The 72,089-nt window shown below is 37.3% G+C and overlaps 1 protein-coding gene and 1 long non-coding RNA gene across 2 annotated transcripts; both read right to left on the minus strand.

Moving 5' to 3' along the window:
* Positions 1-8,539: 8,539 nt before the first annotated feature.
* Positions 8,540-11,706, minus strand: LOC129423926 (uncharacterized). The gene is made up of 3 exons (XR_012357705.1): positions 11,168-11,706; positions 9,274-9,424; positions 8,540-9,164 (listed from the first exon to the last, which is right to left on the minus strand). It is a non-coding gene; the product is annotated as an uncharacterized lncRNA (long non-coding RNA).
* A 29,127-nt stretch (positions 11,707-40,833) lies between these two features.
* LOC129447397 (zinc finger BED domain-containing protein 4-like) lies at positions 40,834-44,098 on the minus strand. Its single transcript, XM_055209112.2, has 2 exons — positions 43,771-44,098; positions 40,834-42,675 (listed from the first exon to the last, which is right to left on the minus strand). Exon 2 carries the CDS (start codon positions 42,673-42,675, stop codon positions 40,834-40,836), a length of 1,842 nt encoding a protein of 613 aa, XP_055065087.1. The 5' UTR covers positions 43,771-44,098.
* Positions 44,099-72,089: the final 27,991 nt, after the last annotated feature.

Below are 72,089 nucleotides of genomic sequence, written 5' to 3' on the forward strand. Positions count from 1 at the left end.
AGGACCAGGGTTCACCAGCCCTGGTCTATGGTGTAAACCTACAGGCTTTTAGACCCTCGGGAATGTCTGGGAGGAGTGACATAAGAGGGAACCTGCGCATTTATGAATATTTTAAAATAAAACAACAAAGGATTCAATCATATTAGCAAAATCAGTTTTCCGACTCAATTTACATTATTTACAGCAATAATCTGACATTAAATCGATTTGAACAGATTAACTAGTACTCCACTTCCCTTGTGACATCATCAACTATGTTGTTGAACCAGCATGGTTCAAACGACGAATGTGCAACGAAGTTACTATGTTTTCGGGAAACAGTCTTGACGAGGTAGTTAGCTTCTCCAACTATGCCTTGTACTATGGTGGTTCAGCAGCAAGTTATGTGATTTTTCGAGAAATGCACTCATGGTTTTCATCTTGAGACAAAACAATAGCACTGATATGTGTTAAAAATAAATATGTCAGAACAAGGTGTTTTCAAATTAAGGCAGCTCAAACATGCATTTTAGTCCGGGACTAGGATAAGCCCTTGCCGTTTCTCAATGTCAAGGATACTTTCTTGGCAGGACTGGTCTTTCCAAGTCACTTCCTTCAGAGGTTAGGCGAGGCTCCTCTTTAGACTTTGGAGAACACGTAAATGGAACAAGCTAGCAAGTGCACGTCATTGCGTCATTACGTCAGTAAAATGTATGCTTTCGGCGCTGCGAGCATAGGATTGTGGGTGATTTGAGAGCGCAAAGAGTGCGAAGGATACACATATGCATCTTTTCCTGTATATGGGATATTTTTTGAATGAAGGACTCAGTCCTTGGTTGCAATTCCGAGGATCCTCAACATTGGAACAGTCTTTCTGCGAATGTCAATGACGTAGCATCCTCGAAATTCTGGCTTCCGAGGATCCTTCATTGACATTTAGAAACAGCCACTGTCTGTAAAAACCGCCCCTAAATGAGGCAAGTGGAATGGATTTGAGGAAGCAGTAGTGCGGAAGTCAAGGCTGTAGCTAAAACGTGGAATGGAGTTTAATTTATTAGGGCATTCCTCTAGTGGAATAGATTTCATTGACGGTGCTCTGACAAGTGGACAGACATACGCTTTAAATTAGAGATAAAGTGAGTGGGTCCAATATCATTGGCCTTAAAAAGTAGGCCGATGTGAAAGATATTATATTTTATTTGCATTATTATCAAACGTAACTTGCCCTTACCCAAACCCCATAACCCAAATTCCAACCCTTTGAAGTCGACAGTACAGCGAATAAACACGAAGAGCCTGTGGGAACTACAATTCATGCATATCCTCTTACATCCCTTTAATATCAGGTAGCGTTTCTACTGCTTATTATACAGGTGTGAATATCAGTACATTCCTCTTTAAGTATTAAATAACAGCAAAACAAACAAACAAACAAACCCGTAGTGTGAGTGCGTTTAACTTGAATTGATTAAATATATCATGCTGGACCATAATACACATTTCCTGATGCGTATAAGACTGCTTTCTATCAATTTGTCTTCGCTTTGTAGTGTAAGACGGATATGAAATATTGATGGGCTAAGCACCATCGAAGTGCTCCGGAGCGATGGGGAAAGGTCTAGCCCTTTCATCGGCGCAGCACAAAGGGAGCTATCATTTAGTGAAGTCTTTGTTGCTCCCCACCAAATCAATATTCGCTGACATTTTTAGTAAGGGCTGGGCCTATAGGGTGGTGTAGTGCCAAGCAGTGCTGGAACAAAGGCAGTGCTTTTGAAACTATGACAGGCATTGCATGGCCATTAGCTTCTCTCTGTGTCCTGCGGAGAGGTGTAGGAAGAGGGGGTGGCCGCTATGGAGAAGCTATCATTTCGGGTCATACTGTTTCATCAATATTCAACATTCGATGTTAATATCTACTTGGGTACACATGAATTGGGATGGAAAATTGCACCAGGCAAATTGTAAACACACTTGCATGCACATCTGCTCAAATGTTGCTTTTCATAATGAGCTTAAAATAGTATAATACAAAGCAATAATGCACTTGGTTGATGACTAAATCTCTGGTGAAATGTTGCAGGACTCTCTTCATCTATCTCCTTCCTCCAGGAGTGGTCTCATGCTCTGATTATTATATTCGCAATTAAAATGCAATCTTTCATATAAGCCATCCTAATGTTGAATGCTGAGACACAGATAATGTTTCTGCTCTCTGTTGTCAATCTGTATTTCCATAATTATAAGCCATGAAAATTAAATTACCATACCCAGTCATGAGGGTATTAATTACTCTAAATAAATAATTTTGTTTTTTTCCTATCTACATGGCGATGAATTAAAGGTTGTAAAAAAACAAAACGCTTTAGGCTCAGTGCAATACTACTGTCAATGCTAACACATTTAAGTCCAGGTTTTTAAAGCAGCACATATTTGCTACATACATCTAAAGCCAGTTTGTGCCGTCTGTATTGCAGGAGAAAAGAGAGAGATGTCCGAGTGAATCAGACTGTGGATTGCCATATCGATCGATGCCAGAGCGAGAAAGTTTATCTTCATAATGCAGAGTGCATCCCAAGCGACTGGCGTGATCGAAGTCGGCTACAGGAGTTAGACACCAGCCTCCCCGAAGGCAACCGCTCTTGTAACAGGTATAAAACAATGAGAGGTTGTGAGATGGATTGCAAACTGTTGCTGTCGATGCCCTCGCTACGTTGCAACTACACAGGGAATTTTATTAACACGTAATGCTGCTGGTGTCAGAGGCTGTCCACTGGGCAATGACCGAATAGGCTGGTTAGCCCTGGGCTACTGTTGTGGGTATTTGTGCTGCATTTCTCACATACTGACCTTCACACCAGGCTGACAATCCACTCACAGCAATGACAACTGCCTCAGGTTAATCCATGCTCTAGACATAAAAACATGAACTAGACTTCGATTCAGAGATGTTTATAGGGAGACCCATTTCTCTCCATTCCTAAATACATCTACCTTAAGACAATATAATAATAAAATCCACTTCTTTGGACAAGACATGGTAAACAGTTGCAAAATCACTAAAGATGCAACTAAAAACATTGCAATTTAATGTAAAAATGAAGAAACTGAACCACACATTAGGAGGCTCTGTGATCCATGTCACTGCCACATTCGTGTTGTATTCAGGTCCATACTCACAAGGGTCCCAAGTTTAAAGCGCACCTATAGCTTATGGTCCGATTCACGATTTTACATTTCCTTTGGTGGGTAAGTGTGTATTAGTCATGTTTATGATAAACAAAAGGTACATACCCCAAAGTAAACGATGACGTGAGTTATCGTCTCCAACGCAAATCTCTATCTTGAACTACAACAAACACGAGGATTGTAGGCAACAGTTTACTTCCTGGGATTGGTGATGTAGTAAAGACCGAAATTATCATAACTCCTCCCACTTGGGACTCCTGTTAGAATCTTTCAAACATGGTAAGGAGCGTCACATTTCCAGCTGACGTCAGAGGTATTCAGGCCAATCACAACTTACAGATTACCTGGCCAATCAGGAACAGTTTTGTACAAAATCTGTGTGTTTCAGGAAGACAGGGAAATCTGAAGCTACAAAAATGTACGGTATGTGAAAAATAATGTGTTTTTTAACCATAAACCACGCAAACGCATTTTATTATACCAAATACACAAAATAATGTTGTTTTTTTAGCAATGAAGTAGGTGCACTTGAAATTTGATCCATGGTTGTTTTGCGTGCCATCATTCATCCAATTTGCTGAACTTTGCTGAAAAATGTACGTGGCGTTTAACAGATTCTGCCTCTGTATTTCTGAATGTCCTGAAGCCAGGATTAAGCAGATTTGACACTAAAGAATTTGATGAACATACAATACGTGCTGAGGGCACAATATCATTTTTAACTGAGGTGTCGTTTAGCGGCATTTGCATCTGAGTCCTCATATTTTGCATTGATATTGTTAAATTGTTCTTTGATATCTAGAATATATACATTTATTAAGTGCCAAAATGATCCAGTTTTACATGTTTATTTACAACCCTATGATATATCTCTAGAATGAAAAGGGCTGTTATTACCTCATTTAGAAGGGTCATGAAAAATAATGTTGAGCTCTTCTCTGATTGGCTGTTTAACAGTGAGGCTCATGTCAGTAGCTCACATTAAGTAAAGAGACCTTCAATGTTTGAGCTTGTGTCAGACGAACAGATACAGATTTTGTGGAACAACCAATTGTATTGAGATTGGAAATGGTCGTTTCTGAGTTTATTTGTTTTCATTATGGACCTGCAAAACGTAACTGTAACATCAATAGTAGAACTTCAACCTTACATTAGCATATAGCATTAACTAGCATATAGCACTAACTCAGCAGTCACAGCTTTTGGCATTTAAACAATTCTGTTATTAATTTAATGTGTAATCTAATGTTGGGGTGAAGGCTACATTTCAGTTGTAACGTCACAGTCTGTGTTATGTTGATTGGCCTGTTTTTCAGTGGCCTTTTGCATGCACAGGGTTTACATAACATGGTAAAAATGCTGACATTGCGGGACACGCACATCAAATTTCTGGGTCAAAAAATCTGTTTCAACCTGCGTGTTACTTTAAAATGCATGTCATGCTTCTCACCGCATGGTTGTAGTGTTTTTTTTACTAAATGCTATAATAAATACGTGAAGAAGAACCACCGGAAGCGTTTGATATTTTGAGCTTTCAGTCCTGAGGTGTTTTCATTTTAATGCAACTGTTTGAAAATTTGTGTCACTTTCAACCGGTCGGTGTGCTTCCACTAAACCCTGGGCACTAATGAAAGGTAGGTGTGCCAAAATATATATTTTTAATCTTGGTACTCATGTAATTTCATCAAAACCTATGGAGGAGAAGGTATTTAAATAAATCACGGAAATTTGGTAGTCATGTTTGTGGTGGTAGATTAGCGAACCTCCTCTCAGAACATCAGAACTGCAGGCATCGTTCTAAAAACCATGCGTCTGAGTATGATTATGACAAACTAATCCCAACTAAATGGCCCATTCCAACTTAAAACATAAATATTTATGATTTAATTTGAAAAAACTAACAATCTGATAAAATGAGAGAGTTACAAGCAAAAACATGTAAATAAGCAGCATCACACATCTTCCATTGACCTCCATATATAACTTTTCCCTCTGATTTCTAATATTAAAAATATCATAACTTTTTCAATCCTCAACAGATTTTTACAATCCTGGTATCTTTGTAAATGGGAATGTGTGCTCTGTCCAGTCATGTGATACATTTTTATGGTACCTAAACAATAGTGTTTGAGGCTCATGATATGTCATTACCATGTACAGTATTATTATTCATCTATGACTAGTTACATACAGTTTTACATAATATGGCACCTTTAAGTGCAATGTGGAAGCCACCAACACCTTTATGTATTTAATTCTTCTGGTATTTAATCCTACCTGCCGTCCCAAGGCAAGCATCCATACCTATTCATTTACAGAGGCAAGAGTATTTTCTGTGTGCACAATAGTTGAGGTCTCCAATATTTCACTCCTGCCAGTGAAACCTGGGAGATAATCAATATGACATGCCAAACAATAGAACACAATGATTGGAGTTTAATACCCTCAACTCGAGAATCGCTAATGTTCCTGTTGTAGAAAATCGATCTTTGTAACACCACAGCAATTCGAACTTAAATGCACACTGCTGGAGGATTAGAGCACCACGGATAAGATTCTTAATCAAAACATAAAGTAATAAAGATCTGTTTTTTTCTGTTTCACCACAGTAACTGGGGTATTTCCCTACTGTAGGAACAAGCATTCGTCTCCTGTTTATCCAGAAACTGTGAAACCTTCAGAAAGGGTATTATGATATGTGCCTGAGGGATTGATACAGAGATAGACAGATGAGCTGTCATTTTGAGACTAGATGGTGTAATCGAATCTATTTACTCTCTGCTTTCTTCATGATACAGCCATGCGTATGTGATAAAAGCTCTTACATGCTTAAATTAGACTTAGATTAGACTGATAATAAGTCTTTAATGCTCAAATATGATGTGTTGAGACTTGTGTTTGGGAGTAAGGGAAGCTTCTAAAGAGTGGGCGATCTGAGTTGGGTAACAGATAATTAATTAAACACAACCGGGGGGAAGTTGATGACAGCCATATTGCTCTTCTTCTATAATAGGGTGTTGAATTCCCTGCCCCTGAGGCCTGCAGCCGCTCGACAACCTTTTTCCAATATCAGGGACATGATAAATATTCAATGACGCACAGACTTGTGCTGGGCAACAATTGGATCTGTTTCTCTCTGCGTTTGCTATGCGAGTGACATAATGCAGATGTTCTCAGCGAAAGCCGAAGTCGAGGCGTTTATCAGCGCCTCCTGGGATTTGTGCTCTGATCTCCAAAGCAGCGAGATCGACACCAGTAACCAATCCCTAGAGCTTACTGTGGCACTCTGCACAGGTTGATGCTAAAACAACACTTTAATACGACTGACAGCCTGGCCGCAGGGAATAATTAACATTATGGTAGGGAAACAAATGTGGGTTTCAAAACTCTACTGAAATGGATCAAATTAAAGAGTTACACTGCGAAATTTACTTACTGTCACAATTACGGGTTAATGGATGTGTGTCTTGCCTTTCGTTGACCAAAGTCAGTGGCTGACATACTGATCAATAGGACAGATTATTTCCCACTGTCAGATATCAGGTTTCATTGGTGTATGGCATTTGAGATCATACTGGGTCTGGGAAGCAGTGGAAAGTGAAGGGTGAAGAAAGAAAAGAGTATAGTAGGAAACAATATGTGTAAAAAATAAATAATAAGGTTAAAGTTGTGGTTTTGATTCTCAGGCAACACACTTACTGTTAACATACTGTTAGAAATGTATACCTTGAATGGATAAAGTGTCTGCCAAACTGCATAAATGTAAAAATAGAAAATGTTTCAAATAAATGTTTGTGAAATCCAGGCTAAACCTTGTGAGATTAGAAGCATCAATTTTAATTTCAATCATTAATTTCACTTTATTAGCAATCTTTGACATGACCTTACGCAGTTAATATTAAAGATATCAAGCCCAGATAGCAAAATCTGGCTGGCCCACCACTGGGCCACATATTTGCTTGAGTTCTGGCCCAGTTCTGGCTGGGTCCCCGGCCCAAAACTGGCCCACACACTAAAAATTGGATCAAACTATTAAATCTGGGCCAGTTGTGGCCCACACCCAGTAAAATAGATCTTACATACTGACTTGGCCCAGATTTGGTCAGCACACTGTAAAGTGACCTAAATTGTTTATTTGGCCCAGGTCTGGCTAACACACTGTAAAGTGACTTAAATTGCTTATTTGGCCCAGGTCTGGCTAGCACACTGTAAAGTGACTTAAATTGCTTATTTGGCCCAGGTCTGGCCCAGACCCTTTGTTTTATGTGGCTGACAACATCTGCATGATCCCTGGGCCAGATGTGGCCCAGAAACTGGTAAATATTGTATATTTTTTATTTTTCAAGAAAAATACACCCATTTAAGAAGATTAAGAGCCTTTTATTAAAAAAATACACACATCACATTAATGTGAATTAACAGTTAACAAATACATAAATATGAACATGTTTTAAAATGTACCAACAATTAACCGTAATTTTGAACATATTAATTCTTAACAAATTCAGTACACTTTACAAAAACCCAACAAATACAAACACACATATATCTCTTACACAACACATTTTACAAGCACATAACCCACTTTATAAATTTTTTTAAAGGGATAGTTCACCCTTAAAATTATAATTTTCTCATAAATCACTTACCCCTGTGTCGTTCTAAACCACGAAGTGCTCTGATTGTCTTCAGAATACATTTTTAGAATTTTTTTATGAAAACCGGGAGGCTTTTGTCTGTCCCATTGACTTAAGTTAGTCTCACAATCCGCCTCCCAGAAAAGAACGAAAGACATCGCCAAAAAGGTCCATCTTCCATTAGTAGTTTAATAATAATATTATGAAGTGACAAGAACACTTTGTGCACAAAGAAAATAAAACGAACGATTTCAACAATTTGTTCTCCTCCTTAGTTGTTGAAAGTGTATTCAAGACCAGACTACAGCGATGCTGCTGACATCACCTGCAGCTCTCGTCACTTGCTGATGTGGTTACCAATGCTTTTTTTTGGTTTTCTACGCTTTTTTTAAAGCATAATGCAAACATTGTAACAATACTTAAACAGCCCAAATAAATGTACAAATTACTTGGCAGCCTATTCTGTCTGTACGCTGGGAACTACGTCAGCAGGTGACGTCAGCAGCAGTCATAGTCTGGTCGTTAACAGGCTTTGAACGACCAAGGAGAAGAACAAACTGTTGAAAAAAATTGTCATTGAAATACTGATGGAACACTGGACTTTTTGGCGATGTCTTTCATTCTTTTGTGTTAAACGGACTGTAAAACCCACCGAAATCAATGGGACGGACAGAAGCCTCCCAGCCTTCATCAAACATATCCAAAAACCCGCTCTAAAGACAATCTAAGCACCTGTTGGTTTGGAACGACAGAGGGGAGGTGATTTGTGATAAAATTGCAATTTTGGGGTGAATTATCCCCTTAAGCAATTACAGCGAGACAACATGTAAAACAAATTAATTAACATTTAAAGAAAAAAATTCTCTCTCACACACACACCACACACACACATTGGCATATGTGGTTTACTGGGACAATTCCATAGACACAATGCCTTTTATTCATTCAAACTGTATATTCTATTGCCTTAACTTACCCCAGTCCCTAAGCCCAACCATAACAAAAATCTGTTGAAAGTCTTTAATCTGAAAAAGTACCACTTAGTATTGTGTCCCTGTAAAGCATGTTTATAGCATATTAAACATGTCATTATACACTATTCCCCATAAACCACATATACCAACCCACACGCACACACACCTCTCACACACAAGCCAAGTAATTAAAACAAGTTAAACACATTTAACCAAAACACCACCACTCTTTTTACAGAACAAAACATTCTCCTTTGCAGACTCAAACACAGGCGCTAACACTAACTGCTTTTCTTTTGCTAAAGTTGTCTCTTGCACCCACCCTCTCGATCGAGCCACCTCTTCATTGTCCCCTCCACAACTGTAAGGGACCTTCTCCGAACTGCATCTTTAAAATAAATAATCCATATTGTCATTGTGAAATCTTTAACATTTAATGAGCATATTAAAAAGAAATGTCTAATTTTTATTAACAAATAATTAACAGATATATTTACCAATCACTACCTCTCTGAGTTAGAGGGTGGCAAATAAAGTCTTTTCCATCCAGTTGAGGTTTTAAGCCAGGGAGTTGTCGGTCGCCCTCTTCAATATATGCCATGTGCAGTCTCGTACATCTGTCCCGCCAATAAGCCCCAACCAGTTAACCTGAAACAGATTTATAGTCTTAATAGTTGGTCATAGTTTCATACAGGACACAGGTCATACAGTAGTTGATTGCTTATATCAAAGAGGTGATGCATGCTATTTTTTGTGTGCTAATTTAAGAAAAGTTGTGTGCAATCCATAGAAGTAAACTGTTGTGTGTTTGTTGTAGTCCAAGAAAAGAGATTTAAGTTGAAGAAGATAACCGGCGTCATTGTTTACTTACACTGTAAAAAATTTCTGTAGAAATTACAGTATTACTGGGTGTTACTGCCAACTAGCTGCCAGTAACTTACTGTAGATTTTACATTTATGTTATTTACTGGCAACAGTTTGTTCAAAGTTAAATTAACATGAAACATTTTCAGTCTTTAACTTCTACAGTAAGTTACTGGCAACCAGCTGCATAATTACAGCAAATTTTTTACAGTGCAGGGTTTTGTACATTTGCACATCGTTCACATGTCTTTAACACTTACACATCAAAGGGTGTGTAAATTCGTGAATCTGAATAATGTGCCCTTCTGAAAAAAACAGCATACCAGCAAGACCAGCATATGTTGTGTTTTGGTGCTGGTTTGCTAGTGAACACCAGCTAAACAGCCTCAAACCAGGACCATCACCAAACCAGCATTAGCACCAGCATCCCATGCTGGTCATACAATGATTCAAAATAAAGCAGCACGTGTGGCTCTTTCTTGTGGGTTTAGATCAAATGTTGATAAAATGCATGAAAGCCTTTCATGGTTTAAAGTTAAGAACAGATTTTTGTATTCACTTATGTGTTTTTTATATAAAATTATAATGAACAAAACACCGGTTACTTTATATACAAAATTATCCTTTAGTACTGAGATACATCATTATCCAACACGGCATGCAACAGAGGGTTGTTTTATTTTGCCAAGAGTGAAGACCGAATCAATGCAACGTTCAGTAGGGTACAGAGCTATGTGTGAATGGAATTCTCTCCCAAATGCTATGAAACAACACAATACTTATCATGGGTTTAAAATATCATCAAAGAAATATTATCTTCAAAAATAATTCAATACTTAACATTAATTAGAGAAATTCTGGTAGACCAGAGGTCACTTGTTATTCTATTTTTGATTTAGATCTACTCGGAGTTGTATTTTTATTTTCATTTTTCTTTTTGTGTCAATTGTTTATTTTAAATGTGTGTAGTGTGAAGTGATGTGTGTAATGTGTAGATGTAATTATGTAATGTAGTAAATGTATCGTCACATGAAAAGTTTATAGAACCTCAGGAAGAATAGCTTTTAGCTTATGCTGAAGCTAATGGGGATCCAAATAAAAACAAACAAACAAACAAACAAGCCACAGCATATGTTGTGTTTTGGTGCTGTTATGCTGGTGACCACCAGCAAAGACCATCATAATTCCCATGCTGGTTTGATGCTGGATTTTTCAGCAGGGTGCTCTTTAACTTCTTAAAACTACTTCAGCTCAAATAAGGTTGTGTGTACTGCTCCTTTTTATGAAGATACGAACGTGTGTCTGAATTCTCTGCTTGATTATTAAAAACCTGTTAACCTGCACGTGAACGACGACTGGTTATTTACATCTTTCTAAATGGATTCAGCTTACTATCAACAATATTTAAGCTAACGTGATAGCTGGCTAAACATGCAGGAAAATTCACGGTTTTGAATACGTAGCAAACAATTCCTTTTTATTGTTATCATGCATTTTTAACATATAAAAACTAAATCAGTGACTTACCAGTTATTGATGATGGTGTCTGTGTCGAACGGGAGCTCAGCTTTGTGCTGTGCTCTGCTTGATTCAAATCATAACAGCAGTCGTGATGTTACCTAACAGCTAGAGGGCTGATTGCCGCATCACGGAATCGGGCCGTGTACTGTATACTGTCCGTCTGAAGCATAAACATTTTTAAATTGCCGCCAAACAGCGTTACAACCGGCATGTGTCAGTTCCACTGGTATCGGGCCACATACTGAATTTCTGACATCATACACATCTTGGCAGTGTCATATCAAACCATAATCGGTCCAGGCACAATGCAACGTAGTCGGTCCGACTACACAATGCCAGATTTGGCCCGATTACACTGAGACGCTACTTTAGTAGACCCGGACTTCAGCTGAGTATGCTTACACTCGGGCCAACAGCTATAAATAGTGTTTATTACTGGTATACTATTTCCTCATCTGGGCCAGTTCTGGCGCATACACTAAAAATCTGTCCGGCTTTCAGCCGACACTGGCGGAAAAAAGCCAGAATCGGCCCAGAACTGACTGCTATCTGGGAGGTTATATTTTCACAGAATGTTGTTTACATTACGTAAGATGATTTTATTTAGAGAACAGTAATCACAAAAATTTTAACTGGTCACATTTTAATGTGGAATTATACGAAGAGGAAATCCTACATCCTACAAAAATTTGCTGTAATTATGCAGCTGGTTGCCAGTAACTTACTGTAGAAAATAAAGACTGAAAATGTTTCATGTTAATTTAACTTTAAACAAACTGTTACTAGTAAATAACATAAATGTAAAATATACAGTAAGTTACTGGCAGCTAATTATATTACTATAATTTCTACAGATTTTTTTACAGTGTACACATTGGTGTATACCTTAAAGGAAAACACCACCTTGTTTCAATATTTTACAATGTTCTTACCCCAACATAGACGAATTGATACATACCTATCTTGTTTCAATGCGTGCACTTAATCTTTGTACAGCGTGTCGTGAATGTGTTAGCATTTAGCTTAGCCCCATTCATTCCTTAGGATCCAAAAAGGGATGAATTTAGAAGCCACCAAACACTTTCATGTTTTCCCTATGTAAAGACAGCAGTAAGTACGGTGGCACAAAATAAATGTTGCAATTTTTTGACTTAGTTAGTTAGTTAATATTACTGCGCCCAAGGTCAAAGTGCTACAAACTAAGTGCTCTTCTGCCATACAATATAGTTCTTATTTTTTATCCGCTTAAAAAAATGCCACGTTTTATTTTGTGCCACCATACTTACCTGTGTAACTACTCATGTAACTTTAAATTCGTCTACGTCTTTAAATAGGGAAAACATGGAAGTGTTTGGTGGCTTTAAAATTCATCCCTGTTTGGATCCTAGAGAATGAATGGGGCTAGGCTAAATGATAACACATTCACGACGCGCTGTACAAAGATTAAGTGCACGCATTGAATAAAGATAGGTTTGTATTAATTCGTCTAAATTGATGTAAGAACATAGTAAAATATTGAAAAATTGTGGTGTTTTCCTTTAAAGGGTACATCCTGGTACATAGCTGTACCTAAATGTGCATATTAGAGTCTTTAGAAAACGTACTGTCCCAGTGACAACTTTTTACCTTAGAAACAACCAAAATTTTATTATAAAGGCAATGTAAATATATTTATTGTAAAATAAATGTTTAAAAAAATTTATTTTGCTTATCTGGAACTTAATAAAAGCATAGCTGCCGTTGTCATATGAACAAAGACAGAGTATGACATGCTGATATCACCCATCCTAGAGAGCTATTGTGTAACCGCGTCTCCTCAGTCAGCCCGGTCCAGACCCTGACCCTAATTAAATCATCAGACACAGCCACTTGACCAGAGGTCAGCTTCTCTACTGGGTCTGGATCCATGCAGCTCAGCCTGAATGTTAAAAACCTTCAGAATGTGGTTCTGATAACCTGCACCTCTCATCACCTTCCCTGTCAGCTGCTCTGCTCGTGCTCGACTACCATGGTCTTTGGATTCGCATAGCTTATTAGTTATGCTCATAGTTTTAATAAAACATTTTCGTATCATAAATGAAAAAGTAGGCTCTAGCATGACAAGGCTGTGACCCTTTCATTAAATTCAGCGTCCTAATCAGATGATCAATATGAAACAGTTTCTGATGAAAGATGTGGAAATTATTGCTTTTATTTAAATGATGCGGTGAAATTTCAACAGGTTTATGGTGTTAATTGTTTTCCTGTCCGTGAAAACGCATGCAGCTAATGTAATTTATGGTGATTTACTGTTTTCTACATAAAATCATTTTACATAATGTAAAAAAAACATAAGCTTGATATATTTACTATTGACTAAGGAAGGCTAAATATATAAATTAATGGTTGAAATGAAACGTTGATGCTCCTAATATCATATTTAGATTATAAGACCCTGGATTTTAAAGACAGGGTCACAATTGTGTAATTTACAGTATCTTTCTTTTGCTATGAATATTTATAATATTTATGTGTACAGTCTTAGGTATACGTTGATACCTTATAAGAAATAATGTGTTGCAGCAATGCTATCTCACGAGAATTCATACATATTTTACGAGTTGGCAAATTCATATCAATTCATACGATTGAATACGTTAGGTTAGGGGGTTCACAACTTTGCACGATTAACTTTGTATAAATTGATATGAATTAGCCAACTCGTAAAATATGTGCGATTTTCTTGTGAGGTCAGGCTGGTTGCTACGCAGTTGTGACCCTAACAAACCGAGTTTTGGTCCGTTGCTAAGTGGATGCTGGTTGCATACTAATTCAAGTCAAAATATCCCACCTCATGTAATATTCACATACTTAGTTCACTTAAGTGAATCTTTTAAAAGACAGGACACTATTGTGCCTTACTCACAGACAACGACTGTTTACTTCTTTTGTCATCCACAAGGTAAAGAAAATGAACCATGCCATTCCCAACGAACCACATGATTTGAGGCATTGTTCATGCTGGAAGCAAGATACATATTGTATGTGTTGTTGTATAATTCATTTACTAGTATGTGTTGTAGTATAATTTATTTACTAGTATAAATAAATACATATGTATTGTATAAAATCTTGGCCCACCAGAACAGAACAATAACTTTATAATAGCCTCCAGATGCCTTCTTGATATTTGCGGATTATTGATATATCATGAACAAATCTGCACACACATATTATAAACTAAATACTCTAATAATATACAATGTAACTCACAATACACATATACAATATGTACTGTACAATATACACAATATGCATACAACACAGTACGCAGAGGACACATAATCCAAGATACACTTTCAGCTTACACTGTAAACTGGATTAAATTGTTTTGCACTATTATAACATTTCATTTCAATACAACATTACAGTAATGTTATATAGGTTTGTTTCATCTTGATATTGTTCTCTTTAAATTTAGCCGATAGAAAGTGATTGGCTGTAGGGGTGAGAAAACAGCAGGTTCTTTGCACACTATAATCCTATTAACATAGATCGCTTACATATTGTAAAACAGCAAGTCAATAAGAACAAGGACACGTGTAATCAAATTGCTTCAGAAAACAGAGAGCTTGCCCTGAAGATACCTAAAGTAGTATTTATTTCATCCTATTGATGCTATGGGTGGAAGCTTTTGACATACACACAAGGAGCTGTATGGCTGCTGTTTAACATTGAATACAGTATTTAGACTGTATTTTACATAGAAACACTATAATTACTGTATACCTGCACCATTATTGGTCACTCAGAGGTTGTAACTTTGCTTGGATTAACATGGATTTAGTCTAATTGTGAATCTGTGGAAATTCTACATTATACTGTTTATAATTTAATGATAATATATTCACTCGGGTTTGTGTTTCTCATTATCTTAAGCAAATGTATATTTGATTTTTTTTATCTTTAAGCAGCATCAGGCCTTTGACCTGTGTCTTATTGATCACTGTTTATCCAGCAGGTTGTTTCCATACTTACACCCAACCCTAGGGAATGACCTTTTAACTGATGGGCACTGTTGGGTCACGGTTTTCCATCTGTAGGACAAATCACTCAAACACACTGACTCAGGTGTCAAAATAGGCATAGCATTTAATTACTGGCTGATTCATTGCTAACTCAACAGTTTGAAAGTCAGCTAGTCTTTGCCAGTGACTAATGACTTGATCAGTCTGTCATCCACCACACCAGACATCTGCATATGTAATATGACCAAGAAATGATGGTTTCACTGGAACAGGTCAGTGAAATGACCTCTATTGATTAATCTATTGATTTGTTAAGCACAGAGAGCATGATACTATCTACATTTCTCACCTCTCCCTAATAAAGTCATAATATGACCTAGAAATGTATGTTACATGTGATCACGTAATACGTAAGGTCACGCTAGTGCATCACAAAGGAAGTTGTGGTTAAAAAGTATTTTTTTGGCGAAAATGACCAGATACAGAAAGACCCTTATGCCTGGGTTGGGATGCGTTGAATTTTCCCTCCAAAAACGTTATTACCTTTCGACTGAAAAAAGACAAACATAAACATCTTGGATGACATGGGGGTGAGTAAATTATCAGAATAATTTTTTATATAAAAGGGAAATATTCCTTTAACATCCAAAAAACCTTTTTGTTTTACAAAAAATACTGTAATGGAAAAAGGTTCTTTAGACCATATAAAGAGAAAAAACACATGATTCCTTTAAGAAACCGTTAACTGAATGGTTCCTTTGCATACCGAAAATATGGCACTTTTGTATGTAGGTGTGTATTAGTACATGTTAATGATATGCAAAAGGTACATACCCCAAAGTTAACGATAACGTGAGTTAATGTTTCCAGCGTAAATCTCTTTTTTTGGACTACATCAAACACACAGATTATAGGCGACAAATTACTTCCTGGGATTGGTGATGTAGACAAGACCGACATTATCATAATTCCTCCCGCTTCTGACCCACAACCTGTAAGTTAACTTCTGTTAGCATTGCATTGACCGAATCTTTTAAACATGGTAAGGAGCGTCACATTTCCGGCTGACGTCAGAGGTATCCAGGCCAATCACAACGTACAGATTAGCTGGCCAATCAGGGACACAGAGCTTTTCAAATGATGAGTTTTGTACAAAATCCGTCTGTTTCAGGAAGACAGTAAAATCTGAAACTGCAAAAAATGTACAGTTTGTGGAAAATAATGTGTTTTTTGAAACATAAACCACGCAAACACATTGTATCATACCAAATTCACAAAATAACAGTTTTTTAGCAATGAAATACGTGCACTTTAATAAGAAACCATGGCTGCTATATCTTTTATATTAAGGGGATGTGACCATATTCATTTTTTTATTGAATAATATCTAATGTGTTACAAATGAATAATTTGTTGAAGAAAGTCTTCTTACTAAACCCTGTCAAGAATATATTGCTAAAACAATTTACCAATCAAATTCAAACGGTTAAACAGTTAATGTTATTGGGGATATTAATAGAGATCTAAAACATTTTTGTAACCTTTCTGACAGTGTAATTTTTGGATTATGTGACACTTTAACAGGGGATTACTGCATACTTTAGTGTACCACACAATTTCCACCACAGCTTTTTGTTAGATTAGCAAATGGCTTTCCTGGATCCAAGTAGCGAGAGTGGAGGCTCCAAATGACTGTCAGAGCAAAGCCAAGAATCCTGCTGCTTTATGAAAGAACACCTGAGAGAAATGTACCGCAAACCACTGGAACTAAGATGAGAGACAGCCTGCAGCTATGCCTCAGAGAGAGAGAGAGAGAGAGAGAGAGAGAGAGAGAGAGAGAGAGAGAGAGAGAGAGAGAGAGATTTTTTAGAGAGCTAATTTATTGTCTATCTGACTGTCTTTGCTGTTTTAAGTGAAAAAAGATCATACCCAATGGATGATGGGAAATTTCAGACATTTCTATTTTCTGTGCATGGAGTAAAAACATAAGATGTCAACACTTTTTTAAGATGTCAAATAAATCTTTGGTGTCACCAGAGTACATATGTGAAGTTTAGAGCAAAAATTTGCTATTTTGGGTTGTTTCCTTTAAAATGCAAATGAGCTGATCTCTGTACTAAATGGCAGTGCTGTGGTTGGAAAGTCCAGATTAAGGGGCGGTATTATCCCCGTCTGACATCACAAGGGAAGCCAAATTTCAATGATGTATTTTTTCACATGCTTGCAGAGAATGGTTTACCAAAACTAAGTTACTGGGTTGATCTTTTTCACATTTTCTAATTTAATAGTAGCACTAGGGAACCAATTAGAGCACTTAAACATGGAAAAAGTCAGATTCTCAAGATATGTTCCCTTTAAATCTTCTTCACCTGAGGTTCAGCAACAATAAAGGTTTTCTTAATCATCCATAAGAGTCCATAAAGCATCTTGTGTTTCTAAAATACATGTCCATGGCAATATTTCATTGAAAGAATAAAGGATATTCCCATGCAACTTCATTTTTTTGCTAGAAATGGATGGGTGATTCTTACGAAAACTTGGTTTTAAAAATGTCAAGCATGAAAATGTAAAAATTGCTTAAATTTAATTTTTTTCCCACCAGACATTGAAAAACAAAGTCTGGAGTAAATGGGAACATTAATTTAAAAACTTTTACTTATCATTTAACACTTTTTGTAACATAATTAAAAAAATTTGTCCTAAAAAATCTCATTACCGCAACAGTCAGAAAATATCAACACTGACATATTTTCAAAATGACATGACAAACCTGAAAGAACATAATTTGGAGATTCTGCACATGCATTTAAAATCAAAGTATTATGCTTCTATTAATTAAATGAACATTTAATAAGCATCTGTTGCGGGAATGAAAATCAAAATGTCGTGTAAGCATTCTGACAAGACAATATTTCAAATTAACTGTAAAAAAATGATCTTACAGCCATCTTGAAGTAACTGGTCCATGTGCTTGGTCACTCAAAATCAAACTTTATTAAAATTCTGTATGTGTGCTTAAACTGTTCTCAAGAAGTGTTGCGGAGGATGAGAACATCAGGCATGGACACATCATTTTCCTAATTTTTCTTCATTATTATTATACATGAATATTCAGTTAAAAAAATTTTTTTGTCATCTAAAGAAGTCTAGCAAAACATCCATTTATTTTTTTCTTAATATTTTTGTGTTAATTTGATTAAATTACAACATAACGCATGTTCAAACACAGCCGGACACATTGAGGTAATGAGAATTTCAGCAGAAAATGAGATAAAATTTCCAATTATACATTCTTATGTTGAAATCACACATTGTGCAAGGTAGAACACAGTATTGTGTTAATTCTGATGCTTTTTAATGTTACTATATTACACATTTTAAAGCTAAAATCATTAGTGCTGTGGTGTTTCAATGGTTTCGTGAGAATCACCCGGATGCTGCTATATAAAGCGATCTGTACTTGAGCCAACTATCTCTGCTGCTATGCTCAATGATGCTAATGAGCTAAGGGACTCAGATTCATAGACCATTTGGACGCCTCAGTGCCCATCTGTAATTTCTATCTTGCATTAGAAATTAGTCATTCCATGTTTTCAAACTGTGAGTGTTGGTCTACAAACACGGGCCGTGTAATTTTATACCGCCATGGAAAGTGTGAGTGACATTCATTAATTTTGTTTCAGGTCTGTGTCTATAGTGCTAATACAGTGTCTTTCTATGCTTTAGCTGTGGTCTGCATGTGTAGCCCGTTTCATTATTGTGCTTAATGGTGTCTAACCTCACATAATGAAGTCCTTGTTGGTGCTAATGGTTACTCTTATAAGGAACTGTCAAAAATTCCACTTACAACAACCCCCAATGACATCACAGATGTCTGGGAGGATGGCCACACTGATGTACTGTATGCTATGCATGGATTTAAATGTTTTTTGGGAATTTATTCTTTGCTTACAAAAGCAATAATGTCTTGACTGTTAAGTATTAATGCAATGTAAGTACTTATTACAATATTTCTGCAACAGCTCAATTGTGTTTAGTTCTGTAAAAAGACTTTGCAGCCCTTGCCTGCATGATGTTTTATAAACCGACCCTTCAAAAGGCATTTGTGCGGTAAAATATTCAAAGATTGAATTGCTTGAGTGCTGAATCCTATTTAAATTCTCTTATTCAGTGGCCACTTCACATGGCCAAAATGCAAATGGGTTTGTATGTGGGTGTGTTTTCAATTATTTGTTTGGGTACTACAGCAAATGCAAGTGGTTCCACTTACATATGTAAGAGCCCTTGAGAATCCATGCTTTATATCCATTGTCTCTCTTTCCATTTGTGTCTAAAAACCTCTTAGGATTTGGTGACAATTTCAAATGCATTCCTCCAAATTAGACCGACACCCTGACGCTTCAGTTTTACTACGCTAGAATAAGGGGATTATTTTTATCTCTCACAGACATCAGTAAACATTCATCTTCGGATTGCTTTCTCATGCAGTTCATTTCACTTCTGTGAGAAAGACCATCTTAATCGATTACAGTTGAATGTGGGTGTGTGTTTCTCTGGTTTTGCTTTGCTCTGTGAAACCATTTTGCACAAAGTATTTATTATTTACAGGGGGGTGTCCCTTTTTATTTGTCACAAACATCCCTCCATTCTCGTTCTCACACCTAGATGTCCATCTGAAAGTGCTGATTTGGCACAAACGTGTCCTATGAGCACCTGCAGTCTATTCAGCAAGGTCACTGGATAGATGAAGCTTGCCTGAGGTCTGCCAGCAGCGGGAGAAGTGGGAGAAAAGTGTTTCTTGTTCCAATCCATCTTTCAAGCAGAGATGGCTATAGCTAACACCATTCCAACTCTCTCTTGAGAGACGATCACTTACATTTTTGATCTCTTTGGCCACCTTTGAAAGTTTCTTCAAACAAGCTTGTTTCAAAGAAAATGCAGATCTGGAATTTGGCTAGAAAAAGACAGATTTTTTGTTGCAAAAAAATAATGGATATGCCAAAATATAAAAATAGATGAAGGTAACTGCATTTAGTACATTGTTGCCAGGCATTGCATTTGTTTGAATGCCAATGTAATTGCAAACAGGTGTACAAGATAATTGGCAATAGAAAACACTTGCTAAGAACAATTCATTTGAAATTGTTTGTATTGTTTTCATACAATGACCATTTGTACCACTTTAAATGGATAAACAAGAACAGCATTGTTCCAGCATTGCACACCATTATGCTGTGCTTACTGTCCACATTGTGCTTTGCAAAGTATAGACATTTACTGTATGCATGCAATTCATGGAGGACGAACTAAATTTGGCGGATTTTACAATGCAATGGTTACTGCATCCCAAAATCCAATGCCCTAGATTTAATGTTTATGTGACATGAACTAGAAAATTAGATTTTTTCCTTTTCTGAACTATTTGATCAAACTGTTAAAAGTTAAAAATATTTCTAACATTATAAGGAGATGCCATTCATTGAACAAAACCAGTGAATTTACAGGTCATGTGAATTGTTCAAATGTTCATCATTCAATTCAGTTTTATTTATACACACACCTAAAAGATTATTAGGAACACATGTTCAATTTCTCATTAATGCAATTATTTAATCAACCAATCACATGGCAGTTTCTTCAACTGACTGATTCAAGCTGAAAGAAGAGCAACTTTGACTGAAATAACCACTTGTTGCAACCGAGGTATGCAGCAAAGCATTTGTGAAGCCACAACACGCACAACCTTAAGGTGGATGGGCTACAACAGCAAAAGACCCCACCGGGTACCACTCATCTCCACTACAAATAGGAAAAAGAGGCTACAATTTGCACAAACTCACCAAAATTGGACAGTTGAAGACTGGAAAAATGTTGCCTGGTCTGATGAGTCTTGATTTCTGTTGAGACATTCAGATGGTAGAGTCAGAATTTGGCGTAAACAGAATGAGAACATGGATCCATCATGGCTTGTTAACACTGTGCAGGCCGGTGGTGGTGGTGTAATGGTGTGGGGATGTTTTCGTTGCACACTTTAGGCCCCTTAGTGCCAATTGGGCATCATTTAAATGTCATGGCCTACCTGAGCATTGTTTCTGACCATGTCCATCCCTTTATGACCACCATGTACCCATCTTTTGATGGCTACTTCCAGCAGGATAATGCACCATGTCACAAAGCTCGAATCATTTTAAATTGGTTTCTTGAACATGACAATGAGTATGACAATCTCCATCAACTGCAAGATGCTATCTTATCAATATAGGCCAACATTTCTAAAGAATGCATTCAGCACCTTGTTGACTCAATGCCACCTAGAATTAAGGCAGTTCTGAAGGTGAAAGGGGGTCAAACACAGTATTAGTACGGTGTTCCTAATAATCCTTTAGGTGAGTGTATAGCTTTTTTACAATTGTATAATTGTTTCAAAGCAGCTTTACATTAATAAAAACAGGAGAAACCACAGAAAAATCGATGGACAACATAGAAGTTCAGCAGCTAAGATTTAACCATACTAGCGAGCATAGTAATAATGTAATGTATGGAAGAGGGTGCTAAGTTAAGCCAATGTCAGCTGACTACCTAGGGGTAGAAAAAAAATCATCCATTCTCTATATCACCTGTCAGGTAGCTGGGAGTGTGTGCGCTTATCCCAGCATATTTCAGGCTTACAGGCAGAAAAATACACATATCATTGCATAATGCATTCAGTGTTTACTGTACCGTATAGACTAGTATTGCATTCTGAGGATATTCTCTTTTAGGGGACTGTGATGTAATCCTACTTAACCAATCAGTATCAAATGTGCTATTATTTGGAGTGTAAGGCAGTCTATCATTCCCATGGGCCTGTGAGTTAAGAATGATCCTCTTTGAATTTCACTGTGGTTGAATTAATATTTTCAGGGAATAACGCACCGAGTCGCTTAAAAGACTCTCCAGAAGGCACTTTAAAACAAAAGCTAAACACTGATGGCCCAATGAAAAAACACTTTGAGAAGGAAAATAATGTGTGTGGAAGTACAATAGATATAGATGCAATCAGGGATTATCTATATATGCTTTTCAGTGTCTTTTTATGACACTGTTTTTAAGATATCTATCATTCTCAATACTGTTACAGTAGGAGAAGCAGCCCAAAATGGCACTATGTAGGTTCCTTGTCATCTATTACAACTAGTGCAGTAGGCTAAGTATATTAGCAATATAAATTCCCTTAAAGATAAATTATGCTATAAAGTAAACCTTTAAATTGGAGAGGAACAGATAAAATAGGGTGACCATACATGCCATTCCTCCCGGGCGCGTCCTGGCCAGGATTTCGCGTCCTTCCAGAAGTTGTATTTGTTGACCGCATACGCTATTCAGTTAAAAACATAAGACATACAATCTTAGTTTCATTCTTACCTTAAAATGTAACGGTTGCTTTTCTGTAATAATAATAACTAGATAGAAAAGTTTGTTGACAAACTTTATGTTGGCTTGACAAAGCCTGGCCTGAACGTTAAAAACTGTTTGACAGAAGTTTAGTTTAGTAGGCTATCTGGCTGTTAGTATGTTTAAGTATGAAGCTAGCCTGATTTAGCATGAAGCTAGCATGATTAGCCTGAAGCTAGCATGAAGGTAACATGATTAGCATGAAGCTAGCATGATGCTAACATGAAATAGCATGAAGCTAGCATGATGCTAACATGAAATAGCATGAAGCTAGCATGATGCTAACATGAAATAGCATGAAGCTAGCATGATGCTAACATGAAATAGCATGAAGCTAGCATGAAGCTAACATGATTAGCATGAAGCTAGCATCAAGTTAGCATGATTAGCATGAAGCTAGCATGATGCTAACATGAATTAGCATGAAGTTGCATGATGCTAACATGAATTAGCATGAAGCTAGCATGATGCTAACATGAATTAGCATGAAGTTAGCATGAAGCTAACATGAATTAGCATGAAGCTAGCATGATGCTAACATGAATTAACATGAAGCTAGCATGATGTTAACATGATGCTAACATGAAGCTAGCATGATGCTAACATGAATTAGCATTATGCTAACATGAATTAGCATAAAGCTAGCATGATGCTAACATGAATTAGCATGATGCTAACATGAATTAGCATGAAGCTAGCATGATGCTAACATGAATTAGCATGAAGTTAGCATGAAGCTAGCATGATGCTAACATGAATTAGCATGAAGCTAGTATGATGCTAACATGAATTAGCATGAAGCTAGCATGATGTTAACATGAATTAGCATGAAGCTAGCATGATGCTAACATGAATTAGCATGAAGCTAGCATGATGCTAACATGAATTAGCATGAAGTTAGCATGATGTTAACATGAATTAGCATTAAGCTAGCATGATGCTAACATGAATTAGCATGAAGCTAGCATGAAGCTTACATGAATTAGCATGAAGCTAGCATGATGCTAACATGAATTAGCATGAAGATAGCATGATGCTAACATAAATTAGCATGAAGCTAGCATGATGCTAACATGAATTAGCATTAAGCTAGCATGATGTTAACATAAATTAGCTTGAAGCTAGCATGATGTTAACATGAATTAGCATGAAGCTAGCATGATGCTAACATGAATAAGCATGAAGTTAGCAAGATTTATTATGAAATTAGCATAAAGCTAGCATGAAACTAGCATGAAGCTAGTATGACTTAGCTTGAAGCTATCATGAAGCTAACATGACCAAGAGACCCAACCCCTATGTCTCTATGATGTTTGGATCCAGAGATATAAGGCTTTGTTTATTATGTTGCTAGGGTGCTCATATTTGGTTGCTAAGGGCGTGGCTTAATAGCTCAATAAGAATCCTTAGAGACTGATTGGATGCCTGAGTAAAATGAGCCCACCCCCATGTCTCTGTGACACTGTGCTGCAAAGATATCCATCTGGGCATTTTATAATGGAAGTCTATGGGAGATGTTGCTAGGGTGCCCAAAAATGGTTGCTAGGGGCGTGGCTTAATTGCTATGGGATGATCCAGAGAGACTGATTGGATGCCTGAGTAAAATGAGCCCACCCCCATGTCTCTATGACACTGTAAAGCGAAGATATTCCATCTGGAACGTTTTTATTCCCTTATATGGGCGTGTTTCCTGCCCCGTTATAAGTCAATGGGGAATTTTGGGGGCCTCCTACACCCCAGGGGTGAAACTTACACCCCAATGTGATGTATGTTCTTACAGAGCCTGCCAGCCTCTGCAAATGTGGTAACCCACAAGTTTGTACAAATTTCTCGCTTGCAGCTATGACCCGTCAAAGTTTGTCGCAATGTTAAGTCAATGGAAAATTTGGGGTGTTTGAGCGCCCCGTTTAGGAATTCGGTAGGTCCCATCAGTTAGAAAAGGCATAGCACCTATCTACGGACCAGTCTTAAAAGTTTTGTAAAGTTTTGTGGGTGTAGCTTGAAAGCTCTAGGAGGAGTTACAATTGGTAAAAAGTATGAACAGAAGAAGAATAATAATAATAACTAGATAGGTACATTTCCTGAAGAAAATGTGAGTGGTGCTTGCCGTGGCAAAATTCTGGGGAACATATATGATTATACTCCAAGCCAAAAGTAAAATGATTCAACTCCCGTGTCTCTACGATGTTCTGATGCGGAGATATGAGGCTGTGTTTATCCGGTTGCTAGGGTACTGTATTTGGTTGCTAGGGAAAAAATTGCCTTCCACTAGTGATTACCCTCCTCGTCACGAGTCAAACGGTCCAACCCCCGTGTCTCTACGATGTTCTGATGCGGAGATATAAGGTTTTGTTTACACTGTTGCTAGGGTACTGTATTTGGTTGCTAGGGAAAAAATTGGCATCCACTAGTGATTACCCTCCGAGTCACGAGTCAAACGGTCCAACCCCCGTGTCTCTACGATGTTCTGATGTGGAGATATAAGGCTTTGTTTACTCTGTTGCTAGGGTACTGTATTTGGTTGCTAGGGAAAAAAATATGCATCCCATAATGATTACACTCTGAGTCACGAGTCAAACGGTCCAACCCCCGTGTCTCTACGATGTTCTGATGCGGAGATATAAGGCTTTGTTTACTCTGTTGCTAGGGTACTGTATTTGGTTGCTAGGGAAAAAATTGGCATCCACTAGTGATTACCCTCCGAGTCACGAGTCAAACGGTCCAACCCCCGTGTCTCTACGATGTTCTGATGCGGAGATATAAGGCTTTGTTTACTCTGTTGCTAGGGTACTGTATTTGGTTGCTAGGGAAAAAAATTGGCATCCCATAATGATTACACTCTGAGTCACGAGTCAAACGGTCCAACCCCCGTGTCTCTACGATGTTCTGATGCGGAGATATAAGGCTTTGTTTACTCTGTTGCTAGGGTACTGTATTTGGTTGCTAGGGAAAAAATTGGCACCCCATAATTATTACACTCCGAGTCACGAGTCAAACGGTCCAACCCCCGTGTCTCTACGATGTTCTGATGCGGAGATATAAGGCTTTGTTTACTCTGTTGCTAGGGTACTGTATTTGGTTGCTAGGGAAAAAATTGGCATCCCATAATGATTACACTCTGAGTCACGAGTCAAACGGTCCAACCCCCGTGTCTCTACGATGTTCTGATGCAGAGATATAAGGCTTTGTTTACTCTGTTGCTAGGGTACTGTATTTGGTTGCTAGGGAAAAAATTGGCATCCCATAATGATTACACTCTGAGTCACTAGTCAAACGGTCCAACCCCCGTGTCTCTACGATGTTCTGGTGCGGAGATATAAGGCTTTGTTTACTCTGTTGCTAGGGTACTGTATTTGGTTGCTAGGGAAAAAATTGGCATCCCATAATGATTACACTCTGAGTCACTAGTCAAACGGTCCAACCCCCGTGTCTCTATGATGTTCTGATGCAGAGATATAACTGTTTGAATTTTATGTTGCTAGGGTGCTCAAAAGTGGTTGCTAGGGGCGTGGCTTAAAAGCTTTGGGAATATCCTGATAGACTGATTGGATGTCTGAGTAAAATGAGCCCACCCCCTTGTCTTTACGACATTGTAAAGCAAAGATATCCCATCTGGAACTTTTTTATTCCCTTATATGGGCATGTTTCCTGCCCCATTATAAGTCAATGGGAAAATTCGGGTGCCTCTTACACCCCAGGGGTACAACTTACACCCCATTGTGATCCATGTTCTTACAGAGTCTACCACCCTCTTCAAATAATGTAACCCACATGTTTTTACAAAATCCTCGCTCGTACCTATGACGCGTCAAAGTTTTTGCAATGGTAAGTCTATGGGATTTTCCCCCATTGACTTTTCATTGGGGCACTTTTGGGCGCCTCTTACACCCCAGGGGTACAACTTACACCCCAATGTGATGTATGTTCTTACAGAGCCTACCACCCTCTTCAAATGTTGTAACCCACATGTTTCTACAAAATCCTCGAGCGGAGCTATGACTCGTCAAAGTTGGGCGCAATGTTAAGTCAATGGGATTTTTCGGGTGGTTTTTCGCCCCCCTTTCGGAAATCCTGCACCCGATCGCTTATAAAAGTCATAGCACACCTCTCCTTAATAAGCCGGTCGATTTGAGCCCTCTTTCATGGGTCTACGACAAACCGTGCGGGACGAGTTAGGTGCCGAAAAAACGTGCAGATGTAAGAATAAAATATAATAATAATATCCCTGAGGAATAGTAATAGTGATGCCTTGCATAAATGCAAGCACCACTAATAAGCTTAGATCGAAGAACAGTATGTTGGCTTTGTCAAGCCAACATAATAATCCTCTATGACGTATGCGGTCGACAAATACGACTTCTGGAAGACGCACTCGAAATCCTGGCCAGGACGCGTCTGGGAAGAATGGCACGTATGGTCATCCTAGATTGAATATAAAAACTGAACTTGAATTTTTAGCACCAAAAGCCATTTTCTGCTATTGTAGTAAATCTCTCAAATAACCACACCCAACCAATACTCATTTCTCTTTGTCCGTGTATGACTAATGAATATAACCACTGATTGATTGTTCCCTCCAGGCAGGTCAACTGAAGCAACCAAAGATCCTGAGCTGGAGTATAGTATTGCACAGCTTAAAGGTAATTGTATGAAAGATTATCTTGAGGTGAACTTTGGAGCAAATATCTGATGAAGCTATAACGTTGTTGATCAAATTTATAATTCATGTTGTCATAAACTTATAAGATCCCTTAATCGTTTGTTCAAATATATTCTTACATTTTAATTTTATTGATCAGATTTTTCTTTTTGGAAAAAATATACCGACTTAATCAAAATATCTATATTCTAAAAGTTGTATCAAAGCTGCAGTGTTAGAATGGTGTTGCTGTGAATGTGTTTGCTAATGATGCTGTTTATACTCATGAACAGATTTAGTGAGGCAACCGATAAAAATGTCTAATTTAATTAATCTACAAAGTAGTCATGCTGGATAAATGGTCTTGTCTCTAAGGTTTGAAATATTAGAAAGGGAAAAGGAGATTTTGGAGTTTGGAATGGCAGTCTATAGGGGATTATGTTTTGTTTCATAGGCGACTGCTAACAGCTGTCATTCATCAAAGTTTAGTAATCTAAAAGAGACCTCAGAACCTTGTACAACACGATCATTGTTTTGAATATAATCCTAAGACTAGTACAGACACTATCATTAAACAAAAGTGTGTTCTTCAGTATACTCTCAGATAAAAAGGAACATAATTATGTAAATACAGTGATGGTACTAACGGCGTTATAAATAAACGGCGTTACTAACGGCGTTATTTTTTTCAGTAACGAATAATCAAATAAATTACTGTTTCTCCCGTTATAACGCCGTTACCGTTATTGACAATAAATGCTGCGCGTTACTATAATTAATCTCACTAATGGGTCTTTCACACAGGAAGCGGTGTGCGCCGCGCTGCGCTATGAAACCCATTCATTTCAATGGCTTGCGCCGCGCGAGGGCGGTTTTTTGTTGCGCCGAGCAAAGCGCGAGCGCAGCGGAGCGCAGCTTGCGCTCACGCCGCGGTCAAAGTTCAAAATAGTTTAACTTTTGCGCTGCGCTCTGTGACGATTACCCGCGCGGCCAATAGAAACGGGGCATCCAAACAAGCAAAATGGACGAAAGCTTATACTCGGGATTCTCAGAGCTTTATAATACAAGTTTATGCTCCTACAGAGACATCGGAAGGAAAGCCGTCTCATGGAAACACGTAGCAATTCAAGTTGGCATGTCAGGTGTGTTTTAAGTCAAGCAGCTTGTTGTAGGTATGCTTAAAGTTACGTGAAATGGAGACGAGCAACAACAGTCTCTGTATTCCTCGTCGACTATTTAACGCAGATAATAAACACTGTAGTAATTTATTGAAAACCCCGCCTACTTTGGTCTGGCCATCAGAGCACAAATCGCTTGGCTGCGCCGAACCCAGCGGCGAGCGCAGCGCACACCGCATCCTATGTGAAAGCCGCATAAAGCGATTTTCACCAGAGTAGGTTCTCTCATGCAGACAGGCAATGTTTGTCTCTAGTGTGTGTGTGTGTGTGTTGGTGGCTGAGAGACACATAACTGATGCTGATTGGTGTGAGTGTGTGTTAGAGGGGGTGGGACAACCACATAAGCGGTGATGATTGGCTTAATTTCCATCACTAGCCAACCAGAGGCAGGCAGAGATCATATGCAAACACATGCACAGTCCGAGAAGTTCAGTCAGTGCAGTGTTGCCAACTTGGTGACTTTGTTACTAAGTTTAGCAACTTTCTAAACCCCTTTAGCGACTTTATTTACTAAAAGCGACTAGGACAAATCGAGCGATCTTTTCTGGCGTGAGACTGACGCGAGAGCATGTATCGCTCTCTCTTCTCAACGAGCAGCGGCTGATGCTGCTACCAACTCACAGGCAGCCCGGTCCTCGCGCTGCAGTCCGCGAGTCCCACACCCGCAATGACAGAGCGATGATGACAAGTACAACAAACTCAAAGGTAGCAGTCGCAAACACAAAGTATAATAAGCACTACTATTCCATCGTTGAGGTGAAACGCAAGAATGTTTATGTAATGTGCAACTTATGCAGAGTAAGAAAGAGCCTCTTCACGTCTGTAATTCTGATCTAATAAAGCACCCCACATCGTCACATGCTGCCACTCCTTGCGAAAATTAACCAGGGGTTTTTGTGGTAAAAGTGCAGTAACCATGGTTTTTTGGCGTATTGATTGCTATCAGTAAAACCATGGTTTTACTACAGTAACCATAGTGAATTATGGTTTGTTGTCAAAACCATGGTTATTTTGTGGTAACCATGGTTTTACTGCAGTAACCATGTTTTTTGGTTTTAACTGTAGCAAAACCATGGTTAATTTTCGTAAGGGACAAAATTAGTGGTTTCTCTTTAGTGTCTAATTCATTCAACAAATGTTTTATTGGGGGCATCCAAGTTATTTGAAATATTTGAACTTTTTTTAAGTAACGCAATAGTTACTTTGCCTGGTAATTAGTTACTTTTATAATGATGTAACGCAGTTACTAACTCAGTTACTATTTTTTAGAAGTAACTAGTAACTATAACTAATTACTTTTTTAAAGTAACGTTGCCAACACTGTGTAAATATACAGATATGTATATTTGAGGTAACAACCTTTGTACCTTTTTGTACCTTTTTGTCTAAAATTGTAATGCTAAACTACACGTTTATATAACTCAGTGCTTCTCAAATAGTGGGGCGGGATCCCCAGGGGGGGCTAAAAGCGACACCAGGGGGGGGCGCGCAAGACCCGGGGAAAAGACTTTTTCAGGAAGTGATTTTTTTTTGCACTGTCACTTAAAGACATTACAACCCAAACACGCTGATAAGCCGCTTGAGTTTTTTATTATTATTTATTGATTATATTTAATTTAATTTTTCAGTATCAAATGGTCAAAAAATATACTGTAAATAAGGATTGATTTATTTTATTTCAGGCAAATTGATGCATTTTAAGTCTTTTCTGTTACAGACTAAAAAAACTATGTTAATAAAGTTATTCTTTGTTGTAAGTTGATTGATATTTCTTTTTTTGTGTTTTTTTTAAAATATTAATAAGGATACAATGTTTTGCAGATGTGTAATTTTATAGACAATTTATACTATTTACAGTCGTGGCGGAGAGTTTGGGGGCGCAAATTGTTTACGTCTTCCTAGGGGGGGCGTGACAGAAAATAATTGAGAAGCACTGAATAACTGCACTTTAAAAATTGTTTATTATTGTTTAATCTACATTAAAAAGACACATTCACAAGAAGAATAGAGCTATCAATACAAATTCACCATGAACTGTATACCTAAGCATTTTAAATGGGGCAGTTTAAGAGTAAAATGATGTCCTTGGGTTGTTCCCCAACCATGTGATTATCATTAAATAAAACCAGCCGCCCCTATCTTCATAAAAATTTGCCTGACCTTGTGCTTCAGCAGGTGACAGTGAGTCAGTGTCTAGGATGATTATGCTTTAAAAACATATTTTTATAGGTAATTTAAAATATAAAAAGACCACAATAGTGCCAGTAAGTGCAGCCATGTCAATTCATCATTACAAAGAGGATGAAACTGTAATGTTTAGCTAAAATAGGCTATAGAAATATATATAAACTAAATACGGTAATATGCACTTTAAAAAAATTAAGTGTTGGGTTTAATTAAAAATATTATGTCAACAGTAATCAAGTAATCTTAACAAACAATAATTTGGTTCATTTTACAAAAGTTATGTTGGCTGAACAAATAAGTTTTAAGTAAAGCTGACAAGACACACTTTTTTGTTGAATGAACTAGATTAAATTAAGTTCACATTGTTAAATTGATTTTTTTTTTAGAATTAAAGGTGCAGTGTGTAAATTTTTGTGGCATCTAGTGGTGAGGTTGCGCACTGCAACCAACAGGGCTTAGTCCACTGCTCACTCCTTGCTTTTGAATGCATAGAGAGGCTACGTTAGCCACCAAACATGTCATCCGTTTGTTCGTTAAGGGCTTCTGTAGAAACACGGAGGCACAAAATGGCGACTTTTATGTAAGGGGACCGTCTGTGTATGTAGATAAAAACATCTCATTCTAAGGTAATAAAAACATAACGGTTTATTGTGAAAGGTCTTTATACACCCCTGATCATATAGTTTTGTATTTTATTTTGCATTTCTGTCAAGAGATCCTTCTAAAAATTACACACTGCACCTTTAAGTAAACTTGGCAAAAGTGACTGAAGTCCTGAAGTTATTCGATTAAATTAGAAATAAGGATTTAATTAGATTTAAGTTTAAGAGATCCTGGAGCTGCCTCCTATTGCTCAAGTGGAAGGAGAGTTTACCCTTAATACTTGACACTTCAGCTTATACTTTAACACTGTTTTTAATACTACATACACATTTCCTGTATTTTCTGGTTGTATTCTAATAAAGATACTGAGAAATAATTATATATGACCACTATACAATTGCAAAAACAACAAATCTAATGGTAGCATGGTGGCCTAAGACTTTTGCACATTAATTTATAGTGTTATAATATGACATTGAGTTATTTTTTAAAGCTTCACAATACTATTATTACAGTCCCATACAAAATCACTTGAGATTCATTCTGTCTATGTTAACTCAAGATACAATCACTGCAGATTCTGTAGTTCACAGAATACTGTGATTTTTTTTCCCATCCAATCACGTGTGCCAGACATTTGACATTTCCAGAAATTCAGTTTTGGAGTGTGACCCGACTCTGTTTGGGTCAGGCACCTCAATGAACACCTCTTTCATGGGGTCCTTTTTTCAATGACAGGGTCATGGATGAATTTCACAGTGGCCTTTATAAAGGACAAACATTCAGAATAAAAGCAATGGTCATGGTATAAGAAACAGGTTCTGTTTTTCTATTATCTATTCAGTAACACGTTTTCTGTAAGATTACAGATGCAGTGTCTATTTAATATTAACATAATAAACCTAAATCTTATTCATAAAATAAAGAAATGAAAGAGAGGCATGAAAAGAAAGAAGAAAGAAAGAATAGAGAAATATGTTACTGTGTAAATTGACCTCTGCAACAGCTGCAAGCAATCACAAAGCTACTGAATTTCAGTGAAACTATTTTCAGTCCATTCTATTAAATATGAAGAAAATCATGCTATTATAGACACATCATGATAAAAGAAAGATGACATATCTGTCGGATTGAGCTTTGATCAGTAAAGGAATAGTAGCCAATTACAGTATACAAGGAGAGCATTAAACACTGGCAGAACATGTAGCATATAAAATCCACATGTTGTGCAGAAAAATGTCAATGAGAAATGGCAAAATAGTGAACTGACGGACTAAAGGATTGAAAATGATTAAATAAAGGAAATTGGAGACTGGAGCTTTTAACTTTTCAATTAATAAAGTGTATTGTTGATACTATCCATAACAGTTTAATTCAAAATGTCAATGTTTATTTGATGTTGTGAGGTTTGCAGCTAGAATCCATAGTTTTGGATTTCAGCTGCATACAGATACAAATCCAGAAGGTATTATGATGTGAAATTTATTCAGACACAATAACACAACCCTGAATGTGAGTGGAATATTAATCTAGCAGGTGCAATAATAAACACAATCCCATAGGACTAACCAGGACTAAAGTGTCCTGATACACAAAGTAATATTATGCCACATCATTTATTTAAGAATTATTCACTTTACAGGAGCGATGTTTTCATATTGTGGTAGATATTCTATCTATCACACCTAAGCGAACCCTGCATCTTTCCTGGATGCCTAATTCAACACCCCAACTATATGATTAAATTAAGTTTTGCCTTCTATACTTTATGTATAACACCTTAAAGATTACGATACTCACTTTTTCATCGTTGTGCACATCCTCCACAACTAAATGTGACACTTTGCATAGTCATTGGCATACTACGTTCATCAACAAATGTATATGGAGCCACACTTTTAAATAGATTTTTAATACATTAAATTAAATACATATTTAGGATTTGGGCCTAATTTAGACATTTGTTTATAATCTGTGTTGCAAAATTCACCCCTGATTCTTATTACCTGCAAAGTTTATTTGTCTTTGTGCCATATGTGTTTATTTAATATTTTTTCAAAAAAGCAATAAAATACCAGAACATATTTAACTTTTCCTAATGTCTGTTTATGTCTGTTTAATGTCTGTGCACAATGCATGGGAAAGTTCCAATTTGAAATCATTCCCTAAAAGTCAAATCAGAAACAGCACCATTGCATTTAAAATGTACAATGCTTATTTATTCATTTATTTGTGGTTAGCCTACAAGCCAGTGGTGTCTTTTGGTAAAAAGTGAAAACAAGGCCAACTGAGAACAAGGCTTTATCTGTAAACAGCTGAAATATTTGCAAGCCTGTAGTTAATCCTGCTGTGTGTACACTGATATGCCGGGTCACGGATTTTGTTTGCACAGAAATAAATGGCCCTCTTCAATGAACAAATGCGCTTGATTAGTTTCTGACTTATTTTTTAGGAAAAACAGGTGCTCATGTCTGGACATAGCGTTGCTACAGCAGCACAAACAAATCTAAACTTTTGATTGGACAGGTTTGTGGTAAGACCCGCGTCACGCGTGTGCCTAGCAACCACAAACTTTTGTTTAGTTAGCACTCAACAAAAACACAACCGTCAGCTGTTGACATAAAAATGTGTTACACAGAGGTGTGGACAAAACTGCACTGAAGTTATACACACACAAAAAGAAACGGGTATAAAATGTAAATTTAATAAGTAGGTTTGAAGGAGCAAAGCAGAACTGGATAGAAAAAGAGAAATCTACAAAGCAAAGCCATAACTTTTACTAAGTTTTCAAAAAGTTTTTTGACCGTGTTTTATTTACTCTACCTTGTCCTTTATTTCACCAAGAAGCTCTGATTGAGATCTTTTCCTCCAGGGAGTCCTGGCAAGGTGGCTGAATCACATTTTCACAGATCCACATAAACATACAACACAAAGTACACATTATAAACAACCAGAGCAATAAACAGTTATCCTAAATTTTAAAAACTTTTAAATGGTTGCCAATAAGATGATGTAGTGAAGTTTATTCACTTAGTCTTCATGGGGCAGTTCTCTGGACAGGGCTTATCCTAGTCCCAGACTAAAATGCATGCATGCCTTAATTTAAAAACATCTTGCCCTCCCTGATACATCTTAACATATATCAGTGCCATTCTTTTGAATCGAGATGCACACCAGTATTGCTTTGTTTAAATTAAATGTCCTAATATAACTAAGGCCTAGTTCTGGATTAATCTAAACCCTGTCTGGGAAACTGTCCCTATACGTAATTAATTTGCATGTGAAATGGCCATAAACATCACATTTACAGTATATACTGTAGTAATAACATACTAAAGTGTTACAAAATAGCAATACGTAGGCTAATACCATCATAATCTCACGAAAAGTCGTGTTTTAGTTACGCAAATTTTTATTAATTTATTCATGTCCAAGGCATGAAATTCAGCTTTTTACATGCCTTGAATGTCTTTCTCGCACAAATTTCTATATAAATAGTTTCTCGTGTCCATGGCACAACTTTCTTTTTTGTGTAATTTTAATATTGTTTTCTCATTTCACCCCTTTTTTTTAAAATCTTTGTCGCTTGGGGTTAGATTTGGGGTTTGGATTAGGATGTACTTTTATGTATTGGTTTCTACATATTTTTCTTCCGCTTTTAAATCTATTCTCGCCTGGAGTTGGGGTTATAGTTGGAAATTCGGTTAGGATGTCTAAAAATGTAACAGAAAGTGATTCTAACCCCAACCCCAAGCGACAATGGTAAGAAAATAGGAAAAAAAGATGAGAAAACAATACATAAAATGAAAGAAAAAGAAAGTCGTGCCACGGACACGAGAAACTAAAGAAATTTGTGCGAGTGTCACGAAAAAGACATTCGTGCTCAAGGCACTAAAAAAGCAGAATTTCATGCCATGGACACGAATAAATTAATAACATTTTGCGTGACTATAACACGACTTTCCGTGAGACCAGTCTGGCTAATACATGATGTCTCCTACAACACCATGATAAGTTCCCTTATTGTAATAGTTTGAATGCTACTGCTACAGTACAAAAAGTATTTAGGTAGTTTAGATTGCAACAATGAAAGAAGTCAATTCACTACAGCAGATTTAGAAATGAGACATGTTCTCTATGTTTTCCAAAGAAGTGAATCTAGTACCGGAGTGCAAAACAGTGTTGAATGTGCAGCTGAGAGATCCTGAAGTCATTTATTTATTAACAAGGCTGACTGGAGGAAATCCTCAGGGGTACAAGGCTCACTTTCAGCAGGAGGGAAGAAACACTTAACACCGAAATAGACATCCATGCTGGGCAAATATTCTGAAGGGTGTGTGCTGGAGTCATTAAATGTGTGTGGGTGTCCATAAAGCAGAAAGCAGGAGTCGAGAATAAGTATCTTCCAAGTTTACAAACTACTTCGGTTTCAAATTATTTTGAGTTGTTTGACACTGAACATGGCTTACATAATCATTTTATAAACTAAAGCTCAGTGGTGTAGTGGTGTCTGGAGAAGTGGGTATACTCTTAGTTTATGCCCCCAATAGAAGTGAGTATACTCTTAATGTATGCCCCCAGTAGAAGTGGGTATACCCCATGCCATCAAATAAAGAGGTGGGTATACTCCATATACCTGCGTATACCCTGCACTACACCACTGCTATAGCTCATAAACCAGTGCCTACAATTTTAGAAAAAAAGAAATAGACAGTTTAGCTAGTTATAATCTCAGCCTCAGACGTCACACCCACAGTCTGTTGGCTGTACGTCTGATGTTTTTCGTACACTTTTCTGGAAACCCTGTGAGAATGTCAAAGTCGTCTTTGATTGGTTGAAATAAACCGGATTTCCAGGAGACGTGAGTGTCGCGATTAGTTTCGGTCCCTGGAAAACAAAGCTCTGACGTTCCATTGAGGAAAAGAATCAATCGTGTTCACGTGGATAATAATGACCAGTTATCATGATCAGCTAAACATTGGATTCGCAAAAATATGCTAAGTTTGCAGCGTAGAATCTCTAAAAGACGTCCAAGAGTTTTGCTTGAGGCAGTTAGTGGAGTCAAAAAGTTCGGTTCTCCTGAATTGCTTGTATGTGTTAAAAAGTAGAGAGATATGCTTCAAACAGATGTTAAACGGGAGCGTCTCATTGGTGTGGCTGTTGATGAAGTGCACAACGTTGTTCTATGGTGAGTAATGTTGTTTATTTAGATGCTAATTGGTTGCGGCTGGTTATTTCAATAACTGACTTGTTGCCAGCCGGCTCGTTATTGTGGGGAGTCCAAAACGTGACGCTAGATAAAAACAAACTTGGTTGTTTGACATGTCGGTCAAACAGCTCGTGGGCAGGCTTTGTCCAGAAAAAGCAGCGAAAAACACCAGACCTTCAGTATTGAAGGTCTGGCTACACGAGACTAAGCTAGTTATAGCTAATACTTTTTCAAATGTGTGCCTGTAGCTCCAACGCTATCGCAAGAGAATTCGTACATATTTTACGAGTTGGCTAATTCGTATTAATTCATACAACCACATTTGTAAGTTTCTGTATGTTTTGCCTTGACACCCTGTGACATTGGGGTTAGGTGCGGGGTTAGGGGGTGGGTTTCATTGATGTTTTTTCATGAGAATCATACATTTTTGCACGATTAACTTGATTCATACGAATTAGCCAACTCGTAAAATATGTACGAATTCTCATCAGATCCAGTTGGTAGCTCTGAGAGAGCATTGCATTAGCAACACAAAAGTCATGGGTTTGATTCCTAGGGAGCACACATACTAATAACATGTATAGTATGCACTGTAAGCCACTTTGCATAAAAGCATCTACCAAATAAATAAATGTAGATTATTGGCTATTGTTACTCATGCTAGAGGTACGAAATTTCGTTATATAGTCACATATTTTTTTGATTCTTTTTTCGTGCTATTATCACGAAATTTCGTGTTTTTTCGTGATCGTATAACGAATTCCTGTTTTCGTGTGATTATCACTTATTGGTTACTCGACTGTTTTGTCCTATTTTCTTACCATTGTCGCTTCGGTTTAGGGTTAGATTTACATAAAATGACATCCCTAACCAAACCCAACTCTAACCCTAACGCCAGGCGACATATAAAAAAATAAATCAGAAAAAATAGTATAGATCAATATATAAAGTGACATTCTAATGCAAGCACCAAATCTAACCCTAAACCCAAGCGACAATGGTTTAAAAATAGGAAAAAAACAGTCGAGTAACCAATACGTGATAATCACACGAAAACAGGAATTCGTTATACGATCACGAAAAAACATGAAATTTCGTGATAATAGCACGAAAAAAAGAATAAAAAAAATACGTGACTATATCACGAAACTTTGTGAGACTGGGTAGGTTTGAGTGCAGCATAACATCAGCTTTGATTATTTAAATGAGTGCAAGCAGTCCATGCAGTTGATTTTAAATGAAGTTTTGATATATAGTCATGTAATTTTTTGATTCTTTTTCGTGATATTATCATGAATTTCGTGATCGTATAACAAATTCCTGTTTTCGTGTGATTATCACGTATTGGTTACTCAACTGTTTTGTCCTATTTTCTTACCATTGTTGCTTCGGTTTAGGGTTAGGTTTATATAAAATGACATCCCTACCCAAACCCAACTCTAACCCTAACGCCAGGCGACATATAAAAAAAATCAGAAAAAATAATGCAAGCACCAAATCTAACCCTAACCGAAGCACCAATGGTTTAAAAATAGAAAAAAGCAGTTGAGTGTCCAATACGTGATAATCACACAAAAACAGGAATTCGAAATACGATCACGAAAACACGCGGAAATTTGTGATAATATCACGAAAAAATAATCAATAAATGACGTGACTATATCACAAAACCTCGTGAGACTGGGTAGTTAAATTGCCTGCATTAACTGGCAAAAACTATATATGCATTTTATATATTCTCATATTGCCCATCACAGGAAGGCATCTTCACTGAATGTTTTTTTAATCTCAAATATACCCACGGTCTGTATTCTGCTATGCAACTAGACCTGATTTGTTGCTGAGAAAACAACCCTGCATAGCTCACACATTTTTACCACATGATTCAGAATTGAATATTGTGCTCATGGGGCTTCCAAGTTCTTTATTATTATTTTGTTGATGTACCACTCGTTATATTGCACATGTCTAGCATTAGCAAAAATGCTTCATGCAGTGAGAAACAGCACTGGAATTTATATTGATGTGGCCTATTTATTTCCATCTGCACATAGATGGTGATTGTTTAACATGGCATGAGGAATGTATGCCCATTCACAGTAAGATCACGCGGGTCATCTTTTAATATCCTAAATGCAAGTCCCTCTTGGGAGTTCAGAATTAGCGAGGTGGAACTGGGCAGAGATCGAAACTTGTGGTATGCGACTGACACGTTACAAATGTCAATGTATCGTGGTCAGCAGAACATATCCAGATGTGACTTAAAACAGCGCTGTAAGCAAAGGATGTATTAAAAAAGCTTCCCTAAGGCTTTCACAGAGGTATAATTAGATCTGAAAACAACAGCTTATTGCTAAAAAGCAGCATCTATTAACTTGCCTATTGACTTTTGGTAGGCCTACATTTATTATTACCCACTTTTAGATGCTATTACAATCACCGCTCCGGGGTAACCAAATAAATTACACATACAAGAGAAGCAGAGAGCTGTGCACTTTCATTTAAGGTCCCTTCCGTTAATGTGACAAGGCTCATCGTTTTTAAGACCTATCTTCTGTCCAGCCCAGGCGCAGAAGTCTGGAGGAAAGTGTTTGCGGTAGCATGGTGACAAATGACACTTCATAAAGCTTTATATCAACTCGGCCTGCTATCTAAAGATACTCTCGATGTCCCTGGGGAGGGAGCCATCGTTTATTCTTCCTCTACCAGATAATCTAATGTAGAAATGCCTAGGGTTGTTTGTGCACATGGATTCTCTTATATTGATAAAATCTCACACAACGTGAACAAATATGAGTTTAAATCACACATCTTAGATGTACTGCATACAATATAGAACCATGTCAGTGTCTTGTAATGCAATAAGAAGAATATCAATGAAGTCATATTGGTCTTCTCCTCTATTTTGCATCGGTGGAAAGATTGTGAGAGATTTGGAGAAATCTCAAATTTCTGCAAATGTAATTGTCTCACCAGTGCCGAATCCTACCCATTCTCATCAAGATGCGTACAAATGACACGCAGTGTGATTATCGTGCAATAGATACGCCAAATACGCCAGTCCTTCCCATTCACTTATATGGCGAATCGTTTTGTGTCGTTTTATTTATTGTTTTCTCATTTTTTTTCTGTTTTTTTACCATTGTTGCTTGGGTTTAGGGTTAGATTTCAGATTTGTTTAAGCAGGTTATTTAATATACAGGATTCTCTATGCTTTTGTCTATATTTAAGCCATGGTCGCTTGGAGTTGGGGTTAGAGATGGGGTTTGGGTTAGGATGTCATTTTTATATAAAAAAAGTTGTTCTAACCCTAAACCCAAGCGACAATGGGGAAAAAACTGAAAACAAATGAGAAAACAATCAATAAAACGTCACAAAACGATTCGCCATATAAGTGAATGGGAAGGACTGGTGTATCATATGCACGCAAAAGCGGAATTTGGCGTATCTATTGCACAATAATCACACTGCGTGTCATTTGTACGCCTTTTGGTGAGAATGGGTTCGCCGAATCAAGCCATTATCACATGATGGAGCTCAAAATCTTAGCATGAACATTTGAATACAACAAATGCAACAAACTGCTTCACGAAGAGCACAAACAAATAACTGCATTTCAATCAAACAGAGGAAAGCGACTGCAGATGTTTGATGTCAGGTTTGAGGTTAATGTCCTTCATATCCAACTGCATTACTTGATCTACTTGGCAAAGGCTTTTTTTGTTGAAGAGAAGGCAGCTTTTCGAATATTGACAACTTAATTGGCAAACAAGACGATCTTGTCAGACATGCAGTTTGGTTTTAACTCAAATCAAATCAAATTTTATGAATTTTTGGGGGCAGTGGTTTTAAAGCATGATACAGCCCAGTTGTTGAATACCTCTGAAATCTGTTTCATGTGCGCTAATAGCACATGGCATCTACAGTATGCATGAGAGAAAATATTAGAGGTCGACCGATATTGGATTTTGCCGATAACGATAGCTTAAGTGGGACCTAACTGCCGATAACCGATAAATTAACCGATAGTTTTTGACCATTTACTGAATTCAAAACACAACACTCATTCACTGAAATTAAACATACTTTATTACAAAACCAACAAATAAAGTAGGCCAATTAAAATAATACTAAACCCAAGTAACACACTAAAGAACAATAAAAACAGATTCAAAATATGTAAACAGTATAACATTAACTATTGTAAAAAAAGTTACAAAATAAATACAGCATTGGCTGAAAATGCCTGGTATAAATTTTTAAATAAAATATATTTATATATTAAATATAAAACTTAAAATAAGAATAACAAGACTGAACTAAAGTTCACAAAGATCACTTATTCAAAGAACATCAAACAGATATAAAATAAAATGTCAAAAAGTCTAGGAAAAGTTTGTTTTGGCATGTGCGTTTTAATACTCAAACTTCAGACTTTTTAAATTATAGTGCAAAAAGCACAGTTGCTGAGCATGATGTCCAGTCAGTCGGCTTCTCCTGGAGTCATAAATTATGCCCACCTCACTGAACACTCTTTCACTTGGCACAGTGGATGGTGGGGGGCACAGGAATTTCTTGGCCATTGGTGCAAGTGTTTTAAACCGCACTTCATTTTTCTGCCACCACTGCAGAGGATTGTCACCACGTTCAATGACAGGCTCCAACAAATAGCATTCAAGCTCACTTTCAAAGCTGTACAGCCCCTTAGAAATAGCTGTGGCTCCAAGGACCTTGGCATACAGTGTGTCCAGTAAGGTGGACTGATGCATTTTCTGCTTCTTTGCCTCAGGATCTGATTCTGAACCCTCATCCCCTTCAGGTGTTTCTGCAGTAGAGCTCGGACGTTCTTCTCTGGGTGCACCATGCTCTTCAGCTTCCTGCTGTAGCCACAGTTTTGCATTTTGCAGTGTTATTTCTGAGGCAAAGGCATGGCCCTTGTATCGAGGATCAAGGAGAGTTGCTAGGACCAAACATTTTGTTTCCTCTGCCTTAGAGAATCGCTTTGACAGGCTGTCTAGCATTGTCTTGCGTAATGTTTTAATCCCCCCCGTGTATGGACCCTCTGCTTGCAGCATCAGCTTTAAAACAGATACACTGGGGATAATGCATGCTGCTGATGACTCAGAATGGCTCATCTCCAATGTGATCTCTTCTAAAGGAGTCAGCGTGTCAATCAAGTTACAGACAATGTCCCACTGTGAAGCAGATAAGCAGGAGATATGGCCGTGTTCACCAGCATAAACGTTCAGTGCCCGTCTCTGTTCGTACATTCTCTGCAGCATGTGAAGTGTTGAGTTCCACCGAGTTTGAACTGCCTGGATGATGGTGTGCACTGGAAGGCCCAGCTCCTCCTGAATGGTCTTTAGCCTCTGTTTGGCCAGTACAGAGTGCCCAAAGTGAGTTGCACAGTTTTTCAAAATACCAATAATATCCAGGACAGCTCTCTGACTAGATAGACCATCATTGATAATGAGCTGAAGGGTGTGAGCAGTGCAGCTTACATGAGGTAGTTCAGCTAGAGTCATTCCTTTTACCATGTTTGCTCCTCCATCTCTTAGGACAAGAACTACACGCTCTGGTGCAATATCCCAATCTTCTAACATTTTGAGGAATGTTTCTTGGATATAACTGCCTGTGTGTGATCCAGTCATTGGCTTGACATTGAGCATCACTTGCATTCTGGACCAGTCTTCAGAAATGAAATGGCCAGTTAGGCTCATCAGGGATTCGGTGGTACCAGACCAGCAATCAGTTGTAAAGGCCATGAAAGGGGCTTTGTCCTGTTTCACTAGACTTTTTACTTTGGTCAAAACTCTGGAATACGTTTCATCCAGCATTTTTGTTCTGTAGAATTTTTCATCTTTAATCCTGTACCTTGGTTCCATAAGGGTCACAAGCCTTTTAAATCCGATGTCTGACACCACTGAAAATGGTTGGTTGTCAACAGCAATCATTTCTGTGACAGCTGCATCAATCCTGACAGACCTTGGATCTGTATTCTTCCATTCTGTTTTTTTGTCAAAAAGTTGGGATACTGAGGGTTGAGAAGGGTCTTTTGTGTCTTTTTTCTTTTTAGCTTCTTCACTGGCTTCTGGATGGACATGCTTAAGGTGACTCCACAGGTTGGTGGTATTTTTACCTGAAGATGTAGCTGAGCCCATGCTGATTATTTTGTCACAGATATTACACTGTGCCTTTCCTGGTGACACTTCAACAAAATACTCCCACACTGGTACTTTCCTCAAAGCCTTTGCCATCTAAAAACATTAAAAATAGGAGTTAAAATATTACAGGTAAAAGTAAATAATCAAAAGTTTAAAATGTTAAAAAATAAAAACAGTAATATAATGCACTTATTTAAAATTTAATAACTATATACAGGAATACTTTAACCATGTCATCACTCTAATAATGAATGTGTTAAAACAACACATGTTGAGTCTAGTTAAGGACAACATATTTAATGTGTTGTCCTTAACTAGACACATCTGTGTTATTTTTGGAACAACACACTTTGTGTTGTTTTAACACATCTTGTATTGTCCCTTTAATTTATTTGAACAAAAAATCAACACAAAATGACACAATGTGTTAAAATAACACATAATGTGTTAAATAGGATAACACAAATCACCTTTTTTTAGAGTGTACAAACGAGCGGTTTAAACTTTTTTTACAGAGCGCGTTTTTTAATTTTCATCGGGCATGATGTTACCATCAGAAGTTTATCATTTACAGCATGCTATATCTGACTATACTGCGCTGTGTACAGCGATCATAAAACCTCGCAAGATCAGACTGACTTAGGAACTTGCGCTGTGTGAAAAGGACAAGCAGTTCGTGCAGGCCCATCTGACTTTGTGTAAAGAAACCGCATATCTGACTGTGCAGCTCGATCGCACTGTCGAGTCATGTGATTTCTTATAATGCCTTAAGACCACATTAATCTAATCAAAATAACAAATTGTGTATTTCAATGATGATAAAAATAATCGGAGACCAAACCTTAACTGTTTGTACTTTTCTCTCGGCTGCATGAATGCTAAACGCCATTCTCTAATCTGACGCTTTAAATATTGATATTATAGGCTATGACACGTTAAAAATGTGAAATGTGGTATTAACTAAGGGCAGGCAAAACGCAGCAACAATCAAGACATGTATACATTGTTTTGTATTTGTGTGTTGTTGGGTTTTTTACGCTTAAGGTAGCCTATTAAAGTTAGCATCCTCTCAGCCTTATTGGGAAACATACAAGTTACAAACAATGCAGCATCTAATCTATTTCTTACTTGTACGGGTATATAATTTTTATTAGATAATATGACAACGTGAACTGTAGTGTAGTGTACCTTTTCACTTGGTTTTATTCTTTCATCCACCTGCGATGTATCCTCTGTTCGGCAAATCACTGGATCCCTGCGGTGTGTAGGTTCACGTCACATGTCCAAACAACCACCACGAGGCATTAAAGGTTTAGTTTTCACCAGTAGAGGGCGATCTACCACTTTATAATGCAGAGCAGTATCAGAGCTTCCCCACTGTCTTCTGTGTTGCTTATGCAACAAACACAACCGTAAAAAACTATCGGTCAGAATTTTTGCCGATGAACGATTGTTATTGTTATCGTTATCGGCGCCGATTCATCGGCAAATCCGATGAATCGGTCGACCTCTAGAAAATATGAAGAAAGTTTACATGCTTGAACAATGAATGAAGACTCAAAATTGTTTGGACACAAAGTATTTTTGATAAAAGTCAAGTCTAGAAACAACTACATTTTTAAATCAAAGTGCAATATTGTTCAACCATTCAGGATCACTTTACTGAAATCTTTCAAACTTTTGATCTGAGGGCATGTGTCTGAATTAGTTATGTGGAAGAACAACATATTCATTTCTTCATTTACAATACAAAACAAAGTATTTATTTTTCGAAATGCATGATTTAGACAAAACAATAAAGACAAAGCAGCCAATAAGATCCCAGATTAGAAGGGATCGCCTTCAATACTGTTTAAAAGCATCCCAGGGTGAAACCTTAAAGGGACACTCCACTTTTTTAATAATATGCTCATTATCCAGCTCCCCTAGAGTTAAACATTTGATTTTTACCATTTTGGAATCTATTCATTGGATCTCCGGGTCTGGTGCTACCACTTTTAGCGTAGTTTAGCATAATCCATTGAATCTAATTAGACCATTAGCATCGCGCTAAAAAATAACCAAAGAGTTTTGATACTTTTCCTATTTAAAACTTAACTCTTCTGCAGTTACATCGTACCGAGCCTCTAAGGTGACATTGCAGTAAAAAAATCTAAAGTTTCACGTGCGCACGCGATAGTTTCAGGTGCGCACGTGAAACTAAACTTTATTTAATTTTTGCTCCATGTCACCTTAGGGGCTCCGTAACATTGTGTACTAAGACTGACAGAAAATTAAAACTTGCGATTTTCTAGGCAGATATGGCTAGGAACTATATTCTCATTCTGGCGTAATAATCAAGGACTTTGCTGCCGTAACATGTCTGCAGCAGGCGTAGTGATATTTCACACTGCCCGAAAATAGTCTCCTGCCATTGAAAGTAACCAAGGGGACTATTTTCGGGCAGTGCGCGGCACTACGCCTGCTGCAGCCATGTTACAGAATCAAAGTCCTTGATTATTATGCCAGAATTAGAGTATATTTCCTAGCATATCTTCCAAGAAAATCGCAACTTTTAATTTTCCGTCGGTCTTAGTACACGATGTAACTACAAAAGAGTCAAGTTTTAAATGGGAAAAATGTGGAAACTCTTTGGTTACTTTTTAGCGCGATGCTAATGGTCTTATCGGATTAAATGGATTATGCTAAGCTATGTTAAAAGCGGTAGCGCCAGACCTGGAGATCAACTGAATGGAATCCAAAACGGTAAAAATCAAATGTTTAACTCTAGGAGGAGCTGGAAAATGAGCATATTTTCAAAATAAAGTGGAGTGTCCCTTTGAGGAGTTGCTTGATAAGTCTATCAAATTTATTCAGAATTTTGTTTAGACCTACATAATTTCAGTTATAGTCGTCAATTTCTTTTTCCGCCAGTGGGTGCTAAGCACAACGTCATGCAATGTTTCGGTTGCTTACCAATAGCAGGGGCTATGGGAGCGCCCAAGCATTTTGAAAAGAATTGCATCTGGTTTTAGACGTGAAATGTGAAGCATCGCTTATTCATCAAAGCATTGTAGATATTACAACTCCCGATATCCCCCAATCGGAGAGGCTATTGAATTTCAAAAGCATTTTTATTTAAATTATCTGAGCATATCTGGCGTTTTGGGGGGCACTGCCATTTCCTCGAGCCCCGGAGCACCCGCGGGATCAGCGCCTGTGATTCCAGTACTTACAACTGTGTTATTCCATAGTTTTGATAATTTTTCTATTATTCTAAAATGTGGAAAAATGTAATAAAATAAGTAAGATACCCTTAGAGAAATGAAGAAACTGACTCAGCTGGCTTGGACACTTTGGCACCACAAAGCTATCCGTGTATGTAGAATATTTTATTAAGTGCCAAGTTCAATTACGAACAAGCAAGCGTAAAATAACAAAAGACAGCGAGATAAAACCGTCATTGTATTTTTAGTCACAAAGACCACAGCACGTACAGTATATCTTTCGGAAGAACAGTCAAATAAAAGGAACACACCAGTGAATAACGTATTCCCTTGGGACATCCCTCAGTTTATTTCTCCAGAATATGATCGTGTTAAAAATGACAATAAAAACAGACTGCTATTTCACTTAAGCTTACTTAAGAGGTCAGGACCCCTGATGTTCCTTACATGCAAAATGAGGTCTGTTTTACAAATTTACTTGAAGTTTGACAGTTAAGAGGCTGAATGTCACCGGATAGCTATTAAACCTAATCCCATCTATTGTTAGCTTTCTGTAACTGTTCATGTGATGTTTAACATCTGCTTACAGTATAACTACTAAGCTTACAGTCGTTACGTATCATTTTAAATTAGGCATTGATGTTGACGTGAAATTTCAAGGGAATGCATCAGTCTGGATTAATGATGTGTTGGTATAATATGACATCGTTCTGCTTTTCTTCTGATTAATTCCTCGGTGTATTATGAAATCAGCCAGGTAAAGGAATTGTATATGGATGCACCTTTAAAGTCCTCGATAGAGCTCAATGTACACTATAGTGTATGTGGACAGTGATGTGCAGCTGTCATGTGTTGACAGTATTACCAGGACATTACTCCAGCCTCCCCTCCAGCTAGATCAGGTGTCTGCTCCTCAGGATGTGGTGAGACAATTCATCCTGAGATTGATTCACTTCCTATTGAATTGCTCGCCAAACCTGACGTGTAATTTAAGCTTTCCTTGTGACTCATACTGCTTTGCGTTGCTTTACTTCAAAAGACGAGGCTATATTTTCAGGTTGTCCCTATAGCTAACATAAGCTGTGGATATTAACTTTCTATTGGAACAAATGTGTTTCAATGGAAAAAAAACTATATTACTGCAACAATAATTGTCCAGGCACTGTAAAAAGTGGGCAAAGACCCCCACAAAATCATGCTAAATAAATGTGCCGTTCTTTAAATATGTTGTAAACGTTTTGGCTTTTGTTCAAATCAATTTCAGCAAATAAAAAGGGAAAGCTAATGAATGCAATCTCTTTAACCGCTAAGTGTGTTGTGTTCATTTGAGCCGAAGGCATTTACACTAGAGGAAAGTCGAATAATGCATGTCGATGAACATCGCCCGAGGCTGCCGTTTTTAACTCAAGGCCATCCTAGATTACCACAGGGAGATCTCTACTTTAGCATATTGAAAACACTCTAAGCTAAACAATAAAAATCGATGAAGCATTGTGCAAAATAAGAGATTAGTATTAAAGATCATCAGTTAAGGCGGAACTGTGATTGCTGTAGCAAAAATAATCATCAACACAGCATGTTTCCTGCTTAAAGACCCAAATATATTCACGTGTTAAAGTGTTTTATCAGAACAGTCGGCTTCTCTTGTTCTCAACCTTTAATCAGCATGAAACAGTCTTTGATATTTGCTCTGTAATCATACAAAATGCATGTTTAAAGTTCACTTAAAAATGAAAATTCTGTCATCATTTACTAACTCTCATCTTGTTACAAACCAAACAATCCCTTTCAAAATATGAATACTTTATTAAATTATGTATAGAAACAATTTAAGCTTCCGACTGCACATGCACCGGCCACCCACTCTGTTCACCGTCTCTCTCAAGTTGAATCTGATTCACGCACAATTGGACAGCAGTTCAGTTTGAATGTTTGATTTATTTTAACATGGCACGAAACGGCGTTGTATTCCTTGATGTGCACAAAATTCCTAAAAAATAAAGAATCTTTGAAGGCCATCACGGTCCTGAACCAGTCCAATGTTCCATCGTCATGCTTTTCATTTTCCACCCTCAAACTTCTTTTCTCTTCCTTTGCCAGATCTCACCTCCATGCCAAACTAAACTCCAAAATGCTACACAAAGAAAGAAAATGGTAACCCAGGTAACGACACCCTTCAAAGGCTATGCATTTTTTAAAAACCTCTCATCTCTATTCAGAGTGTGGACCCGGGGGTGTGAGCATGCATTGCTCTTTGATCTCTCTAGGCTTTTTCCCTTTGATAACTGTCTTACAAGCTCACAGAGAAACCATGACACTCTCATTGATTTAGCCTGTATGCACTACTGGACTATAACCTTACCTTTACATTCACCAAAATGATTCATCATTATACACCCAATTCAAAACAATGAATAACAATCCACATCTTAGGCCCTGTTTATATTAGAGCATTTGCGTTTTAAAACGGAATTTTAAAATGAAAACGATCCTCGTTTATACTGGCATTTTAAAAAGAATCTGCATCCACACTATATACCACCATAAACGCATGAAACATGACCAATCACGTAACTGGGCATGCGCATAAAAGTGTAAAATAACTTATTACTCTAATAATAGCTTACCTTTGCGCATTTATGCAGCCTAGGGGTGTGCGATATTGACAAAAATTCATACCTGGGTCCTTTGCTGGCAACTACAACAGACACTTTTTTTGAACCTATAAAAATGTGTTTGGAAAGTCTTATACTGTTCTAGCTCCCCCCTAAAAAATATTAATATGATAAATAGGTTAATTTTGATTTTATAACTAAACAGAAAGGTCTTTATGATTTAAAAAGAAAGCATTCAAGTGAACAGTACTAAACGAACTTGAAGCAAAAATAAATGTCAGCAAATGCAAACTTCAATCAAACATAGTAAGAGGTGAAGTATAGCTTTAGCCTACAGAAATGCTTATTGCATTCATTTTTAAAAGTGCGCGAGGTCCGTGCACATCCTGCGTTAGCAACACAGAAATAGCTGAAAGCACAAGCGGCTAAATGAGCATTAAATATTAATGACGTTGAGTTTATTGTTTTTATTAATTTATATTCACAAAACTTATCAACAAAACATCGATTAAAACTAAGAGACAAATTATCTGAAACGAAATTCATTTTAAAGGAGAAAACAAAACTTAAATTAAAACCTCCGTTGCAAACCTCCATTTACCTGAATAAAATAATTTTTACTTTGAAAATGATGCGCTGTCACGTTAACATCAGCTGTTCGTTTACATAAGACTCTGTCTGTCATTTACACTCAGCGCACTGTCTGAGTTCTCAAACTAAAACAGGGTCTGCATAGTTTGCGAATGAATCCGTTTATGAGGGTCGAAAACGGTGATGTAGTGTAGATGAAAGGCATAAACGTAGCAAAACGTGTTTTAAAGGATAACACATTAATGTAAACATAGCCTTAGACAGATTCAGAACTAGTCAATTAAAGTAATGTCAGATACAGGATTGATCACCAATACTTCACCAAATTCTATTTTACTAATATCAATAAAGGACACATCAGATCATAAAAGAAAAAGCAAATTTCTCGTGCATTATGATTATATAGGTGCTTAGGTGATGGAGATGTTGGACAGGGTTCAATATAATGCTTAAGGGGACACTCCACTCTTTTTGAAAGTATGCTCATTTTCCAGCTAACCTAGAGTTAAACAATTTATTTTTACTGTTTTGGAATTAATTCAGCTGATCTCCGGGTCTGGTGGTACCACTTTTAGCATAGCTTAATCCATTGAATCTGATTAGACCATTAGCATCACACTAAAAATAGAGTTTCAATATTTTTCCTATTTAAAACTTGACTCTTCTGTAGTTACATTTTGTACTAAGACCAACGGAAAATTAAAAGTTGCGATTTTCTAGGCTGATATGGCTAGGAACTATACTCTCATTCTGGCGTAATAATCAAGGACCTTGCTGCCTTAACATGGCTGCAGTAGGTGGAATGATATTATGCAGTGCGTAAAAATAGTCCCCTTGGTAACTTTCAATAGCAGGGGACTATTTTCGGGCACTGCATAATAACATTGTGATACCATGTTAATATCATTGTAATACCATGTTACAGCAGCAAAGTCCTTGATTATTACGCCAGAATGAGAATATAGTTCCTAGACATATCTGCCTAGATAATCACAACTTTTAATTTTCTGTTGGTCTTAGTACACGATGTAACTACAGAAGAGTCAAGTTTTAAATAGGAAAAATATCGACACTCTTTGTTTTGTTTTTTTAGAGTGATGCTAATGGTCTAATCAGATTCACTGGATTATGCTAAGTTATGCTAAAAGTGGTAGCGCCAGACCCGGAGATCAGGTAAATGGATTTCAAAACGGTAAAACTTAAATGTTTAACTCTAGGGGAGATGGAAAATGAGCATATTTAAAAAAAAAAGTAGAGTGTCCCTTTAACATCTGTGGAAGACTAAATTATCATCATCATAATATAATATAAAAGGTGCTATAAGTGAAGCCGGAAGCTGAACATTCCTATATGGTCAGTGTAAAACTGCGGTGACTATTAATCTGTATTTTGTATGACATGAAGATGATGCACTGCTGCTTTTAATGTTTTTGGAGGGCTGAGTTTTAAAAGAGGGAGTGACTAAGTCTGGCGTAAGCTCCAGATGGACTCACAGCAAGTGTCTTTTCAACTGCTGATTGCCATTAACAGAATGTAAATATTTACGTTCATCTCTATTCAGGTTGTTTGCTCATTTGTCGAAGCAAAGTTTTCCTATGAGCAATATGCACCAATTCAAATGACATGGTCTGCATTTGTTGATTCTTTTAAGGCTAATGAGTGCAGATGAAGAAAATTTAAATTCCACACTATACTTTCGGGTTCCTCTATGTTATCTTAACTGCGCAGCGACTTTTCTCCTGAAATGAGCAAGCGAATGAGAAAACCGGTGAAGGGGGTTTAATTGCAACCAAAGCACTTTGTGATAATTATGGCACAAGAAGTCAATCAGAGAAAAACAAACACGCCTCGAGGTTTGTTCGCAGGAGGAACAGCAGGGGTTGAGCGAGGCCCCCAGAGATAAAGCATAATTAATCAGATGATAGTTGGGAGGGGATGTTAAAGGTTGAAGTATAGCAGGGTGAGTTACCAACAAACATGAGCGACAGCAGGCAGATTTGCATGGGGGAGAATAATGCCTTCTGTGGCATGCAGTGGGAAATGGTGAATCTACAATTTGCAGCAATTTCCTGCTGGTGTTTGTACAAAGCTTGAGGCTGTATTTAAAGGGTTAGGATGGAAAAGCAATCCTGATCCCATCCGGGCACATCTGCTGTGTGCTACACCGTACCCATTTAGATGTTCAATTACACTCCACCAATTAAATGTATCAGTGACCTACTGTACTTGATAAATGTTTCCTACTTAATAGACACTTTAGCATTGAAGCACTGAAAGATGTACAGGCTAGTTTGTGAACACATCTCTAATCAATAATGAGCTTATGACAGTGATGGACTGCCGGATTCTCCAGAGTAACAGGAGACACAAGCATTCATTCTTTACACTGCTGTGCCCTTGCACCAAGGTCGTCTACATTTTACACAATGACTGGAAACGAATGAAGGCATAGACTTTTTTATGCAGTCTTTTCTCAATAACCTTGACCTAAGAGTGATAATGTGAGAGAAGATTGGTGACTTAATGTATTGTTATTTGGCAAATACTGTACTTTTATCCAAAGCAACATACAGGGCATATTGTGTTTATATTAAGAATTTGTGTGTTCACTGGGGATCGAACCTACAACCTTGAGTCTTGACCTCTACCCGTTGAGCTACTAATGTAGGTATTGCTATTACTCCTTTTTTAAACACACGTTTTGGGGTGGCACAGTGGCTCGGTGGGTAACACTGTTGCCTTACAAAAAGAAGGTGTGTGTGTGTGTGTGTGTGTGTGTGTGTGTGTGTGTGTGTGTGTGTGTGTGTGTGTGTGTGTGTGTGTGTGTGTGTGTGTGTGTGTGTGTGTGTGTGTGTGTGTGTGTGTGTGTGTGTGAATAAACTTGTATATAAATTAACCAGTTTCACCACGATCATAGCTGTAGATGCTGCAACTGCATTAAAGAGTAACTAAACCCTAAACCAACTTTTTTAGTTAATGATCTGTAAGAATGATGCTTTATTAGGGCTGTTCATTGATTTTAGTAACTTTTTTGACTTTTTTGACAAGTGTTTTAATACTACAATATATGGTGTAAAAACGTCTGAGTGCTGCCCTCTTCAGGTTGAACGATGACTACTGCAGTTAAATTTTCCTATTAGATGTTGGGTCCAAAAAATAACTTGTGACGTAAGCAGGTTCAAGCTCACCACGCCCTTGTTACGATCTCACCACACACTTGGTACGAGCTTAGTTCGTCCCCTCTATCTCTGTTGGGATCTGCCCACTTTTTTTTGCATTTTTCAAATATTGCCAGTGGGTGGAGTCAGGCTTTGATAAGGGGTTTAGTTACACTTTAAAAACAAACAAATAAACAAACACACATTTCTCAAATTCTAGAAAAAATCATGTTAGAAGATGGTTTTGCTAAGGCAGCAAACAAAATACATAATAAATTTGATAGTTCAGTGCAAGTTTTTGTCCCTTCTCTCGTATTTTGACAGGAACAATATTATGGGATAAATATATTGCATGGGTTTGACACTTGACCCCTAATGAAAACAAAACAAGCAAAAAAGAAGCTTAACCCTCCATGGTGCTGTAGCTCTGAAATGTATTTCTTTTTATTGGCCATAAAAATAAACTGGCTCCCTATCTATTATTTTAGCAAATAAAGCAACCAGTAGACTTTTCTTTCTGCTGCATTTGGGCTAGACCATGGGTCACCAAACTAAAGACTCACGCCCGCCACCCCCCTTTGACCGGCCCCCCAGCCTCTCTGCCCCCCACTACTTGAACCGGCCCTATGAGGCAATTTAATTTTTGTAATTGTTCTTTGGAAAGTAATCATATGTTCGCATCGGCGGATTTAATGTCCGTGATTGACAAGCACGCGCTTGAGCGTTTGTGACAATAACCGTCTTTGATGACAAGCACACATACATAGCCTCGCGCGTTTGTGAGCGGCATTGCCGCATTGACAAGTAAACCTGCGCGTGCTGTTTGCTGTGATTGGTTTTAATGATACTATGATTACAAACTTAACGTTACATATTTAGACACACGTGCATACCTGTATTTTAAAATAAGATTATTTTACATAAATGTAAAACTAGGACTCGTTATATTCTTTAAAATATTGTGTATATAGTTTAATGGCACATTAGGTAGATGAATGCTTTATTTGTAATCATCCTACTTCATAAAGTTTACTATTGCTTATTGATCTGAAATTGTCTCGTCGTGAGATCGCTCGTGTGCAGCCAACATAAACTTCAAGAGTAACACCGCGGATGGAGCAAACATCTCTCTCTTCTCATCTTGGTTTTCACTGTGCAAACAGCCGCCTCAGTTATGTTCATTATGTTTGTTGTATGATAATGCGTTCTAACTCCCGTCTCCTGTCAGATTGAAGTGACATCCTCACGGTAAAACAGGCGGAGTTGTGTGACGTTAGATCCAGGTAGGCGTATTAAGGGCGGGGTTTTCTGAAGCCCTGCGGCGCTATTTGCTTGACAATGCAAACGCGTCTTGATTTTGGCTACGCAGCTGGAGGTCGGAGGCTATTGGCTCCGTGAGGCTCGTTTGAAGCCCTGGCTCGCAAAGGCCCTAAAAAACGGCTAATGAGGCCTGCTGGTGGTCATTTTGGTCTGGCTCATACAATTCTATGTTATATAGCTGACCCGGCCCCCATCACAGTCAGGAACGATAATGTGGCCCCCCAGAGAAAAACGTTTGGTGACCCCTGGGCTAGACAGTAAATTTCTCTCATATTACTGACTCTAAAATAGATTTTTTTGTTGTGCACATCAAAGAAGACATTACATTTAATACAAATCTTTGTTTCAGAAATCAAAAAATGCATTTGCCTTGATAATATTGAAGGAAACCAAATGTTTTAGTAACACTAATAATCAATTTAAATCACTTAAATCCAAGTCCAGGTCTAAGGCAAAACATGGCATTGAGCTGCTCATGTTGCAATATCCACATAACAATATATGGCTGACAAACAACGAGACATTACACAATACAAACAGTATAACATCAATAATTCCCCTCAAGAATTCAATATTACTAAGCAGCAATTGCAACTACACATTATTAAATACAGTACAGTAATTATTCAAACAATGTAATTTTGGACAACAATTACATTAATAGTTGCTGTGAGTTTGTTTATTTCACCATGGATGATTTTACAATGTTTCCCTTAAATTGGTAACACATGGTAGAAATGCTCTGTCTCTCGACATGGTACATTATTCTGCCAAACCTCTTAGCTTAGTTCTCATTGCATGAGGAAGGGCACAGCTAATAACCCAAACTAGTTTTTAACAAGCCCTCCATTTCCAGCTGTGTTCCCGCAGCATGAATCCTTTTACTAAAACAATTAGAAAAAAGTCTTATTTGGTTTTGAAAGTATTTTTAATTAAGCCAGAATCTTATTTGCATTGGAATGAGCACCTTAATGTGGATCTGATGTGCACATTTAAAAGAGTCACAACTAAAGGATTATATTGAAATCCATTCTTACTACCAAATTAAAATATTAAAGGGGGGGGGGGGTCAATGGTATTTCATGCATTCTGACTTATTAACACTGTTTTAGGGTTGGTTTCCTCATGCCTAACATAGGCGTCAAAAAGCAGTTGGACGTGTTTCTGTGCTGAATGCACTCGCCAGGGTTCATACAAGTTTCGGAAAGACTTGTTCATTTTTTTTTCAATTACAGGAACTGCTGACGTTTCAGGTGTACACTATACGTAAAATTTCTTTTTATGGGCACTTCCCCCGTAAAACCACACACACACACGTCAATCAGCGGGAGAGCGAGAGCCGAGTCACAGGCCAAGTTACACGTATCACTTCACGCGACAGCTTTGTTTTATATCAAACTCAACAGTGGCAAGAAATAAGTGTGTTTTTCGATGTAAAGAGAAGAAAGTCAGCATTATGGAAACAATAGATATAGTTTATTATCCGGGGTAGCAGCGGAGTTTTGCATGTGTGTTTGTTTAACGCTGGATTTCATTGAAAAGTCCCAACCGGTCAAGTTGCATGCGGTAAGTAAGACTTCTGTGTTATGTTGAAAATAGGCCCGTAAGTGCATATTATATTAACGACACGAACATGTAGGGAATCATAAGTTATCCAGTCAGTGTTGACTCCGACTCGCTCCTCCCGCAGCTAGTAACTCCTCCTTCCAAATGTTTTCACGTTATTGGAAAAACTCAGTAAAGCTGAATCTGATAAAAGTAAAGAGTCTTCGGAGATATGAAAGATGTAATACTACTCTATAGGTACTCCAGATTAACATTAGATACGCAGAAACAGCGTGTGTTATGGACGCTTTAAGGACACAACCGAAATCAACATTTTATAAAGCCAGTTCGGTGTCATTGTTTTGCATTAAGAAATATAATACCTGATATGGGAATAAGGTTGTGTTGTATGTTTCACATAAAAGCTGTTATAAAGTCTGACATTTTCTTGTAAATAAGCATTTTTTTATCAGTAATTTTACATTATGGCAATGAAAATGTTATTTATCTGTAATTCAAATGCCTTATTTTGGCAAATGTCATTTAATTGCAGCCTGATCTCACGAATTTCCGTGGGATAGTCACAGAATTTTTAAAAAAATTTCTGTGGCATTCTCACGGATCTCCGCATTTTTCCGTGGCCCTGCTACGGGACTGTCTTTTTCCGTGGCATTCTTACGGATTGGTTGCTCAGCTGTTTTGTCCTATTTTCTTACCATTGTCGCTTCGGTTTAGGATTAGATTTACATAAAATGACATCCTTACCCAAACCCAACTCTAACCCCAACGCCAAGTGACAATTGTTTAAAGTTTAGAAAATATAAAATAATAAATCCGAAAAAATAATATAAACCAATAGTTAAAGTGACATACTAACGCAAACACCAAATCTAACCCTAAACCGAAGCGAAAATGGTTTGAAAATAGGAAAAAACTGTTGAGAAACCAATCCGTGAGAATGCCACGGAAAAAGACAGTCACTAGCAGGACCACGGAAAAATCCGGAGATCCATGAGAATGCTATGGAAAAATTAGCAATTGCAGCATTGAAATTTAACAAATTTGACTCTCTTTTTGGGCAAAAACTTCCACTTCTAAAAAAATAGACTTCTTCGAAAGTATTTGATAAACATATAATACGTGCCAAGAGGATTTGGTTAATATTATTTTCTCATTTTTGACAAAGTCATCTTCATGGGCTTTATACAGGTACTGTAAATAATTTCTGTAGTAATTACATTATTAGGCCTACTGGCAGCTGTTTATTTTGCTGTAGATTTAAATGTATGTTATTTACTAGCAGTAGTTTGTTCAAAGTTAAATGAACATTAAACATTAACAAGTCTTTATCTTTACAGAATAAAATTAAAATAACAGCCATATGCAAATCATTCTGGGAACCAAAAACAGAAAAAGGTTGATAAGGATTTCTGGTTCCCAGGATGCTTTGCATGAGGCTCTTATTTTATACTGTAGCTTTATTCTGTGAAGAAGATAAAGACTTTTCAAGTCAAGTTTAATGCTCAAAATAAACTTTTGCCAGTAAATAACATAAATTTAATCTACAGTAAATTACTGGCAAACAGCTGCATAATTATACAGCAAATCTTTACATTGTATTTATACTAAAGCCCAATACATCAAGTGAGGTTCCTACAGACTGATCTTTATAGCCTGCAGTGTTGACCTCTGTCAGGTTGGGAAATCAGGACTCTAGCTGGCTCACTGCCTTTTCATACCCATCATCCCACACCTCAACAGATTGAAAGTCCAAACCCAATGACGCTCATCAGAAAGCAAAGTCGGCTACACACAAAGGTCGACCCTTGAATCCTCCTATCACCCTGTTTTTTTATTAAAGCCATATTTCAAAAATGAAAACATGGTGAACGTACGCACAGCTCAACATGCCACACTCTCACCAGCAGATCCATATTTAATGGAGACACTGTATGGGAATGCAGAGCAAACTTGAAAACAATCCCTGTCATATTCTAAATAATGCACAGCAGAAAAACACAAACTCTGAGGAGCTCTGTCTAGCCTGCGTGGAGTCATAAATACAACACACATGGTGCGGAGCATTAATAAAATATGCATTCACTCCAAGTTACAGACAGCGGGAATTTTCACCAAACCCCAAAGCTAAAACACGGGTGACAAAAGACATTGTTTCGAAAACGCCTATTCGCTTGATATGTGTTCAGTTTGTCAAGCACAGGCTCTCACATTCTTCAGAGGTGTGTCACAGGACCACAATATATTGCTTTTCCAAAGGCTACACTTTACTTTAAATTGCTGTTGCAGTCTTGGAAAAGGGATGTGAAAGAGATATTAGAGATAAAAGAGAGAATGAGAGAGAAATGAAGGTTTAATGAGGTTTAGGCATAACTCATCTTTCCTTTACCCTCTGCACACTTTTCTCCTATTGCTTTCAATCTAATCTTATAGAGCTGTAGTTCTCTGTGGATTGACCATGATTGTTGTCCAGATAATGATACTGTGGGCTTAAATCTCAAGTATTGCAGTTTTTCTGCTGCTTTTTAAAATTGTCTGGCAAAGAAACGCCACATGCAATGAATCGCCATGAATCTTCCTGTTGTGGCGTGTGAATGAAAACGAAAAAGTATGTGAAAGGAGAAAATAAATACTAATCTCAAACTGGGGGGCAGGAGATAATTAAAAGATCATAAATCACATTGATAAGAATGATGTCATTAAACACAAACACATTTTCTTCACTGTGTATGTGTTAACAATTCACAATGTTCTGCTTGCAGAAAAGAAGAGAAGCTGAAAGAGATCTGTTACTTCACTGAGAGTCGGTTTGATTTGATCAACGTTACTTTGAAAACAAACCGTGGATGAATTTTAAATGAAACAGGTAGAATTCAAGAAAACGTAATATAATGACAGCGGAAACAGCTCATCAGCACGTCCCCATAACCGAAAGTCCCACTTGGTTGCATTTTACCTAGTGGTGGCTTCTCTTCCGAGGGGCGCAAATTCAAAATATATGTTCGGAGTGTCATGTGTGTTGCTTGTGTTTTTAAAAATGAGTTTCATGTGAACCATGTGCATCACGTGTTTTGTCAAAATAAGTGCCTGCTGCACACGCGTCGAAACTGTTTACGATAAAAGAGACGCTCACGTTCACAAATACTTGCAAGACATTCATTTAACACTAAACTGATTACGCATGAGATTATGTGAGTATCTGGCAACGTGAGCATCTCCTTCATCACAAACCCCCTGGACGCATCTGCAGCAGGCACCCACCCTGACAAGACACGTGATGCACATAGGATCGCTCTATGCGCAGAACACATATTTTGAAATCACGAACCACACACATGACGGGCTATAAACATGTTGTGATGAACCTCGCATCGTGCGCCCTCGAAAAAGAAGTCACTGGGCATCACTGATTTTACCTCAGAATAATCAATTAAAAAAATATTTTTATGGAAAAATAATAATTCTGAAATGTTTCACTTTTAAAAGGACACATATTATGCAAATCTCCACTTTACAAAGTGTTTGGACATTAATGTTTGTTGGCAGAACAACCATACAATGAAAAAAAATCCACCCTTTTTCTTTTTGAATCCACATTAAACCAAAGCAGTCTCATTAGACATGCTGTTTTTATTCTATTGTTAATGTGATGTCACACAAAAAAGCTCCTCCTACGGACACTGACTGACTGGTTAATTTAGCCTGATCTCACAAATTTCCGTGTTATAGTAAGGGAATATTTTGCTCATTTTGTCATTGTCACGGATCTCCGCATTTTTCCGTGTCCGTACCACTGACTTTGTTTGCCGTGGCAGTTTCACGTATTGGTTACTCAATAGTTTTTCCTATTTTCATACTATTGTCGCTTGGGTTTGGGGTTAGAACGACTTTCTGTAACAGAAAATGACATCCTAACCCTAACGCCAGGCGACAATGTTTCAAAATCAGAAAAAATTGTATAAACCAATAGTTAAGTGACTTCCTAACCCAAATCCAAATCTAACCCCAAACCCAAGCAACAATGGGCTAAAAATAGAAAAAACAATTAGGTAACCAATACGTGAAATTGAAACGGAAAAGAAAGTCTATGGTACGGAAAAATGTGGAGATCCGTGAACATGGCAAAATATTCTGTGACTATAGACGGTTTCAGTAGTAACAACATAAACACGCAGCTTTCGTGGTCATCACCGGTAAACTCTGCGAAGAATAAGTAGCAACAAAGTCATTTTAAAGTAGTTTATTTACATAACAAGCAAAATAAACAACATGTAGATTACATAGGAACCCAAAACATTTGTTATTTTTGACAAGGTATTTGTTTAAGAGTTTCATTTCACCAACTAGTCAGACCATTAAACAAACAGAAACCGGAAGTAAAGTTCGGACCAGACGCTTATCGCGTCACGGCACGTGCGCCCGATAAAACGGTCTATACCACGGAAATTTGTGAGATCAGGTTGGGTTAATTTTACCCAAATTTTTTCAAAATGTGCTTCTCAGCACACTGTGGCGCTAATGCGGCTAAAATACTATTGTCCCAAACTGTATTCACAGGAATTAGATCTAACTTGAACTAAAATCACTTGCTGTCTGTTGGAAAAGGAGTGAGGAACTGTAGCTCATTTGCATTTAAAGGTACACACATACTTTTTTTGCTCCCACCCAAATTGGGGCATTTTGGACATGCTATAACAAATAATCTGTGGAGTATTTTGAGCTGAAATTTTCACTGGCACACCTGCGACTTATATTGCATCTTGTAAAAATGGGCATAATGTGCTCTTTAAATGAATTACTTCTGAAATATGTTAAAACTTCAATCTCTTGGGGTGTACAATACACGGAATGAATGGACATTGTGTCATTTGCCATTTCTTTTGTATTTGATTTATTATAATCTATAGAAAGAAGATTTATTTGCATCAAATCAATACCAATCAATATGTGTCTGTTTTCCAAACTTCATTTATTATCCATTTTTTAACCTACCACTGTTTCTTTTGTTTGATCAAGTTCATGCATTGAGACAATGATCACAGTCATACTGTCACGTTAAATCCGCTCAGCGGGTGGTGGCGTTCTGGATGACGCCCCAGAACCACATGCCACAGGGATTTCAACGCTTTCAAGAATGTGCACGCGCTGTCTTGGGGTGCTGTTGCGGGGACAAACCCTCCAATGGAGCGGCCCAACCCGACTGCCAAATAACAAGGGATTTATACCTCTGTAGCTCATCACCAGCTCAAATCCCAGACACACAGACTCAGGGATTCATAGTTTACTGGGCCGCGATGAGACAGCGGCTTGCATTCATTTTCAAGATTTGCGCACGGACAGACTAAAGTCAGTAAAGACAGTCAGATAAGTGAGAACAATACCTGACAGTAAGCCTTGAAGCTTCTCTGAACAGACCTATAATTAGATTATAAATATTCCATGACTTTGTGATATATCTGGAATGGTGGTATCAAAGACATATAGTTTTGTGAGATCCATGCCTTTAGTGTAGTATAATCAGGGATTGATTGGGAGGCGGGTGGAATGCGACAGCCTATGTCAACCACATTTTACTGGATTGCAAAGGTGTCTGAATTGGATTTGTCAAGTGTAAACTAGTCTCGTCATCAGGCGGGACATCCACGGACCGTCAACAGTCCATTCGTTTCCCGTCTAATGCAACATTCTGTGAAAATATAACCTTGATATCTTTAATATTGACTAATTAATGTCATGTCAAAGATTGAAATTAAAGTAAAGTCAATCTTTGAAATCAAACTTTGATGCTCCAAATCTTAGAATTAGCCTGGATTTCACAGACAGGGTGACATTTATTCATAATTAAAAGCAGTATTTTTAGATTAAACCCCTATAGATTTATACCCCTACATCGTCTGTCAATCAACTGACTGGTTAAAAAGTGCAAATATTTTTATGACCCACATTGTCAGTGCTCTTTTTCCCTGTTCCACGCACACACATACCAACACATGTGAACACACAATCGATCTTTGACTGCTTCAGAGATAATCTGTGTCTTAGGTCATTCAATACGGTCTGATCTATTACCTATCAAAAGCCATCCACCCATTCCTACACAGACGGTATTAAATACAAACCCAAACCTCATTGATCTCCTCTCGGGAGGCTCATGAAAACAATGAGCGTGAGGAGTAATGTTTCACAGAAGAAATGTTTGGAGTAGATATCATTGAAAAGGTGGCAATGTAACCTTTAAATAAAAACATGGTTCAGATAAGCACATGAAAAGCTTTTGGAGTTTGATAGTAGTAGTGAACTGAATACTATCTGTTGGCTCTGTTGAGATATCACTGTTTATAGATCCTCAGATTAGCACACTAAGGCATGGCCGTTCACTTTCTCCAATCATTTTCAACACTATTTAATGATTTGAATGATATGTTTGGTTAGGCTAAGAATATTATAGTTAAAAAAAGATAACATTTTACTTGAAGGGGTGTTTATAAGACTGACATGACACATTCATAATCATTACATGACACGTGTCGTTAAGATAAGGGAGATTTTATGCATGTTTATGACAAACTGTCATTAAGTGTTATTTGTTCAATTACGTCATATTTAATGCAAAGATGACATTGTTTGAAATGTCTTTGTTATGACAGCTTGATATAAACCAAAACATCATAACTTGTTATAAATCTGTCATAAACATTACATAGCAAAATAATGATCAAACTTAAGAAATGACCTAGCTTTATGGGTTAACATTACATTAAACTGTCATTTAATATCAGTAAGTGTTAATACTCTGTCAAATAGTTTTATAACAGCATCATGAATATTTTTCTTGACCTCAACTAAAGTAATACAAATTGAACTTTGCATTAAAATGTCAATACGTTTTAATATTATGTCAAATAATTTTAAATACTTCAACAATAATTTTATACTCAACTTTATGTATGTGCATAATACATAAAAACTGACAACTAACAGAGCTTGTTCTTCCTCACACAGAGGGTTCTGAAATTTTCTGACAAAGAAGAAAAAACGAACAAAAAATTTAATCAATTTAATTTAATTAACTTTGCAATGATATGGACCCAACGCTGCATGGCTTAACCCATTATTGTACTGTTTTTATTTAACTTTAGGTAAATCGGTCTTCAAATGCAATAAAATATAATTTTAGCAATTTTAATTAGTATTATTATACTTATATTGGATGATTGATTTTATTTATCTAACACTTGGAGGAAACTTAAAAAAACATTATGCAGAATATTCATGATGCTGTTATAAAACTATTTGGCAGAGTATTTACATGACAAATTCAATTTGTATCACTGGTAAAAAGTGGTCAGTTATGTTGTCTTGGCAGTGTTAAGTTGTCAGGAAAAGTTATGATGTATTGGTTAATGTCAAGTTGTCATTAAAGACATCTCAAACAATGTCTTCTTTCCAATAAAAATGTCATAAATGACACTTAACTACAGTTGTCATAAACATGCAAAAACTCTCTTTCATGTTCATGAAGGTGTCATGTCAGTCTTATGAACACCCCTTCAAGTAAAGTGTTACCAAACAAAACTCTGATCCAGTCCATAAAAATGGATGAAATGTTATAAGCTGTCACAACCTACCAAAACATAAGATGAAAACTAGTGACTTTATATAAGTATTTTTATAAACTGAAAAAATATTCATACAAAGTAATTGAAATATATTGAAAAACTCTCTCTTACACCCGGCGCAATGCAGCGCAATGCGTGATGCAAGTGTCTTTTGCTAGTTTCCACCCTGCACTATTATAATTTTCACGTTGTTTAAATAGCAAATGCATTTGTTTACAGTTTACAAAGTCCGTCATCTAAATAGTGATTAGATATAGCGCCAGCGCAACAGGCTTTTAAAGGGGATGAGAGCTGAGACTCTCATTGGTTTATTGCACGTTACGCTCAAAATACTCCCATTAATCATTAAAAAATAGGACCAACCCTTTTCGACCATGCGCTTGGCGCACAAACCATTTTTCCTGTCGTTAAATTAGCAAAAGTGGATTTCGGACACGCCCATTTAGACGTTGCACTGTGAGCTTCAGAAAATTCGCTTAGATCGTTAAAATAGGGCCCCATAAGTATGATAAGTATAATATCAAAAGGAGGCACAGTCATGAAACACATGTAGGAAATAGACTTTCCTTTATGATTAATATAATGCTACACTACATCCACAACCTGTCTTAAATATAATATACTGTGTAAGAAAGAAAATCCAGACTGTCATATTACTACCAACCCAACACCTCTCTGTCAGCCTCTCTGTATCTCACGGTAGAGATAAATTTGTGGCAGGCCGACTGTTAACACAGCAGGCAGGTAGATTTCCTCTGAGTTACTGCCTCCATCCAGCTCACTTCCATCCAAAACGCTATGAAAGTTGATGATGCTGAGCAATTTCAGCTCTGACAGAGTTACCGTTGAAATGTTGCCAGCAGAATGGCACCGCATTTACAGCGCGCATTACAGGTGCATTTTCATTTGAAAAGCAATTACTCACTGCAGTAAAATAGCTTTTTCTCAAAGACAGCTCACAGCGTTGGAGGGCTGGTGATTTGTTGCGACGCTACTCGCCAGGAAGTGCAAGTTTCCAGAAATATTGTTAAAAAAGACAAATATGTAAGCAAATTTCCCCACCTTTTTCCATTTGCTCCATTTAACCAAAGATTTAAATTTGTCTGCGACTCATACAAATCAAACGTGTCATTGCGTGCATGGAATGCGCTAGTAAAAACAAGAAGTAACGATGACATCAGACTGTTGATGCTCTAAAGTGCAATTTTTGGCAAATTACTTCTATTGGATGAATGGACAAAATATTAGTTTATACTTTATTACTTTAAGAGACAAACATTTGATCAATTTTTTATAAAATAAACTTAATTGTGAAAGCATTTTTTTATGTAGAGAAAGGAATGTTCTTTGCCACAGGCTAAACAAATCATTTCAACAAGTGTATTAAAGTTACCACCCACAACTAGATCATATTCGCTTCACACAGGTACTCCACACTTTCAAATCCTCACTTAATCTTAAAGAGTGCCCATCTGATAGTACCGGTCTAAAATATGCCACAAACCACATATCTATATTGCTATCTCTAGGCAACCAGTTGAGCGTAAACCAATCGTGCACATGGCTTGTGATTGAAATCTGTATTTTCTATTACCTCTATGTAAACAGATGGCAGATAAGAAATGCCAGAAGCTTTGAAAATTTTGATTCCAGCTACCTTCCAGTTGAACGAAGTATAAAATGAGGTTTCTGCTGCGTTGTGGGACTTATTACCCCCAATCTGTCTCACTACTGCAGAGCTTCCCCATGGGTTGGCAATGACAGCTTGGCTCTAAGGCCGAAATGAGCATTTTTCAGGGAGTAAATTGCAGGCTTGGTGAGATGCTGATTTATGCTAATGGACGAATGACGTGTTTCCACAGTATTTTATGAAAGCTAATTGAAATGCAAACAGGACAATGAACCTTTAACCTTGAAGCGTGCTTCATAATGATGAAGCATCTACGGGTATACAGCACAGATCCGTAAATGCTTGTACAGTACCAGAAACAGGGTTCCCACTCTAAGACACATGTCAATTTCGCTGACTTTTCCCTTACTTTCACAGACTAAAAAGCTGAATTTCCATGACCTATGTCTGTGATGTCGTAAGCCTGGATAATGTAGTGTACACCGTGAGTTTATAAAAATGTAGCTTAAATGCATGAAATGGATAAACAGCTGTTTAAAGGAAAACCACCGTTTTTCAATATTTTATCATGTTCTTACCTTAACTTAGACAAATTAATACATACCTATCTTTTATCAATGCGTGCACTTTATCTTTGTACAGCGTGTCATGGATATGTTAGCATTTAGCCTACCCCATTCAGTCCTTAGGATCCAAAGAGGGATGAATTTAGAAGCCATCAAACATTTAAATGTTTTCACTATTTAAAGAATGTTACATATGAGTAGTTACACAAGTAAGTAAGGTGGCACAAAATAAAACGTGGCAATTTAAAAATGAGAACTATATTGTATAGGGGAAGAGCACCTAGTTTGCAGCACTTCAAACTTGGCGCGCAGTAAAATCATTACTCTCGCTCAAACTTCCAAAGTCAGAAGTGATGTTACTGCGCGCTGAGGTCAAAGTGCTGCAAACTAAGTGCTCTTCCGCCATACAATATAGATCTCATTTTTTATACGCTTAAAAATTGCTACGTTTTGTGCCACCATACTTACTTGTGTAACTTCTCATGTAACAGTCTTTAAATAGGGAAAACATGGAATGTTTGGTGCCTTCTAAATTCATCCCTGTTTGGACCCTAAGGAATGAATGGGGCTAGGCTAAATGCTAACACATTCACGACGCGCTGTTTAAAGATTAAAGATTTAAAGATTAAGTGCACGCATTGATAGGTATGTATTAATTTGTCTAAGTTAAAGGATTAGTCCATTTTCTTAAATTAAAATCCAGATAATTTACTCACCACCATGTCATCCAAAATGTTGATGTCTTTCTTTGTTCAGTCGAGAAGAAATTATGTTTTTTAAGGAAAACATTCCAGAACTTTTCTCATTTGAATGGACTTTAATGGACCCCAACACGTAACAGTTTTAATGCAGTTTAAAATTGCAGTTTCAACAAAGTTTCAAAAAACTCTAATAGATCCCAAACGAGGCATAATGGTCTTATAGCGAAACGATTATCATTTTTGACAAGAAAAATAAAAAATAGGCACTTTTAAACCACAACTTCTCGTATATCTCCAGTCATGTGATGCGCCAGCTGACCCCACGCAAGACGTCACGGATGACGTATTGAAACTATGCCCCAGTGTTTACAAGTGTGGAGGAAGAGGACCGTTCCGACGTTGTTTCATGTTGAATGATACTAATTAATGTCTTTGTGTCAGTTTATTGTTTAAAATGGTCCGCAAATGTGCGTTTCATATGTAACACGTGACCTTTCCACAGCATTACGCAATTACGTGAGGTTGCGCTGGCGCGTCACAGGACCGGAGATAGATGAGAAGTTGTGGTTTAAAAGTGTATATTTTTTATTTTTCTTGCCAAAAATGACAATAGTTTTGCTAGATAAGACCCGTATGCCTCGTTTGGGATCGTTTAGAGTCCTTTGAAACTCCATTGAAACTGCAATTTTAAACTGTTACATGTTGGGGTCCATTAAAGTCCATAAAAATGAGACAAATCCTGGAATGTTTTCCTCAAAAAACATAATTTCTTCTCGACTGAACAAAGAAAGACATCAGCATTTTGGATGAAATGGTGGTGAGTAAATTATCTGGATTTTTTTAAGAAAATTGACTAATCCTTTAAGGTAAGAACATGATAAATATTAAAAAACGGTGGTGTTTTTCTTTAAATTGTAGTCAGCAGAGACTTGAAAACAGAAAGGTTATTCTTTATGTCACAAGTTAACAAGCGGATTACATTTTGATAAATGGAAACTAAAATTTAAAGCAACAAACAAACATATACAATTCCCTAACTTTCAATGTCTGGAAAAGAACTTTAAAATTCCATGATATTCCAGAAATTCGCGTGGGAACCCTGCAGAATCAAGGCAAACATATGAATCCATATTTCCCTCATTGTTTGATGAGCAGGCTTTATTCACTCATTCTTGAGATTGTATAAATTCTCTTCATGGTTGCTGATGATTACAGCTTACACCGGGACGCACATGTCAGTATGCAATGTAGACATTACATAAATCATTTCATTAGGATTCCATTAGTGAATTAATCTGCCAGCTGCATGCAGTGATAAGACAGTTCAGTATAAAAAGTGTCCGAAAAATTTAGTCAGTCAGTCAGTATCTATATCTAAAATGGCTTGTCTGTCATAAGGATGTGGGGTTTGAAAGGCTGTTTTAGAAAATGACTTACTTTATGAATGTTCACTTTATGCCACAGTGACAGTGGGCAGATTGCTCTCCTTTGCATGCTGCCAAATACTGGAAACAAAATACTGGAAACACTTCAGGAGTTTTGAAGTTGTCTTCTGATTGGTTGAATTCGACAGGATTTTCAGGTGACGTGTTTCGCTGCCTTTCACGGATTTTCAGGACAGATGAAAGTTAAATAAACATGTGGTGGTCTTTTCATTGGGTATAGTGGAAACAACAGGCGAACATTCAAACAGAAACAATGCAGCTTGGAGCCTTAACAATGAATGTGCGTGAAGCCAATCCAAGTCATTATGGTATCAAGCCATTATGTGTATGACACGGACAATTATCGCACCGGACCCGAAACCTCATCTCTAACCGTTCCACTGTACGAGGGATAAAACTGCCAGAGGCGGGCCTGGTCATAGAGCCATAAACAGATAATAACTTAATGGCAGACCAATTTGGAAGCAGCTGGAAACAGGTCTGTAGAAGCAGCTGTTTTAACTCAGATATACACACATGGACACATATGCATGCACTGGCACACACATTACCACAAAACATCAAATGTCTGTTGCATAGGCTATTATATCTTTTGTATGTGATTAGTGAATGTGTGCAGATACACTTTATACAATATGCATTGCTCATAATCCTGTTCAGCTCCTGGGCATCTACAGTAACACTGCACACATAACAACATACAAATGTGCATTTTAAGGTAATGTTTTCCTTGTGATTTATTAATAGAAACTTAATTTTATATTTGTTTTATGGACTATGTGAATAAACAACATTTGCACACCTTCCTAGATTGGTTTATGCACAAATAACTCTTGATCTAACCTTCCAGCCTTCTATACAACTTGTTTGATACTTTACTATTCATTTGCTGTATGCATACTTAAACAGGGCCGGTTATGGTCCTATTATAGCCACCCATAGTTGTAGGACCCATATTGCCCTCTTCTGGTTGCTGCGGTGCTTGTCTGCGGTCTGTGACATGTCTAAAGTCCTCATTAGAAAACCGTTGCACACATTCTCGCAGCCACAAGCTAAGATACTGTAATTTTGTGGCTTGGACTGCTTCGCCCTCGCAGAAGCTCCGATTTACTGTACTGATCTCATAAGCATAACACAGACATTCATAATACTGCTGTCCACCCTGAGCACAATACATCAATCTGACCAGCAATATTATTTATTTGACAATGCTCATTGTTCATGGAATGTGATGACTGAAAGTTGAGAAATGCAATATGAGGATTAGGATCTTATCAATGCTGCATTGAACTGTAAAATTCACGGAGACAGCAGCAACCGGTGCAAAAATAAAATCCTGTGGGTAATGGTTTATGTCGAAACACAAAGAAGTCACCATTTGTTTGACTTGAACTGAGCAAAATGTCACAGACATCTAGAAGAAGACACAGATATCTAACACCTGTTTAAGGAGCGGTGTTCCTGGAACAGCTCAAAACCGGAAACCAGTCTTGTCTAAACAGTGTCGACAGAGATTCGTACTTTCATTTCTATTACAAGAAGTAAATTTTTGATAAAGTTCGCAGTCAGCTGAAAGGTTTCAAAACTGTACCTTTTTTGTATAAAGGCCTGTATAGATGCCAGTGTAACTGAAGATCACTGGACGATCGCTTTCCCTATTAGTCACTGAGAACCGTACACAATAAAGTATTTTAAGCCATTAAACACAGCACCATAGAAAACAAATTGCAGAAAGGCGATTGTGTTACCAGACTGAGACAACTTTTGGAAAATGTACAAGGATTACAGAGAGGAAGAGAGAGAAGTAATAATCTGCTCTTCCTCTATTACGCATTTTAGTCTAAAACGCTCAAAACAGCAACTTTATAAGTTAGTGAAAAACAGCCCCAGGCTGCACACTTTCACTAGGTCTTATTCACAGCTGTGAGACTGAAACATAAAATCCTTAAAATTTCCTTAATAAAGGTAAGAAAAACGTAAACTTGACTTGACATGATAAGGGAATACTGTATGGTATGCAGACTCTGACAAAATTACAACAAATGCCATCTTTACACTGCAAAGTCTATATTTGAAAATTTTATACTTTATAAATAATGTACATTGTAATTGGTTATTTTACTCTGAGAAAAAAGGTACAAGAAGGTACAAAAGTTGTCACTGTTCCAAAAAGTTGTCACTTTTGTGCCAAAAAGATCCATATTGGTACCTCAAAAGTATACATTGGTACCTCAGAGGTGCATACTGTTACCTCAAAGGTCTCTTTATCTTGCAAATGATTTCAAATGACATCATACAAACCAATTTAAGGGGGAAATTTCCATTACCGCAACATGTCCATGACTGGATTTGGGTTCTTTGACATGGAAAATTTATATTTAAAAAATCTAAAAAATAAAAAGCTTCAGTGCATGTTATACTATAAACATTTACAGTAAACATGTGGTATATGGTGATCATTGGTAAATGTAGAGACAAAAATAAGGAATATAAATGTGTCCAAGACCAATTTTCAATCATTGTTTAAGCCCTCAAGGAACAAACATTTTCAACAACAAAAAAATAGTTGGAAGGGACATAATTGACTGTGACACTCAAGATGGCTACCAGGTAAGCAGTTCTTATTTTTTCTTAGTCTCATTACCGACACATGCATTTTTAAATGCATATATTTAATGTAATACAATGTTGCGGTAATGATAATTTTTGATAATGATAATCTAAAAAATGTAAATAATTCTATAGGAAATAATTTGAAATCCTCTAAAAATAACAGTTATAGTAAGTTCAGACCTTAATCTTATATGTGCAAAAAAAAATGGCTTCAATGGCTTTTAAAAAATTCTGAATCTGGACACCTTCTAAATCTGGATTTCGTGAGAATCACCCATTAAGACCTTTTCAAAAGGTACCATCCCAGTGACACACCTTTTGTACTTTTTTTGAGAGTGTGCTGTGGAAAGGAGGCAAAAAAGCACAAAAGATTACAGTTGCAAAAATAATGTTATCAAATGAATATGATCAAAATAAGAATACAGACAAATCTATACGATGAATTCTATAAAATAAAAAAATATAAATTAGCAAAGTAATAATAGATATTTACTAAATTATATAAAAAGCTGCCTTTATACCTACAGGCTGAGTTATAGCTTATGCAGCGTTGCATCTTTAGACAGATTTTTAAGGTGGCACAGGAGCCTGTTCAGAGCTGCCTTAAATCTGTAAAAATGCTTTTACAGTCTTCATATTTTGCTAAAAGAGGTTTATGTAAAAAGTTTATACTGTATTTCAGATTACAGATCATTGTTGCTATGATAATGTACATGCTATCCAGGCTGATCTCACGAGAAATTGTACATATTGAACAAGTTGGCTAATTTCTATCAATTCATACAAAGTTAATTGTGCAATATCGTAAGATTCTCATGAAAACAACAACAATGAAACCGAACCCCTAACCCCAACGTCACAGGGGTCAAGGCAAATCGTACCAAAACTTACGAAAGTGGTCGTATGAATTAATACGAATTAGCCAACTTGTAAAATATGTACGAATTCTTGTGAGATAGCATTGGGCAATCTCTAGCTATATTTAAAAAATTGGGACTCTGCACTGTTAATGCAACTAACAAAGAACATTTCTGATTTGTTAAAGTTCATAAGCTGCACTTGGAATGATGTAGCTTTGCTCCCATGGGAAATCAAATCATCATTGCTAAAAAAAAAGCAAAAACCAAAAGCTTTCAATGAAGCCACATTAGCACTGCAATGTCAATGTTTGCTTTCCACCAACCACATACTGCTTCGGTCCAGCACTGCCATATATTTTATAAAACGCCTGAGCCCTCTTTACTGTAGATTTCAATACATGTCTGATCTCCATTTGCAAATAGGACAGCTTTTAAAACCAGCATACAGTACTTGCATTGCTTTAATATCGCCAGAAAGAGTGGGGTGTTGTAATGAAATAAACCTGCTATTAATTAGGATTATTGCTGGGATCATTTAACATGACTCCAGTTATAAATCACCGAACTTGTTTACCACAGAATCTCCGCTTAAATGTTCTCAAGCGTTCTTCCGTCTAACAGCCAAGCAGGCAGGGACAAGCATAAACAAATTCAGCATTGTACATCAGATCAGTGCTGTATGAAGATAACACGCTAAATTATTGAAACACTCAGTTGATTAGACTGTTGGCTTTATGCTATTTTCATCCTAGGCTCAGGCCAAACACACCAGCTCCTATTTCACAAACACACACACACACACACACACACACACATGTACAGACTCAAAAATGTCTGCAGCACTTCCGTAGAGCCCAGATGCTCCCGGCTCAGAATGCAACCTTTCTAAAATCTCCATTTTGACCTGACAAGTTTAAACAAAGCAATTTCAGGCACAACTGCACCTGCCGTGTCCACAGACGTCGTCCGCACTGTCTAGGGGGAAGACAATCATTTGTCTCATTACACGGCTGAAATGAGCTCAGGATTCTTGAGTGTATATATGTGTGTGAGAGTAAAGTAAATAAGTTGTTGCACAGATGGCAAAAACAAGAGCATGAAACAGTGGAGACCATAACTGAGCAGTTATATACTTGGTGCGCGCTCTAGTTACTGTATGTGATATAAATAGTGTTTGCACAGAAAACTGTGAAAAGACAGATGCACCTTTTAAACAAAATTAGGTGAGGATTGCTGAACATGTCATGCACTTAGCGGTCAAAGCTTTTTCGGGTAACTGAAGAGGCAGAGAGCTAAACATATTAAAGCTAGTGGTAACACATTGCATTAAATGCTTTTACAGTATGGAAAACTGGTAAAAAAGTGGTCCCTAGCTTTCACTGGGGCAGTACCCTTTAAAAGGTCATAATATTTACCATCTAGGTACAGGTATGTAACTCTTCAACTTCTATTTAAAGAACCATGAAGGTACAGCACAATTTTAGCATTGTTAGCAGATGTACAGTATTGTGCAAAAGTCTTAGGCCACCATGCCTTAATTAGATTTGTTGTTTTTGCAATGTTATAGTGATCATACTCGCCTAAAGGATTATTAGAAACACTATACTAATACTGTGTTTG

The sequence above is a fragment of the Misgurnus anguillicaudatus genome, chromosome 15 (genome assembly GCF_027580225.2).
Source record: "Misgurnus anguillicaudatus chromosome 15, ASM2758022v2, whole genome shotgun sequence".
In the NCBI taxonomy this organism is placed as follows: domain Eukaryota; kingdom Metazoa; phylum Chordata; class Actinopteri; order Cypriniformes; family Cobitidae; genus Misgurnus; species Misgurnus anguillicaudatus.

Coding starts and splice junctions, on each gene's coding strand:
- LOC129447397 (XM_055209112.2), bottom strand. CDS start 42,675: ATGGCAAAGGCTTTGAGGAAAGTACCAGTGTGGGAGTATTTTGTTGAA.